General features: G+C 39.7%; 1 protein-coding gene and 1 non-coding gene across 2 annotated transcripts; one reads left to right on the plus strand and one right to left on the minus strand.

Annotated features, from left to right (window-relative positions):
• Positions 1 to 7,425: 7,425 nt before the first annotated feature.
• On the minus strand, positions 7,426 to 7,519 carry TRNAI-UAU (transfer RNA isoleucine (anticodon UAU)). Its single transcript has 2 exons — positions 7,482 to 7,519; positions 7,426 to 7,461 (listed from the first exon to the last, which is right to left on the minus strand). It is a non-coding gene; the product is annotated as a tRNA-Ile (tRNA).
• Positions 7,520 to 13,593: 6,074 nt separating this feature from the next.
• Positions 13,594 to 48,905, plus strand: HAAO (3-hydroxyanthranilate 3,4-dioxygenase). Its single transcript, XM_086460581.1, has 10 exons — positions 13,594 to 13,673; positions 18,431 to 18,509; positions 27,561 to 27,644; positions 29,320 to 29,426; positions 32,303 to 32,392; positions 33,103 to 33,146; positions 44,780 to 44,925; positions 46,079 to 46,147; positions 47,340 to 47,422; positions 48,827 to 48,905. Exons 1-10 carry the CDS (start codon positions 13,594 to 13,596, stop codon positions 48,903 to 48,905), a joined length of 861 nt encoding a protein of 286 aa, XP_086316707.1.
• Positions 48,906 to 72,089: the final 23,184 nt, after the last annotated feature.

The following is a 72,089-nucleotide window of genomic DNA, read 5'->3' on the forward strand; positions in this document are numbered from 1 at the left end:
CTTCTGATTTCAGGTGTCATCCAGGAGGATCATTTCCACAGTTTTAGGAGTGAATGTTCCAAATTGCTGCTGTTCTCCCCAGCAATTGTATTTTGTGGTTCTCGTTCCATTTCCTTTACCCTGTACCCATAAGCAGGAGGCCTCTCTTTGGCCTGAATTATTTACCCTATAATTTGTGCTTCTGTTTTCAACTAGTATTTACTGCTGAATCATGCCAAAAATCACACATACTGAATACTGCAGTGGGTCATACTTTAAAGCCCCATGAATTTCCTGGTTTCCTTGCAGCCAGACATAAGCTTCCCATTACTTTGGGCCAATCTTTATCCTGTTACGGAACATGAAGCAAATTCACTGACATAGTGAAAATGCACCCATTTGTACTATAAATTAATACTACATTTCAAAACCAGTCACCTCAATCTCAATTCCTCGACAGTTTGGCTTTTACTTTCAGAGATGTTTAGATGACAGAGGCTACTCCCGCAAGAGTATTTCAAATACATTATATTTGCAACAAGAGGTCTGTTTGCTAGGTATCCTTTACAACATCCAGATGCTTAGAAGCAGGCAGGCATCCCTAAACAGCTCTGAAAATCTGTAAAAGTGTTGCAAGAATCCTGTCAAAGGGCTACAGTCATTAGGAACCTAAAGACAATGGGGGAAGTATCCTAATTCTCTATTAACAAATTTGCCTTGAAACACAATGGCACACCATAGCATTCCTATTACCCCCAGTGAAACACAGGTCTCCAACACCAGAAAAAAAAATAGATTTTCAAAGATACTGTATGTTAAGAACTTAAAAAATAATGACACAGACACAGCAAACATTTCTTTTATCATAATAAATAGCAGTAAGTATTTTTTTGGCTAGGTTACACTGCAGGCGCAGAATAGCCAAATGAGAATGACAGACACAATCAGATACACCGATCAGTCACAGCAGTATTTTAAACAGATGTAGGCTACTATAGGCCTTGCAAACAGTTCAGTATTAGCACTCAAGTTTTCAAAGCTATTTGGGTCTTAAATATATACACAGGCACCTATAATTCTCAATAGAAACAAATGCAGGCATTTTTTACTGGCATTGATGTCAATGGGACACAGCCACAAAGCTTACTTGACTTTGCAAGCCACAAGAAGCAACAAGTGATAGAACAAGGGGAAACGGCCTTAAGCTGCACCAGGGGAGGTTCAGGCTGAACATTAGGAAGAATTTCTTGACTGAAAGGGTTGTCAGGCATTGGAACAGCCTGCCCAGGGAGGTGGTGGAGTCACCATCCCTGGGGGTGTTTAAGAGACGGGTAGATGTTGTACTGAGGGACATGGTTTAGTGGTGTTGGTAGAGCTAGGACAAAGGTTGGACTCTATGATCTTGAAGGTCTCTTCCAACCGAAACTGTTCTGTGATTCTAAGTACTCCTGAGGTGTTAGGGCTGGATCCAACAATGGACTCTGCCACTGAGTTGGCCCAAGCCACTACCACCCTACAGCCATCTGTGCCCACACAGCCGCTCCTGAGCCGCCCCGGAAAGCGCAGCACCTCCTGCCACTCCACAGGGATTTACAGGAATGTGTTCGCAGCTGCACTGAGACGAGGTGACTGGCACGGACCTCACATTGCAGTGTGAAACCCTTAGAGCACTTAACCAAAGTGGGAGAAAAGTTGCACCCCGCAGTAGGCAGTTAACACGGGTGGGGAGGGAAGCATGTGAATGGGTGCTTCCTGCCTTCCCTAAAACGGTGCCAGCTTCAAGGCAATCCTCTATCTTTTGAGACAGAGGCCCTCCATAAGAGAGAAGGTGAGGCAGAAGCAAGATAACTGGAGAGAGAGAGCAGCACAGAGCATGCAAAATCCCTGGATCTGGGCACTTCATGCAGACACCCTCCACTCACCTTGGCTGAAAGCATACTCCAATCCAGCATCAGTTTCCTACAAAACTCCTCTAAACCCCAAGTGAGACAGATATATTTTCACTTCTAAGACATTTTCAGCTTGCTACAACAATGTATGAGTTTTCACAAAAGTGACAGAGCCATTTTCTACAATGCATCTCACTGACAAATTACATAAACTTGTATTATTAACACCTTTTTAGTATTAAATGGCCTTCATACATGCTGGCACAAATCTGATGTGACTTCCCTTAAAGACAAATGTATCAGACGTATATCCTTCTTTGAACAGCATGGAAATAGCACTTAAAATTAAGATGTATAACCAGCTCTCCCCATTTCAATGGGTAGGATACATGGAAAATAAATGCAGAGTGAAGTCCACCGACTCCAAAATCTTGCAAATGATTGGGGATGTTCATGTTTATGATTAATTTGACAGCCTTTTTTCACAAAAGCAGAAAACCATCTAAGTCTCTAAGTTACACCATATGGCCACATGACCCGCAGCACAATTGCCTCCAAAGAATTTCACACAGTCTTTTCAGAAAAAAATGTTCCTTTATGCTCCTCCACAGTCTTCGTATGTATAACTTCCCAGTAAAATTTCTAGAAGCATTTCTTAGCACTACCAAAAATCTGCTACCCCATATATAAAGATCTCTCAACTAAAGCAGGCAGTACAGGCTCAATTGCCTCTTTCAAAGGAGCATCCCTCCTCCAAAACTTTTAATTACAGACTCTCTGACTATTCCCTGCCATTTCAGCCACTTCCCTAGCTTGTTCTTTCTCTGGGCCTGGTTTAGTTTGTTTTGCTGTATTTTGAGACTTTTCCAAGGTTTCAAATATTTAGGCTGCACCAAAAGTATTTCAAGAAACCAAGAATTTCTTTCCACCTTAAAAGCAGAGCCTAACACAGCAAACTCAGCATAAGCAAGAAAATTAAACGGGCGAAAAATCCAGTACTGATTGTCCATTTCCTTCCTTTTCCAAACCAGAAAGCTGAGCTCTCTAGCCCTCCCAACACCAGCTTCAGGCCCTAGAGAGACCAAGGGTTCTCTTACATTGCCACACAAAAGTAACCACTCAAAACACACAAAGAAAAAAACTGGCTCTGCTCAAGTAAAACATACAGGCCAATTTGCTTTCTACAGCAACTCCATCTTAGGTTGGCTAGACTGGCTAACACTCACTCATTTGTTTTTCACTGCTCTAGGCAGCACATTCATATAGCTATAGCCAGACAATCCAATTTCTTTTTTAAGCTTCCTTACCCATGTTCTTCTACCTGCTCCCTCTGTTCCTTCCTTTTCCTCTCTACCCTTTCTCTTTTGGTCTTGCTCCCTCCTCCCCCAGTTTCAGAGACCAATGCATGAATTCTTTCTCTTTGTGAGCTTGCTTGTCTACCAATCTTACAAAGTTCTCACTTCCCCTCCTTCTGTCAGCCTGTATCAGCTCCAACTATCCCCTTCATCTTTCAGCCCCTCTCTTAACCAAGGGTGTATATATAAAAGACACTGCCAACTAGCATTAAAGCATTAACCAACAACCCATGTGATCGTCTGACCTCTCCCCCCCCCCCCCCTTTACCTTTCCCCTCACAACAGCAGCATTTTTCTATTTGTCCCCACATTTGCAAGCACCTCCGTTTTGTTCCTCTCCTCCCAGGTGCTACCGATACCTCCATAGCATGGGCACCCTCGCTGGGAAGCAGCCACCTGGGCTTTAGGCAGCACTGCACAAACGTCTGTAACACCACCTATTCTTTAAAAGATTTGTTCCAAAGAATCTAAGCTGGGCCTGCCATGCTGGCCCTTTGACACAGTACTGAATTCATAGACTTAAAAAACACGATACACCACCACCACCACCTCTGTTACTCCAAACACAACTAATTAAGATTTTCATTTCAGAAAGGTTCTCGAGATGTTACACATAAAGGGGTAGGGAAGGGAGAGAACTCAAACGCATCTATAACTCCGGTGGACGTAGTTTTCTAAGTAACCCCTGGAATCTTGGCCTATTGTTCTCTGCTGTACACAAGAGAGCATTCGGCAAGTGATTTCTATTTTTAGCACGTCTGGGAATGCTTTGCTTTTGTTTTTCTTTTTCGCTTTGTGGGACCACAGTGCCATCTACTGGACAAGTTATGAAGAGCAGAGTCATTGACTACTATTTGTAAAGATAAAAATAAAAATATTTATTGCTTCAATTTCGAAACAATTAGGCGGGGCAAGTCTTTATAGTAGGCTTTTACAGGCATTTTTTAGGATATTCAAGCCCCAATATTATAGAAAGTTCCAGACTGGTACATTCAAAGAAACTTAAGATCCTCACAAACACACCAAAACCAAAAGTTACCACTTTTAGAAATAAACGTCAGGAATGGCTATCCTGCATGAGCCTGCCTTTCCTTTTCTTGCTTCTCCCATTCCAGTGGGACTCCCTGTTTGAGCAAGATCATACCGGGATAAACACAAAGCTTGCTCCCTAACCTGATTATTATTAATTCTCCAATATAAGGCAATAGCTTACTCTTTGAAAATTCTCCTTCCAGCGATAAGCAACACATGTATAAAGTTCCTCTGTGTCTGTGAGCGAGCCCTCTTTCTTTCCATGGTCAGTGGAAACACAGAGCATCCAGAATACACCTGTAGAGTACACATAGTCCATACTCAACATTAAACAAACAGCAACACAAATTTTAAGAAGAAGGACCTTTTTGAAATGGACCCTGGAAGAATTTCAAGGGAGTTAGGGAGATACAGGCCTGCAGGCATGCCATCCACATCAGGCAAATTAACAGAGAAAAGAAGAACACAGCATAGACTAGAAGAGGCAGGCACCTAAAAGAATTGGGCAACATGGAAGACTCACCATGGGGAAAGCTTTCCTCCCGAGGGCACTTCCAGAAGCCTTCCCTACCAGCTAGCAGCAGCCCCAATAAGGCCAGGGCTCCCCCTGCAAGGACAGCGATGGATGGCAGGCAGTGCCTGAGCGGGGAAGACAAAGTCTGGCAGAAGGTTTTCAAAATTAAAATGAGGCACAGGTGAATCACATTATTATTTGGGGAAGGAGGAGTTACCTCTCTCTAGATCACCTTAGTACAGCTGGAACTTTGCATTACTCTCACACAGGTGGCTTCTAAATATATCACCTGCATACACTACAGATTTAGAAAAGAAGATAGCACTCACACACAGACATTAGGAGCTCTCCCATCATGGTGTAAAGGTATCTTCACACATACATATCTTGACATCCATCCATCCATTCACATGTTTGTATATATAAAAGACACTGCCAACTAGCATTAAAGCATTAACCAACAACTCAGGATCAAAAAGCCCAATAAAAAACCACCTTACTGTAAACAAAACCATGTATTTTCTTTTCATATGGGGAAGGAAATAAACCAGGCTTCCTAACCTCAGCTCCAACATGGCACCCTTCCTCCTCGGGCTCTGCGAGGATGCCCCACAGCAGCGCCTCCACAGGGCCAGGGCAGGAGGAAGCCCCAGCACCAACCCTGCTCAGGTGCCCACAGCCAGGCCACAGCGAGCTGCACCGCTCCACAGGGGTTTATTTCACCTTATTTCACAGCCTTGCCTCCATCAGGAAGCCCTCATGCTTTAGCAAGGGTTCGCTTTATTTTGTAAATACCCATTAGATAAATAACATCCTTTTGTTGTACAGGGATTTCTAGTAAATCCCCATAAATTGTCCTGATTTAGCACAATTTTCAGGGTGAAATCCCTGTCTCAGAACATGCTTCCCTCAGGCGTCAAGCACAGGAGTCCAGCAGGAGGTAAGGCCTCTGCTGCAGGAATGCAAAGAAGTGTCACCTCACACGGTGAATTTGGTCTTTTTTTTTTCTTTTTCTGAGGTAAAACAAAACTCATCTTGAAGTGAGAGCAAAAGCCCAGGTAGGACCAAGAAAGTCTTGTGAAGAAGGCCACAGCACCACGCAGCTCCCACTGCTTGTCCCTGCTGCCCTCTGGCACCACAGAGACAAGTTGCAGAAAAGCTGGGAAGGCAACAAATAGTATCTGCTTCATGCACCTCACGGTTGGCAAAACCTGTACCATCAGCCCCTCCAGTGCACCAAAACAAGAACTCAAATGCAAACCTAGCGATTCCTCCTTGGCGAGGGAGTGCAGGAGCCAGCGCCTGTGCCTGGAGGCACAGGGGGGAAGGGGCAGAGGGAGGAGGGAGCAGCACCAGAGCCCCACTCAGTTTCTGAAAAAGGGACTGGAGTCCCTCTCCCTCTGCTAGGGTTTGTTGGTGGCTTTTTTTTTTTTTTTTTCCCCAGTTACACAAAAGCAGCGTTTTCATTTTTCAGTATTTCCAGCAGCTCTGCAAATATTCCTCTGGACTGTCTGTGCTGCTCAGCACTGGGCCACGGCACCCCTGCATGAAGGAGAAAACCCAAAACTCACTGCAAGCCAAGGATGAATTTTATTGACCCTTCAACGTATTACAGATCTCTGTTGGTGATTTAGAACGCTTATACTGATATGGTGAATGCTTCAGGCACGACCACACCGTCACTGAAATCAAGGAAGTTAATGCAAAGTTCAGAGGGGAGAAAGCAGTAACAAGTACAGGGAAGGAGCAGTCATTAAAAACCTTCAAGGGGCACTTCAGGGAGTTAAAGCCTGCAGCACAGGCACTAACAGGCTCATTTGGGCAATAAAGGTGCCTCACAGCTGCACCATCTTGAGGGTCTCACTGAACTTTTTGCTACAAACTGCACGGTGACAGTAGCAGACTCGATGTTCACACAGAAGTGGGTTCACAGGATCTGGGCCTAAACATTCAGGCAGTGTCACTCAACCTTCTCTTTCAGGCAGCTGCCCTTCTCCTGTGGCCCTGCTGTTTCTCAAGTTGCGAAATGAAATCTGAAATTATTTTAATTATTTTCCTTCCTGCTACAACCCACACTTTTGTACAGCATTACCAAAGTAATAAGCAATCAAAAACACTGTCACTGCCAAAGAAGGCAAAGTAAGGGGTGGGGTGGGGTGGTGTTTGTTACCCTTCGGTTTTAGTGAGTGCCCCAGTCGATGTTTACGTGCGCTCTGCGTTAACCACCACAGTATAAACCAGCCCGTACGCCCTGCGGGTTCGCACGAGCAGCTTTCGCCAGGAAAGCCCTCGTTACCCCACGCTGAGAGCTGCTCCGGCCACACCAGACCTCAGCCGACACGCGAGCGCACATCCCTAAACCCACGTGTCCCTTCACGGTCCCTTCCGACCCAGCCCATGCTGTGACCTGCAAACTTCTGACAGGGACAGACCCCACCCGTGCTGGCGTGACCCCACCGCCCCTTCCCGGCCGTGCCCACCTCTCCCGCCCGGCAGACCCCCCAGCAGCGCGGCCCGTGGGCACGGCCGCCTGCACGCGTGGGGCCCGCGCTGCCGCCACGGCTGCATAATTTTTCCGTCACGTTTTTTTTTTTTCTCTTCCTCCGCAGCGCAGCCAAGTCCCAAAAAAGCCCGTTTTCCCTCCCAAAAAGCTGTGTGCTCCAGGTGAGGCTCGAACTCACAACCTCGGCATTGCTCGGCTTTGTACTGCTGTATAAGTACCGCGCGCTAACCGATTGCGCCACTGGAGCCCTGACACCAACTCCTCCCGAACGGTTTATCAAGGGCTCCCCAGGCCCCGGCGGGGGAAGGGCAGGTCCACACCCGCCTGCGTCCTGCGCTGGGCAGCGGCACTGGGCCGCCCCGATTGTCTGCCCGGGCCGCGCTCTCGCTGCTATCAGCCCTTAACAGCGGCGCGGGGAGGGGAGAAGGGAGTTGGCGGACGCTGCGCCCCTCGGGGAGGGCGGCGCCCTCAAGCACGGGAGGAAGGAGAGCAGCGGCGGCGCCCGGGACGAAGCCCTCCCCCCCTGCCCTGCCTCGCCGCCGGGGCGGTGGCGGCACTCCGCGGCGGCGGGGAGAGCACGGCCCCCTCCGGCGGGAGGGCGGGGCCTAGCCGCGCGGGGCGGGGCGGGGCGGGGCGCGCGGCCCGCTGGGCGCTGCGCTGCCACCCCTGCGCGGTTTCCGGCCTCCTCCGCCACCGCGGGCGGGCAGCGGGGGGGGGTGACGGGCGGATGGCGGGAGCCACCTGCTTCCCCCCCCCCGGATATTGCTGCCGGCTGAAGCGGCCGCCGCCGCTCCGTGCGCCGGAGACGAGGCAGACAGGCCGCGGGTCGTGCGGGAGCAAACCTGCTGACGGCCTTTGGGAAAAGGGGTTAGCGGCGAGGTCAGCCAAGTTCGCCCGCACGCTAATTCACGTCGGCGGGGAAGTAATGCAGCCGTCTGTCGTGCCCAGGTCCGGGCCAGACAGGGCAGCACCGACTTACTGCCGGTAAATGAAATGATTATCCCTGGGGCATCACGGGCTGCGCGCCCCAGGGCTTGGCAGTCTGCTTGCTGCCCCACCGCCCACGTGTGCGACACGAGCGATGCCCTGGCACTTTCAAAACACGTAGTACAGGTTAAAAGGAATTGTATTAAAATGATTTTTGACTGACAGTTAATAGAAGTAACCAAAAATATTGGGGTCTGTCCCATATGCATGATTCACTGAGGGATTACTTTGCCTCTGGACTGACTTCACCTTCGTTTGCTGCAGTACAAGTACTTTACAAAGCACAGAGCATCCACAATACGAACACATCACATATACAGAGTCTAGACTGCTCTTTTCAATACCTGAAGGTTTTGTCTTGACCGTCCCCTAAAATTCAAGAACAGAATCAAGTGCTCTGATAGGAAGTTGCTGAATAGCTCTACAAGGCTAACAATACTTAGACACAGAAACAGCACAAAGCACGTAGGATGTATTACATGCTTAGAAACAGTTACTAGAAGAAAACACAAACCTTTATGTACGTTTACTGTTGAAGTGTACCACTAAGGGATTTGTTCTACAGTCAGACCTGTCTTATCTTTATGTGGCAGGAAGATGGTAGACATAATTGCCACGAGCAGATACTTAAACCCAGGCAATGCTCCAACACTGTTGCACAGTTCAGAGACATACTCATTCTCTCTTTCCACCCGTGGTTAGGCACTGTCACTGTACTTGTTCTCCTAGACAGCTCTGTTGGGCTGCTGACATAAGTGCTAGAAAGCATTTTCCTATCTACAGCTGCTTTACTGTGGGCAAAGCAACAAGCCTGGGCATTTCATTACAGGGCAGAGGGTTGTAGCGTGCGCTACACAGTGCTTGGAGTTCCATGGCCTCTAAAAACGAACTGTTGGTGGCCCAGCAGCCCGTGACAGGCACTCAGCCAGTTTTAAGTAAATAGCACTGATCTCCCAGCTACTTTTGTCAGATTGAGCGGCAGTTACGTGTGACTTCATTACCTCCTGGCCCCACCTCTGATCCATAGATGCTGAAACCTTTTGAGACTGTGTTGAATGGAGACGAGGTGCTTCTCACTTGTGAAGAAAGGTGTTCTGCTGTTGGTACAATTACTGTGGGCATTACTTAGAGTATGTTTAGGTGGTACACACCATTGACAGGTGAAGTAACATGCAGCTGCTGCATCTGACTGTTGATGAAGGTGGCTGGCATGGAGAAAAAGAGATAACAGACAGTCCATTTCTTCAAGAAATTTTCCATCATCACATAGGTTTAGTTGGCATGCCAGAAAATGGCAGCTGCCTTCATTACCTTAGCAGGGCATCATTATACTAGAAAATACAACATTCTATACCACGCAAAGATTGCTGTGAACATAATTTCATGCAAACAAGTGCTTTTTTTGGCAAACACAAGAACGTCGGGAAGAATCAAAGCTGAAGCAGTGAACATACAGATAAGCTCATTATTGCAGATTTAACCTTAGACTCAGGCAAGAGGGAGGACTCCGTGAATCTAATTTTGGTGTTTATATAGATGATAATCACTGCTTGTTGTAGTTTATTCAGCCTTCCCATAAAAGTTACAGTGATAACGGTGAAGATTCCAGCAGTTTTCATGGGATCTTTAGCTCTTCTATTGTGCTTTGTAATTCACTTGCTTATTATGTTTGTCCCCACAGAGACTGAGGCCCTCGATAGTACATTTATGAATGTAGCGGTGAAATTTGGCCACGTGAATTAGTTCGTGGGAACATAACTGTACTCAGGTTCAAGTAGTAGGTTTGTTACTGATTTGAAATCTTGTTTTCAGCAACTATATAGAGATTTTTTGATAGAAATTTTTTTTTTTTTTAGAAGAAGTTACTTCATTTGTATTTGCTCTCAAAGAACAGGCAGAAAAAGCAGAATTGACCAAAAATAGGAGATGTGTTCAAGCAGGTGAAATGCATTATTTAGTCATATCTATGTCTTCCTTTTTCCATTTCTTCACAATATTAAAAAAAAAAAAGGAACATAAAAAGCAGAAGTTAAAGTTGTCCTAATGCCACAGAGAGTTACTTCCTGCTGCTTGCAGAATCTCCAGATTATCGCTTCAGTGTAACTCAGTTATTTTAACACTAACATAGGTAACTCAGTCTCTGTATTGCACAGGGGCAGAAAGGCAAAGTTGAAATGATAATAAAAGGATTTTGTCCTCAAATTGCTGGTGAGTGCAAACCTCCCCTGGTGAACATTTTTCAAAATACTCCTCAGCACTGAGTATGAAAAAACCCAAGGCTTAAGAGCCAATTTTCACAATGCTGTTGGCTTTCAAGAGTAGGATGGGCAGAGCAGAGCAGGCAGCATCCATGTTTGCTGGCTTTGTGGCCTGTCTCCCTCGCCCCAGGGAAACCGGTAAACCATTCTCGATCTTTACCAACAGTTCTTTAGGTGAAAAAAAATTAATAAAGAGAGTAATGGAAAAATGACCAGATATCACTTAAATACAAACAAAAATTGCGGGCAACAAATCTGGATACCTCTTCTAACTAGAAACACAATATTTAGCTTATGTGCTTTTTGTTAACGTATCCTGCTTGCTGGACACCACCTAGTAAATGTAAGTCCCTGATAGGTCTGATGGTTGAGGAAAATAGGAAAATAGAGTAGGTGTTGTGCTAAACTCAGTTTTTTCCACTACCGCTTTTTCCCTGCACCCTCAATGCAAAAGATGGATTATTTTTGTGTAACAGTTTTGTGCTTCAGTAGCGACGCGCCCCTCTGGCAGCAAAAGCTGACAAATGGAGTCCTTACCTTTGCATAAAGGGAAGGATCTGAGCCAAAAGTGAGAGCAGAAACCCCAGCTGGTGGAACGGACCGTGATGGATGCGAAGAGCCGTTGTGAAGCGGGCTAGCAGGAGAAATCCACGCCCCAGGCAGGTCACCAGGCGTACGTATGTACTTGAATCTCACAGAGGCTGCAACGCTGGCTCTTTACTTTGCCTCTCCAGTACACGTCACAGAAATGGGGTTTCATGGCCCAGCACTTCCAGGTGATGCAGACCATTTCTTAGCCCTCAAAAAAAAACCCACCACACCAAAAACCCAACATTCCCTTGTAACTGTAATACGCATGGAGACGCCATTAACCACATTTTTCAAAACCTATTGATTTCAGAAGGTTGCAGAAAATGCTACCCTGTGATAATAACCTCATCTTTATACTCATGGTGAATTTTGTAAGTGAACATTTTTTTCCTCCCCAAGTAGGTCTAGCTATTGGGTTTTCATACCTCACTCTAGCCACAAAATTGATTTATCAGCCTGCAACAGAGAGTTTTCTCTGCGGGTAATAGTACCTTGTATTCTGCCTAGTGGAAAAAAGTGGAGACTAGGGATTAGAGTAGGGGTTGTAGTAGCCCTGTAGTTAAAACTGGCACATTAATATTTCGGTGAGCAAGGCTTGGCTCTATCAGTTCCAGGTTCTGCAGTTTCTCCTACTATGGCTTTGTTCAATCTCTTGGTGTTCATGCCCGACATGGAGTCCTGCTCTGCAACGCGTGTTACTAACGACGCGGTAGAGCTTTACAAAAGCGTGGTCATTAAATCTTCCGTTCTTCCTGGTCCTGCCGGGTTGGGTCACAATCCTCTAAGTGAAAGTGCATTTTAAATAGAAGATCTCTTTCCTTTGCAGCTAAGTGGTGCACCAGCAGCCTACAGAACAAAAAGCACCAAAGTGTTCCTCTCTGTCGGTCCAAAAACAGGCCTAATGACTTTGCTGTGCGCTGGTGGCTCACCACAGCCGTTCTGATGGTAGAAATTTCATGTGCTAAGTAAATAATGGTTTGGGTTTTTTTTTTTATAATGGAGAGAAATAATAATTATTTCGGGCTTTTTTTCAGAGGAAATTATTGCCAGTCCCATTGTGATTGTACCAATATAGCAGAACTGTAATCCACATGCGGATCTTTTTATCCCAAAATAAATAATAAATGGATTTTTTTTGATCAATTGTGTAATTCATTTAAACTAAACTGCAAAGAAATGATAGAGATGAAGGTAAAACAGTCGCCCTTACACATACTGGAGTAAGAGCACAGTGTTAGTTCAAACTCATTGGAAAATTATAATGGTATAAGGTAAAGAACTCCCAAGTTTGTACTGTTCCAGCATGCTGACTCTTGAGTCCAGCAGCTGTGCTGCTCATACGCACAAGCCGTGGAGGACGTACCACTCACTTTTAAACAGAGCGTATCACAACCTTATACCCTTACCCATTCATCCACTAAGCACATGTAGGTATAATCAGCAGACTAAGCTATGAAAAGCAACTGAAAAGTGCTAAAATTTTGTGACATCTTGGAGTTTTTGATTTACTGCCCATTCCTTGTATGTCAAGTCTGAAAATAAATGTTTATATATTTGCTTATTAAAAAATGGGGGTGGCGGGGAACAGAGTAAGCAATCCTGTAGGAAACATGGAGGTGTTGAACAGCAACTAGTGAGGGAATAAAGGCTCGTACAGATCTGGAATGCGTGGTAGTTCTCAGTTTCTTGTTTGCCTGATAATTTGATGACAATATGCTGCACTTCCCCAAAGGGCATCGCAGAACCAGGTTCAGCTCTCCAGCAAGCCCTGCTACAACGTTGGCAAAGAGTGGATCAAATTAAAATGAGCATTTGTGGACGACAGCTGCTTTTGGTCTTACAAATGCAAAAGAAATCTTTATTTTTGTTATTTGTCAGAAGATGATCCCAATATTTTCAAACACACCCCCCCAAACATTCAGCCTAAGAAGGTTCTGGGGAGCTGGTGAAGGAAAGGGGGCTCTCTTATCAGGCATGAAACAGCTATAGATAGTTATGCATGTATAAAAATACTTTTTATGTATTATATGTAACTGAACTTTGAGCAACTGCCCTCAACTTGTATTTGGTTTGGGAACCTGTTTCTATATTAGACTTGAAGGGTGTGAATGCCCAAATCTTGCCCTTTTTCCTAACTCAGTTTGTCTATGCAACAAGGCAATTTTTATGGCGAGGTAACATAGACGCTCCAGTTGATGCAGCAGAGTGAATTAAGAAACATCCTGAGGGTGGAATCAGTCTCCGATGAAAACATGTATTTTAAAAACAATAGTCAATTATTAGCTAAGCTGCTGGAGCATTAGTACTCTTTAGGAAGTTACCTTTGGCTGATGGACCTGTCCCCTTTGACGCTGAAGCCCGAAGACACCCTCTTCTACCAACCAATCCCCTGAGCTCTGGGGATGGGGTCACATGCAGTTTACTCATGGAAAGAACACTTTGCAAACTCTAATATCTCCGTCAAAAGTTTCATAACTGGTGGACCATGGAGCTTCTTGTAAATGTAAGAAAATGGATAGAAGAAAACAAAACTGCCTTTTTGCCACCTGTGTGCAATAAGCTTATGTAAGTAAATGAAGATTTTTTTTTAAATTTTTTTACCCAGTTCTTATATAAATATTCCCAGCTATAAGAGGAAGCTGCTAAAATGCATACATGGTGAAGATTAGTAAGGAACTGTAGTTCCTGTCAGACTGCAGTCAGTCAGTGTGCTGTTTCAAGAACAGCAAGTGACTGAAATGTTTTGCAGTAACTCAGCAGAAGCTGTAAAGATCAACTTGAATATAAGACATTTGCCTCAACTCAAAGTCTTTTGTAGGCAGTTAGGCTAAGTTAAGGGAATTTGTGTCAGGCCCTGTGGCAATAAACTCAGAGAAATCCGAGGAGATGGCATCACATCCACAAATGATAAGATTTAGCTAACAGATTAGTGCTACCAAATTACAACCTGAAACAGCTGCTAGAGCTGCTGAGAGTCATTCCAGCGTTGCAGAGGAGCCAAAGCTGCAGGAGTAATCAAAACTGGTGGGACATGTCACTGAAAGATAAGGAGAAAGGAAGGGCAGGGGCACTGGAGGATCAGGTTTCCAGAGCTCTCAAGGCAAGGCAGGGAGGCTGAACAGGCAGCTTAAAGCTATGAACTGTATTTGGAATGAGACAGCTAATACAAGAAAAAAGTGGAGGTATTCTGCAGTTGTACAGCGTGCATACTGTCAGTGTCAAAGTGCATGAACAAATTCCAGTGTAAACAGTCCAATGTGTGGCACCTCCTGGTCACAACACTAACGAGAATTTCTTTTGTTAGTGAAGCTGGGGACAATATATTTGGTCCAAAACTCTCTATACAGAAGGGTTTCATAAGAAAGGATGCTTATATAATAAAGAGTGATATAAACCCAGGTTTCAAAAGGAAAATAAAAAGCATTTTTCTTGCTTTTAATTTTTTAAAAAGAATCTTGCTTTACAATTTTAATCATTAAAAAAGCATCAAGAATATACCTCTTGCCCTACCCTGAGCTGCTACCTCTAATCAAAAGCTGAATGGGCAGTACTGTAGCAGCGATATTAATTACCTTCGGTTCACAGGTGCAAGGGTTACTTTTCAAAGTAATGGTTGCAAGACAAAGATAAGGTAAAGGGCGCATCCTTACTGAGATGTCTGTGTTGTATGTTTAATGAAACTAATGAATCACTACAACAGTTTCACAGTGAGAGAGAATGAAGAAAGTGTCTTCTCCTTATGAGTGTTCTCATTTTTTTCGTTTTCAAAATGGATTTAGGAAGCATTTTGTAAAGCGTATCCATTTCTAAAGCTTACCAATGATGGTGGTAAATTTGTAGTACTTTACATATATGGACTATTCATGGTTTTCTTTCCTCATCAGTAAGATGAGCCTCTTTGTTACGCCTGCACTGATCTGTATCACCTACCAGCAGTTCTGTGCAATCCTGAAGTAACTCTGGAACGTGACATCTGTCAGAGGACTTCCCCATAAACACTGCAAGAAGCCACAGTGAAACAAGCAACATTTTTTGTGATAAAAAAAATAGAACAGATTAAAAAAAAATAAATCCATTTTTCCAACATAGCTTCAGCCTACTGGATTTCCAACATTTTTTCAAACTATCCCTTATGTGCTGAGTAGAGATGTATACGGCAATCTTCCCACTGCCTTCTACATCACTGGAAGGCAACCACCTTGGAACATTTAAGTAACTTATGATCCTAGGTTTCAAGAGAGAATCAATAGTTAAAATCTAGGTCTTACAGCAAGTCAGTAGGACTTTTGGTGTCAAAATTTATTATGGCTTTCAAGTTTTTAGTTAGTTGTGTTCCATACTCGTGAGAGGATCAAAAGTTTTAAATACCTGTTTGGGATTTCAAAACAAAACCTCAGTTCCTGAATCACCACCTGTTTATAGAGTTTTACCAGAGTCAAGAAAAGGATAGAATGCAAAAGCTGTGATTTAATTAGATGTATTTTAATGACACTGTCTTGCAAGTTTAAATGCTTTTTAACCTCAACAATGAGCAATTAGTGCAAAATCAGAACCCTTGACATAACTGGTTTTTAGAGGGTGACACTTTTAAAGCTGTTCTTTGAGTTCAGAATATGATACTTACCATAAGGAGACCTAAATGTAGTCATGGACTATCTGATTCTTTATGGTCTTGAGATGTTTTTAAAAGGTTGCCTGCTGGTACCATTTTCTTTATGTGGTTAAGAAGAGAAATATAAGAGCATATAAAACTTAATAGGCCATTGACTAGCACCTCATTCTAAAAATAGTGCAATCAAGTAATTTTCACACCCCTGAAACCTTTATGATACTCTTAACTACATTTTGTTGGTCTTAGCTGAAACTGCTTTCCTTCCTTATGATTTTTCTTCTTAATGCAACTATGAGACAGATCACTTTATTTAGCAATATGGACAAACAAACCTATTAGAGTTCCTGCTTGTATTTCATATCTGGAATTTTTCGATGGTGTCATTATATAATTGTTAATGATAGGAACGATTATCCCTAGTTGTCTGTTTATTATGTAAAACCCAGCTAAATCCATAGGATAACAGAATTAATGGCAGATTTGCCAAATAAAACGTTAAGCAACAATGATTTTTAGAGCAATAATTTCACTTTTAGTTACTGAACTAATAACAAAACTGTACGAGTTTCTATTAAAAAAAAAATTAATTCATCCTAACAGTAGGCTACAAGACACTCATAGATTGCCTTTCTCTTATTTTATTCCCCAGTGTTGATTTTAATTAATTTCATTATTTATTAGCTGTGTTGTTACTCTTTTGGTCTTCCTGCCCTTCTTTAGCAGAAGTGTACATTAATGCAGAAGTATTACAGTGCGTCTTGAAAACGAATATTAAATCTGCATGGTACAAACAGTTCTGATTTCGGTTCCTTATTTTAGGGTAAGGGCATGCAGCCAAGTGCTATAATGTATACAGCTTCCTATGGTGAAAATAGTAAATTTAAGAATTGTAATCTAATTTATTTCTTTAGACTTTTATTTGACCAACTAATTTGTCACTGTTACTTGTTATTTCTGCTTTAGTCCCTACTGTGTTGTTCGTTATCATTTAAATACTCTTCAAAGTAAGCATGCTAATGGTACAGATCAAATATCTATGTTCAGCCATTCAGAATAGCTTTTCTCAATTAAGGCTTAGGAGGTGCTGACACAGAGGCACATCGTTCTTCCCTGGGGAGGGTTGCAGGGGAGGGTGGCTCTGCTGGTTCTGTGTTACTAGGATCTCCTGGCAGCCCAAGTGTCTTGGTTTGAAAGACAGGTGTCTGCTGAGGAAGGCAGGAGCCTCCCTTGAAATGGAAAATGCAACCCCCTTCCCTCCAAATTATTATAATTTTGAAATTAAGGGCATTCAGGCAAAGATATGGGGAATAGAAATAACAGTTCTTTACTCTCTCTATATATTTATATATATATATAAAAACACAAGGCAGGAAAAAAAAAACCCAAACAACCCAGTGGTTTACACTGACAGAGTCAGAAATACAACCTGACACCCTGTTAGGGTGGCAGTAGCAGTCCGATAAGATGCTGGCTGCAGTCCTCCTGAAGCGATGGATGTCGTTCTGTTGAAGCAGCGATCTTGTAAAAGGGTCTGGTCTTCCTCCGAAGGTCCAGTGGTAGGTAGGTAGGTAGCTCTTGTCCTCTGGAACTCCAGTGGGGGGAAAACTCCTCTGGGAATCCAGTGGAAGAAGGCTGCTAGGGTGTTCGAGATCTCAGTTTTTATTTAGCATGGACTGCTTGGCTCCTTCCCCCCGGGTGGAGCATCTCACAATGAGATGGGAAGTCGTGAGGCAGTTCCTTGATGGGCCATTAACAGGAGATCGTCCAGGAGCGAGTTATCAATGGATAGTCCAGAGGGGGGAGGCAGGGAGCACCGCCCCACCTGGTCTCAACAGCTCCTGAAGATGGTAATAGAATACTTTTCTTTTGGGCACATCTTACACTGTAACCTAGGACACCAAGTATTGCCCAGAATCTCCTCACTGAAAAGTGGAGGTCAACACACCTCAGTTTACACTCAGTCAAAAAGAGCTTAAGAACCAGATTTTGAATCACAGCTAACAGGCCTGATTTATAGGGTATTTTTAGCAAATGAAAACCTGCTACCTTACCTCTTTGTTAGTGTAAGTGGTCTGACAGATAATTGGGATAATATCTGTTCTTTGTGACAGCTGAGAAAAGTGCTCCTTGGGGCTCTAAAAAGGGGCAGAGTTAAGATCAAGGGCCTGAATCTCCTTTTCCAAATTAGCCACAACCACTGTGAAACCCTTGTAACATTGTTCCACCATAGCAAAACCAATATATAAATTAACTGATAATTCCCACCGTCAGTATCTCTGGTAATTCTGCCAAGGGGTTAAAAAAAAGTATGTTTTTACCTTTATTAACCTCTAAAAGTATTTTACCTTTACAGAATCCTGATCTAATCAGCTCAGGTTGAAAAGCATTGTTCCTGTCTCTTACCTAGCATTCTTTATCTTTACAGTTCAAAGCTCTTTGCACAGTTGGTAACTATCCTTGTCCCTGTTTCACAGCTGGAGGCACTGAGGCTACCAGGAGGGAAGTAGCTGGCCTCTGGTCACCTGGCAGGACAGTGGCAGAGCAAGGAGATGCCTTCAAGGTCTTTTGAGTTCTCATTCTGGATGTTGCTTGTCATTCAGCATTGTTTTGTTGACTCACTGTCCTCGAAGAATTAAAAAACCCCCAAACTTACATGAAATAAAGAACATCACGAGTGGAGGTAGCTTCAAAGTGTCATTTTCTTTTCTAGGCATCGCCATCAATTAAATGTGATGTTTGTTGGAGGACCAAATGAAAGGAAGGATTATCATATTGAAGAAGGAGAAGAGGTAACTTGTAGACTGTTTATATTTTGCTGTTTTAATTGATCTATAATTGATTAAAATACAGCTACTTTTGAAGCTACAGATTAGCAATGCCAGGCTTAGTGATGTTGTATTTATTAGATCTACCCAAAGACTTAAACAGAATCGTTCACCAGAACCATACGCCATCTGTGCATTTCCTTTGAAACAAGCGCATGAGATCAGATCTATTTTGCTGTAATTAATTTCCAACAGGAAACTAGAGAAAGCGTTCTGATACTTGAAAATGTCTCATTTCAACATTTTGGAACAAAACTTTGGAAAGGTAGAGATATTTTATAGCAGAAGATTGATCTGTGATTCAAATGTAACTTTGAAATTCCAAAATAAAAATTAAATATTTTGATTGGCTTGAAATTATTTTTTTCTGGACTTTGTGAAAAATATCAGCATTTTCAGCTTTCATTCATGTTTGGAAGGTTAAAGACCAAAGTCTCTAAATTTTTTTCCAATCAGTCCCCTTCACTGCATACCTTCTGTGTCAAAAGACAGCCGTCCCACTGCTTTGAGTTGTGGGTAGACATTGTGCCAAATGCAGAATACAGGAAGAAAGAGTAGAAACCTATCAAAATGGTAAAAATTTAGACCTACTTTGTTTACTGCCTTTTTCACGGAATTGTCTGCTTGGCCTGAGGACTCCTCTTGAGTCAGAGGTATTCACAACTGGCTTTGAAGGAACCCTAAGAGAAGGGGGACACTAGAAACCTGACAGTAAGGGTTTCAGGATGGGAGACAATTTGCCTTGCTTCCCAGAAGAGTAATTTAATTTCACATAATTCCCATAAAATTTGGCCACCTATTTTTAAGTACCTTTGGAAACCCAAGCCTAAGCATCTATATAGTTCAAGGCAGAAGTGAATCAAGTTAATAAATCCTTTTAAAAAGAAACAAAAATTTGTGTTTGCTTATCATTGAATCATTTCTCACAAAGCCAACGCAACCGTTTCACAACAGCCTTCATTACTTTTCTGTTATAATTGTGCTGTGCAGGTCTTTGTAGTCATTAGAACCGTACTGCTCTGAAAGAGTGGATGCTACCGTGTCACTGTCTGGCTCCTGCCTGCTTTGGGTTGCCACCACGGTCTCACAGCCCACCCGTGGCTTTGGGCACAGGCACGTCCATCATGTCCCAGGTTACCTGACACGCTCCATTATGTCCCTTCTCATCGGCTGTGCAGGGGGAGCTCTGCCAACACCCGGGACCATGCCATCAGGTTGCTCGGGCTGGGAAGGAGGCAAGCCAGGTGTCAGGGCAGTGTGTGTGAAGCAGTTGCTGCTAACCAGAATAATTTAGCATCCATCATATATTTACAAGGGAATTCCAGAGGTACTTAGCTGGGGAAAACAAAGTGTGGTTTCATCAATATGATTATGTCCCTGGGAGAGGAGCAATCACATCCATACGATGACTGCTCAGAAAGTGCTGAGAATAATATCTAATCTATATGCTGCTGTTATGGTATGTTGTTAAGTATTATATGTTAGATTAAAGAAGAGTAAGTGAATTTTGTTATCAAGGTCAGTGACATCAAGGTTTGACATAGAATGAAGGTACGTGAAGTTAATGATTCTAAGTAATTTTTTCTGTAACTTAACCTTTTTGGTTTATACACTTTATTTTCTTACTCTGAAGAATACATTAGAGCTATACACTAAGAGAGGAACACTGAAAAATGAGCTGAAGTTTAACTGGTACAATAGTTTGCACTACAACATTAAATACATTGTATTTTTTTCCCTTTTCTTTACAATCTTGTCTCTCCCTGCATCTGCCAGTTCACACTGGATTATCCTTGGTCCTCAACCCATTCCTGTGCTGTTCCCTTTTTTAAAAATTTATCTACCCCCTCCCCTTCCCTTAAAATGAAAAGATTAGTATAATATACCTCATTTTTTTTTTCTATTTTGCAAGATGTTCCTATGTTTGAAAAGGATTTGGCCTGCCTTTAATAAACCTAAACCCATTATATGACTTTCCAACAGTATAAAAAGTTAGCCATATCTGTAAAGGCATAATTTATATCGGCAAGCAACAGTATAGTAAGTTACTGCTAATTCAACTGGATACAAGATTTTTCAGGTATCAATGCATCCTCATTAACATAGCAAATGTCCCACCATTACTCAGCAACCAAAAATGGAAACATAAAATTCCTATCAGATCGGAAAAGTGGCAATATACACCTCAGAAAGGCTATCAGTTACATATCAATTTAACATATGGGCCAATTTTGTCCACTTTTATGGAGGTACAATATAGTCATATGTTGCATTTTACCATAGCTTTTTATCGGACACATTTGCACCTTCTTGTGATCTAATTTAGATCTATGTTTTTCATTGGAGAAGAATTGTGAGGTAGATTATCCTAGTAAAAGGGCATATTCCTAAATTAGACCTGGGATTAAAAGAACATTCAAAACCATGTTCAGCTCATTATTTTGCCAGGCAATAGGTCATTTATAGTTCTGAGTGATAATTTGAAAGACAAACTATATAGGCGTATCTTTAACAGGCCAAATCACGAATGCGAAAACCCACAGATCCTTTATGCAAATGGAGCTGATGCTATTCTACTAGTATTATTCTGATAGCAAAGAAGTGTTGGTTTAGAAAAGAAAGTTAAATTTAGGATTGTTTATATCTGTTGACTCGTTATTTTATGCCTGTCATCACACAGCTTGTAGTCTGTCCTGTGGCACAACTTGCGCTTGTCAACCTGCCATTCACAGCAGGAAGGGGTTCACATGCAGAGATAAGGGTTCAGGAGCATCCTCCTGCTCACGCACTGTTCTCTGCTGGCGCCGTTAACATGCAGGTGTATCAGGAAGATCAGTTCTGACTGGCTAATTATAAGAAAAAACGGAGGCTTGATTTGGACTCTCTTCAAAGCCTTTTAGGATTGCCTCCTGAACAGTCATTTAGGCTAAAACGACAGCTAGTCTCGCACAATTTTTTTCTTCTTCCTTTCAACAAGCAGGAGTTTCCTAAATATGTGACTTGACATTTTCTTCCTTCTTAGTTTTCTCTGTACAACTTCACTTCTTAATTTTCTGTGCACTAGTTATTTGCCATCTTTCTGCACAGAAGTACTGCCTCGTACCTGAAATATGGTTTTCCATTGGACAGGTTTTATAAGAAGCCAAATCAAGCTGCATCTAACAAGAGATAAACCATTCACATCCTTTGGCTTGACTTTACCACTATGTCATATTCATTCCTTTTCCTGTTTGTAAGTGTTAAGTTCCCCCTTGCTCCCTTCAACATCGGAACAGAGATACAGTCAACAAACATCTACTCGGACATTCTCTGCCTCTAAGTAAGACCCCTTCTCAAAATGAAACTGAATTCCTTTGGGAAATGCATCTTCTGTTGAAACATGGCAAAAAAAACTGCTGTGAGAATGCACTTATATAGCTATACAGGCAAAACTTTCTTAATACGCACTAAAAAGAAAGTGTTGGTGCTATATAGCTAGTTTTGTGATGTTTTCATATGAATCATTGTTCCAATGTACTTCACTTGTCAAGAGGGCTTTGGATTATGCACTACTGACTACAATTCTTGTGTAGTCCACTTGATGAGAGCACTGAAAGCTTCTGTGGCAGCCCTGACATGATGCTCAACCCCTCACGGCTATGGGGTAGGAGGTGCATCCCAGGTACCGGGGAACAGCTCTCGACATACCTTTGTGTCTTGAACTTTTCATCATACAGTAGCATTTGTGACAAGAGTTTCAGCGCTTACACAACTCACACACTTCATGGTGTATTTACAGCATTTTGCTTACTTGCAATGCCTGAGGGGGGATAAAACCTTGTAATCTTATCTTAGAAATTCATCATGTAACTGACAAGGAAATAAGGTGAGTGAAAACTGAAGAGGGGCTGTATATTTTGGAGGAAATTAATGACAGACATAAACCAGTCATAACAAAACTTAGCCATAGTAACAGAATTTCAGATTTTACTTATTGCATCACATGGGCACCTTTGGGGGAAAGTGAGATACGCTAACAGCTAAATCTAGGATCACAAAAGTAGTTAGAGTCCTGTCTCTTTACTCACTTCAGTCCACCACTTAAACACAATGAATCTCAACTAGCTGACTTTGATTTCTTAATTTATATTCTGATGTTAAGTCTACATAAAACAGTGCGGTTCCATGCAGAGAAATTCAAATCAGCCTTTCATCTACCACCTGCAACACTTTTGCATTGGCACAATATTCTGCTTGGTTTTAAAAAGCCGTGCTTCTCGTTGTGCTTTGTGTATCATTTTCTGCACTCAGCATCGAGGTTGTTTCCTATGGATAGAGCCACCTAAGTACTGATGCAGCCCCAGAGATCAGAGTCCTTACACTACAGTCCTAAAGAGGACTCTCAGAACAGAAATTCCCTCTCCTTTGATTGTCTTGGCCAGTCACTTCAGCTTCTTCTAGCACATTTACACGGTCTGTTTGAGCTTAGTAACATCTTGGTCTGAAACATGTTACAGATTTGAGGTCACATCTGCCACAGCTCATCTGAGTTTTCTGACCCAAGTTTTGATTTCTCTGTTTCTCCCCCTCACACACACACCACAAGACGTGGCTCCAGTTTCTGACAAATTACCTGCTTAAATGAAGCTTGACCTCTTCTTCTAGCGTATGCTGCTGTCTAGTCAGCATGCTTTTGAGAAACTTCCCTAGCAGCTCAGTTCTCCCTTTGCATTGCATGGGGATACTGGATGCCTAGGAGAGGAAAAAGGGGCTAGGTGAGCATTCCAGTAGGTAGTTTTGAAGTGCTTATCTCCCCAGTAAAACAGAACATGTGTCACAGCAAAGCAAGGGAAACTTTTTGCTTCTCTACATTTAAAACCCTCCCCATTTATCTGGTGAAAACTCTTTGAATATTTTAATAAGAAACCAAGCTCCTAACACAAAGTAATAAGAGTGATGAACTTCTTGCATCAGAAGGAGACTGTGCCTTCAGAAATAAGTTTGCTGCATAAAATTGTTGGGATGAGTTTAGCCTAGTATTCAGCTTTCATGGATGACATGTAAATAAGCAAAGGGGGGGGGGGGGGGGGGGGAAAAAAAAGGCAAACAAAAACAAAACCCCACAACTTTTTTCTCTACCTTCCTCATCTGTTTGACTTCCAGACTTCTGATGGGTGAAAAACCTTGTGATAAGAGAGGGAGAAAAATTGTTTTTCTGTGCTCAAATAGATCAGTCACCAGTCACCAGTGAAGTCTGGAGAACACCCAGGCACTACTCCCACATCAGAATTTTATTTGCTCTGCAAATTAATTTAGTACTTAGCAATCTGACAAGCAATACAAGCCAGGATATGCCAACTCAGAGCCTAATCCCAGAAGCAGTTGAGCAATCCAAAACTTGACTTTCAGAGGCAGTCAATACTCAAAGTACATTGCAAATTACAGGTATCTTTAGAGGTCCGTGCAAAAGCTCTCAGCTACAAAACCCCTCACGGAGCTCTGGCTCCTACATCTAGGCAGAGTTCGATAGCAAAAGTGGATCTAAGTTAAGTTACATACATTGCTGTACATAACATAAAGCAGACTTGTTTTTTTAATTGGCCTATACAAACCAATTAGAAATACCGTTGTTCTCCTACTACATGCTTCTTTCTTTACTCTGCTAGGGTACACATACCTGGATGAAGGAGCAATAGAGTTCTTACCATGTGAATATGGTGGTGCTCTTTTTAAGGTAGTATCCACACTTTCTACTACCTCGTTGAAATGAATTCCTACCAAGACAAGCAGCTTCAGAGATGCTTCCAGTGAAGGAAACAATGAACTCGCACCTCTTTGCATTTCCACATTTCTAGAAACACCTGCAAAATTTCTTTTATGAGTCTTCATAATTGAGTGAAATACCACTTTACAGACTTGACAATGATTCAGCATTGGTCATGCTGCCTTTCACATCAGCTTAACACAATACTATTAGGGTTGAAGCATGGTCAAGAAGGGTGAAGCAGACTAAGGAAGGAGGGTGTAATTCTCCTACAATAAAGTGAAAAGTAAATAATTCAAAAAAACAAACTCTCAGTCTTAAGCAGCTGTCAGTTTAGTTTTCATAGGTAAACTGCAGCTTTGGTGATCATATTGAGCAACATTATGAAAAAAAATGTTATGGAAAGAATGGCTTCCACGTGGCTCAACTTCTAGAGGTAAGGAGACAATTAATAAGAGGAGATGTTTTTAGTGTGATTCTAACAGGAAGATGCCACATAGTAAGCAGGGAAAAGGTAAAAGTTTGGAAAATGAAAGGAAGAAAAGAAGGAGATATAATATTAAACAACAAATAAGCACATTTAGGAACAAAACGGATAAAAAGACGGGTGAACAACCTTTGTTTCTTCCTTAAGCCACATTTTTCACCCAGAAAGACAAATCCATGTCCAATTTTGACCCGTTATGCAGTAGCAATGTACAAATCCAGGCTTTTCTGCAAGGAGATATGTATGTATATATTCTAAACGTAACAAGTGACCTTGTCACTAATAAGATGCCAATAGAATGAAAATGTTGCACATTTCCTCAGTTTTCAGTATGACTGTGAAGAATGGATACAAGATTATTCCAATAAAAACAGACCAATTAGGGAAGCTTATATTTTCAAGTGGCATGAACTCTGCTTAGTATCTATGTATTTGTGTATATACATACACATACATATACCTGTGTACACACACCCACCAGTACTTCCTTACTCAGGCCTTGATTTTTCCAGGAGATTCTTAACAAAAGATTAGATTTGCCAAGAAGGCAAAGCACAGTCAGCATTTAGTAAAAATAACATTACAGCAAAAAGACAGTACAATACTGTATTGCCAAACTGTCCTGTGAAGTGGGCATGGGCTGTAACTCACAGATATTAAACAGTTGACAGTTTTCTTGATAAAAGTTCAGGGTATAACATAAGCACAGCAGTAGATTCAGTAATTGCTGCCACTTGTATTAATCACAGTTATATCAGATGATTTATGGATGACTGAAGCACTCAGACATTTTTCAAAAAGAAGTTTTGAAGAATAGACCATAATTTACAGTGAAAGGTACTATTTAAATTCAGTCAGAAAACCACTTTTATTGACGTGTAGCCCACCTCATTCCTCCTCTCCCATTGCAAAACAAGTCTTTTAATTCAAAATTTAGTGTTCAGAATCTTTCCTTATGACTGGGATGCTCAACTACTGAACTGGATGGCCCCTTTCCCCTCTCCAGACTTTCATTAGTAGAAAGTTTGCTCAGCTGCATGATTCAGGGTCACAAGCAGAATAAAACCCTGCCTCTGTTGTCCTTCCCCTCATCTCCATGTCCTGTGCATGTGGTCAGTAATAGCTCCCTCACTAGTTATAGGGAAGACAACACTGAAGCTCAGCGTTTCAAAAAGGATCTTTCAATTTCAGCACTACATTGCCATATTACCGATGGCCTGTAAGATAATCCATCAGGATCTTACGGTCTTAGATGAGATTTTTGAAATTAAGGAGAGATCATTTCCCCACTCAAATCACTTTATGTTGTCCAATGAGCAGTTAGCCCCACCCAATGTGCTCTGTAATGAGGGCTACTATAGCGTTTTCTGTGGCCTTTCAGTAACAGCAAAGAAGATTACAAGAAAAGAACATGGGGAAGTGGAGTGCAGGGAAGATAAGTGGCTTGGCACTGTGGGCACCTAGACAAGAGTTATAATTTATCTGCGGTGATGTCCCTGGTACAAGGTGTAGTTTTCACTCATGTAAGAGCTCTCAGCATGAGCTTCTTCCAGTACATCTTCAGTTCTCTCTACTGTTTCATTACCTTGGCAGCATATTTATTCTTCCTTTTGTTCACAGAGGTGTTGCTTGGATTCTCAGGGGCATATATTAATATTTCAAAACTCTCTTGGAAATAATCCTGAATCAAAAATTGGTTAAGCTTTTCTAATGTTAGAAAAGGTTTAGTTTGGAGTTTTTATATACTTTGGTAGTTTCTTCTTTCCCTTATATTTTTTCCATGTTGCTAAAGTTGTAGTGAATTACTATAAATGAAATTATTTTCATTATAGTTCTAACTTTTAATCAGATTTCAATTTCAGCTGCACTAGCAATTATATGAATTAATCTGTTTGGTTTCTAGATATGGCAAACAGAACATGGAAAGCATATAGAAGCTTGGCAGAGAGTGGCAGAAAAGTAAAGTTGACTTTTTGAAGCATTATTGCTCAGTATTATATAAAATGAGGAAAAATGTGCCCATTGTTCCAGGTCAAAGAGAGACCTGCTTACGGATCATAGCACAGTTCTGCCATGAAACATGAGGCCAGGTCTGAGCACCAGAGCTGTGGAAAGGTCACAGAAGACAGAATTATGGTTTCAGTGGTTCTGTACTTATACAGAATGTATACTCTTTTTGAATGTACTCCTTTTACATACAGAGTAGGAAGAGGAGCAGCTGTTGCTGGGCTTCAAGGGTATCCACAGAAATAAAGCAGAACAGCTTCCAAATGGGCAATCATTCCCAAATGAGAAAGCTCCATTAAAAAATGAAAAAACACACCCAAAACACCTGTGCTTGCATATTTGGAGCTTATTTGGAAAAGTGACATTTAATTTGATTGAATGTAATAGTGAAGATTCTGCTACATCTGAAATGAAGCTTTATAGACAGTGTAATTAACGGATGTCTGAACCATAATGTCCCAGCCCTACAATGAGTAGTCCCCAGGAGTAAAGATAGTGCAGTACAATTCCACTGGATTCACAGAATAGCTTTATAAGCAGTTGCAGACCTCTTAGATTGTCAAATGTATGTAAGATAATGGAAATAATACATATTTACTAACATTTTCAAAAGCAGTAAGAGCTGGAATTCTGTTATTTATTGTTAGAAAAAACAACCCCGCAAATATTTGCGATTACAGATTGAATGTCTTCATATAATTGTATCCTTCGTATACAGAATATGAAGTACAAAATATTTTGGAGTAGTTGCCTTAATGTTATTTTCCTATTCCTCCAGCTTTTTTACCAGGTTAAAGGAGATATGTGTTTGAAGATAATTGAAAATGGGAAACAAAAAGATATCATCATCCGAGAAGGAGAGGTAAAACAGGGCTGTTTTTCTGTTATTGTTGCACATAGGTATGTTAAATGAATATTTTATGAAGTATTTTAAAATCAGTTTAACACTGCTGTGCAAGACGTGGCATCAGGGTAAAAAAAAAATAAAATAAAACTTGAATGCAGTATGGCAAATTCTATGTAATTAACAGCAAACTACAATACACTGCGTTCAACAGTTCATTATTTCAATAACAGATAAAAATATCTCTGAGCATTTCAGATACCCATTCAGATAGGCAGGAATATACTGAGAGGCGTTCGTATTCCCCTGCATGGCATGGAATCTGCCACATGAATGCAAGTGGATCAGTCTTTTATTTACACAGTCAGGTACATACTGCCCACCTACCCAAACACACCATTAAGTGAACAGCCTAGAACTTAGAAAGTTAAGAGATTCAGCTATTTTCAGCCTTCTTTAGTTGTCACAGCTCCTTCACAACCATCACAATGCGAGAACAGTTTTAAAAGAGCAATTTATGAATGAAATGTATCCAGCTGCACTCAGTTGTTTTTCCTTATACTACTGGACTGGCTAAAGCATAGATTGTAGTGCTCTTAATGACAGCATGACTAGATATTTTACTTGGTGTTACTCCACGTTATTAGATGTGCTACAACTGCCACTCATTACTATTGTCACAAGCTTGAGCTGCACTCAGACTTTGAAAGGATTATTAGATCTAGTGGGGCCAGCCTGTAAAATGGAAGACATACATTAGACCCAAAAGCTTGATGTCATTAAAAGTATTGTGACATTTTCAATGAAGAAACAGATGTGTGTTTTCAAACATAGATGACTTTCAAACAAAGACCAAAGACTCTGGTAATATACTTCAGGATAGAGAAGTACATCCAGCTGAGATCTTGGCATGTAACACAGAGGCCTTAATGAAAAGGAGCACACAATATCCTTAGTGGGAAGACTGACACTAGTCCTGGTGAGGCACTGTCATTAGCTCTGTTTTGCAGGCAGAGAAATTGTAATGACTTGCCCAAACTTGGCTAAGAAATCTGTAGCACTGAAGAACAGTACAGGCTTACCAGTTTCCTACATAGTCAGAGAGCTGCTAGAAAAAGTTTATTCTCACATTTCAGTAATAGACTTTTCCCAACCAAATGTTGCCTATTCACTTTGTGACTTGCTTGAGTAAGTAGCCCCTCATATTTGTTAATTATTTCTGGAGAGAATAACACTCCTCATCATGCAATCACAGGTGCTCACTGTGTTGGAGGGATACATGTGGTTGATTAGTTTAGACATTTTCTTCAGCTGACAAACTGGCTTTTTATTTCCATTTCTGCTACTCAGAAATTGCAATAAATTTATACGTTCCAGATGAGAAATGTTTAGATTTTCATTTCAATTGTGTCTAGCAATGATGATCAAACTAGGAGGAGAGCACCTGACTGCCACAAGGGCAGTGCTAATTGCAGAGTCAATGGCCATCATTCACTGAGAAAGTGAGAAACAATGTCTGCTGAGCTGTTGGTACCAAAGTGAGTGCAGCTGCAAAGAAGCAACACAGCATCAATAAAGAATAGGAGAAAAACGGGGCTAGGAGCAGAGGATTTTGCAGGTTGGGGGACAGGGGAAGGACAACACAAAGAACAAAAAGTTTCTGATACTGGTGCTTTTCCATTTCTTTGAACAGATGTTCCTCCTGCCTGCTAGGATACCTCATTCTCCTCAGAGATACACAAACACCGTGGGTCTTGTGATTGAGAGGGAAAGGTTAAAGACAGAAGTCGATGGGCTCAGGTGAAGTATAAACCGTTGGCTGATCTGTTAGGATTCATAATATAAACTAATTTCTCATGTCAATACAATACTGTATTTTACTTTCCTTATAATTTATCAGATTCACCCTGGCAATTTTGTACCAATTTTATTGACACACCTATTTATCTATATGCACGTAAACAGAGATCTCATTTAGAGTTTGATTTAGTTAAACAAGGAACATGTTGAAATGTCTTAATGCCCGTTGTGGTTATAGCCATGGTTATAGGTTACATATTGCATAATACTCTTGCCTTAAGATTTAAGATCTGAAAGCTCTATAACACCACAAATAAAAAATAAGATTTTTTTTTTTACAGTTCTGGCAAGGAGAACATTAATTCCCTTGTAAGCACTGAAAGCAAAAAGATGAAGAAGAGCTTTCTTGGCAAGTGTGTGGGAAGCTGGAAACAAGTCAGTTTTCTTAACACTAACCCCTCTGCATTGTACACACCTCTGGCTAGCTTTTAGTGACTTATGAAAAAAGCATCTTCAAAGAAATGAGGTCTACTTTATATTCTAGTGGGAGCAAGACTAAGCCTTGTCCTGTGGTCACCCAGAATTCATAAGTCTAAGGCAGAAAGTCACCGCAATAACATTAGCTAAGTTAGAAACCTGTTTTGGTATTAACCAGGTATGACTGACCAAAGAGAGTTTACAGCTATTCATGTAATTTATAAAGATGTAAAACTGCAGTAATATCTGTAATACACTGTTTCTGTCCTTTTGCCTACAGTTTGGATTGTTGCATGGGAGGTGTCACAGCAGGAAGACTGCGAATATGCAGAGCTAGAAAGATACACTTCTTCATTCAAACAAAAAAGGCTAAAGAAAGAAACTAGAACCTAAGAAAGGGATCATTCAAAAAAACACCTGATTGGATTCTAAGCTAAAAACAAATCCAGTTCATTTAAAACATTGTTCATCTATGCACTTGTCCCTTTTTTCCCTTTCACTGCAGGTCTGTGGATTGTGAACACTTATATTATTAAAAAGATATTTTGAGTTAGAAACAGTTGGCCAGTGATTCAGATAACAGTGTTTATGTGTAATAAAGGAACATAAGTAGCTTTAGGTAACTTTATGTAAAACCACTTACCTTGTACATGAAGTCTGAACGGTATGAGTTAGAGAGATGCTGAATGTCTTTTTTTGAAATGCCAGGTAGGTCTAGAGATTTGCACTCCAATATAGTCCTGCTCTTGTAGACAAATTGAACTAAAAGCTACCATATGGTTTGCAGGTGGAAAAAAAGCCAAACAATTGGATTAACAAAGTACACTCTTAATTGAAAATATTTAATCAGGTGCATGACAATAAATCACTTAGGGGTTTTTAGTGCCCTTGTTTTCACACTGTCATGATGAACAAAGACACTTGAAGTTTTGGAAGTGAACAATCACGTCATACTCGTGAACCTGCATTGTTTCTCTGTGTGCTCCTGGGAGAGATGGGGATTTACAACCAGAACCTCTAATCTTCTTGAGCTTTTTTCACTCCCAGCCAACTGCAGCAAAGACTATACAAGAGGAAGTCATAATAAACTTTGAAGTATGCTGACTCAAGGTCTAATATTACATTACTATTCCATTATTTATCATGCCTACAAGCCTAAGTCATAAATCAGAGCCCTCAGCATGCCAATTATCGTACAAGTGAAGAATAAGTAGCCTGCCCCAGTGTTTCAGAATAAGTAATGATTACATGCTTTGTACTGAAAGAAAAATGCACTAGCTAATCTTAATCCTGTAGCAAAGAAGTACAGAAACAACTGAGTTTGATGTTGGTTGCGTGGTTGGATTCTTTAACACCTAGTAAGGTGCAAGTCCTTCCCAGAAGCAAAGCCTTTTCCCATCCGAGGCATTTGTAACATCTGTCTTCTCTGTAGAGTCCCTATATTCAAAACTTGTCCTTGTAGCACAGCTTTTTCCATATTGGAAAACCTTGCTCTCTTCCAAGTACCCTGTTTTTTCAAAACTTGAGGAGCCAGGAAGCTCTTAGAAAGTGTCTGGACAATATGTATATAGATACATAAGACAGACATGGATATACAAATATGCATAGTATAATTATATAAGCCTTTTTTTCCCCTCTTAAAACACACATTCCAGTGACTTTAACCCAAAGGACACATAGGACCTATTTAAAATCAGTCGCAATATGAGTGACTGTACTGGAGCATCACTTCCTTGCCAGTCCATGCAGTCTGATTTAGATCTAAGTAAATTCTGTATTTGCCATTTCATAGATTACAGCAACCTTGACCTGTTGATCTCAGCACGATTTCTTTGTTAAGACATAAAACGATGCAAGCAAAGTACTAAGTTCCTTTGCAGAGGGGTGAGCTAAACAACACTTCCCAGATTTATGCAGCGGACAACCATCTATTTTTTGCCTACAAACCCATAAGCTACCTTGTTTTCTTATCTGTCCGTGCATGCGCAATAAGCAAGCTGACTCTCTTAAATAAGCTGCATGGAAGCAGTTACTGGAAAAGGTATTTGGGGCCAGTTATTTTTGCAGTAACTACATACAAAGTGAGAGTTATTGGACCATGGCATCAATCATTTCCAGGATTAAATCTGGAAAGTTTGCTAGAGGAATTTGGTGACTGATCTGTGGTTGATCAGCAGAACTACAAGGCCCTCCATAGAAGTTTGAGCACCCACCCACCAAGTCAGCTAACTAGGGAAACAAGAATGCTTCCCTAAATAACCATTCTTCAGGATAAAGTACACCAGGCTTGAGAATAACACTCTCTTACACAACATCAAGTAGCTATTTTCTTGAAAAAGAGTGAAACTGCCTGATCAGTTAGTTAATAAAAGGATTGACTAATGTTTTTACTTTGTCAGATACTATGTTGGAGAATCAACTGATGTCCTCTTTGAAAAATGGTTTCACTGTGAAGATCTTGGCACTCAACTTATACCAATAATTCAAGAGTAAGCTTTATTTCTGTGTAAATTTTAAAAGAATGGTTAAAATGATCTAGTAGATCTTCATCAGTCTATGAATTACATAGTTAATTTTCTATTTATGCTGCATTTTACATTGACTTGTTAAAAGTTAATTGCTGCTCTACAAATTTTTAATCACATCTAGGATACCCCAAACTCACTAAATCAGATTTTAAAAAGATATGAAAATCAAATGTTCCTCACACGTATCTGGAACATACTTTTTGAACAAGTAGAAGCACAGTGCTGCTAAGTGCAAAAAGAATTGAATGAAAAATTAACACTGAATTAATGCTAGGTTAACTAGGTAAAACACTAAATTGCCTTAGGGCTTCTTTCACTCTTGCTTTAATCAAAGTACTTTTAATCGATATTACTCATGAATAATCAGAACTGGCAAATTTGGTAGAGAGTTGCTTTCTAGGAAATTTGCAAATGTCGTCACTTAACTAATCAATTTGTTAATAGGTTGCTAAAGGTGAACCAGAAAATTGTTTAGTGACATGAATTTTGAAGGACTTTCAGACAAACTCAGTCAATGAAATAGGTATAGCCTCGTTGAATACATGCGACAGTAGCTGAGGATCTGGCACATCTGTTCTCAGCACAAAGCTTAATGGCCAGTCTTACTGCCTAGTCTTTGTTAACCTACAGAACATGACTTTTTACTGCTGTTTAAATTATTATTATTCCAGGTTTTTCAATTCAAGACAATATCAAACTGGAAAACCAAATCCAGGTAATGCAAATTAATTTCAGAATTAGAATTATTGTATCTGATTGAAAAGCAATGATTCTTTCCACATAAAATGACTAAGTTTCTGTTTTTCTTTTTGATTATGTAAATTAAAGTTACTTTGGGAAGTAATTCCTTTCATTACCCCAACCACAAATAAAATCCATATACATGATTACCAACAGCATCTTTGTTGTTCATGTGATGCCATCATAATGACCTGTCAGGTAACGGTGTGAAATTTCAGTATCTCTATGCTTGCATTGCAATGCCATTCAAGTCTTATACTATCAAAATTTCATTTCTGACTGCAAAGATTTTTGTGAGCTGAATCTACATACTCTATACCTACTTACCTATAACTACACACTGTGATCTACTCTTGGGAAGTAAGGACACCTAGAGAAAGACATGTACTTTTAGTTCATGCAGGGTCTGATCCATTTAACATTTTATTTCCATGCTGTCTCACCCTATTTTTTATTTTGCCTTTGTTTGTGGATAGCAATTGCAACTTCCACACTGGATCAGATACTCCAGGTCATAACTCCACTCTTGAGTCTGTTGGACAGAGACATAGGACATAGAGAGACTGACTGTTAAAGAAAACTAATTTATTAGTATCTTTAGGAATCAGATCTCTCAAACATGATGGTTGCTTTCTGTATAGCAACTGAAGTCTCTATTGCAAGGATATTTGCAACAGCACCTTCAGCAGGAAACTTGTTTTGCTGATACCTTACAATCCCGTTGGCCCACAGCTCTACACGAACATCCAGCATGTGCATGATCTGTTGGTACTGATTAACAAACTATGTGTAAAATACCGTCCGCCTGTCTTAACTGTGTACAAAAGACTACACTGTGTGACCATTTCTGCACCTGCAGGAACAGTTTCTATGGACTATTTGCAAGTGTTTTAGTTAGGAGCAACCCGGTCAGTTCTGCTGCAGGAACTACCTGGAGAGTTTCCATGACATCACCAGGTTCCTAATCGACATGTAGAAAAGTACAAATCAGCATAAGCACAGCAGGAACTGCCTGAGGCATCTCCAGGATAGCCCGAGATTCCCTGGAGACTTCCTGCATCAGTTAGCCAAATGCTGTTGTGAAGGCCACCAGTTCTGTCAATCCTACTAGGTTTGTTGTTTCAAATCAGTCTGTTGTCTCACCTATGCAGATGACTGACTCAGGGCCAGGCTGCACCAACCAGGAAATTGATGGCTCAGGTGCACTGCGTGTGCACGCAGGCACAGCCATAATACCCAGCTATGCTGCTCTTACAGCTTGAATGTCATCCTTCAGACACACCCATAACAAATTCCATTGCTCTTTCCACAAGTTAAAGACAAATTTTAGTTCCCCTCTCTAAGAAGTTTTTGGACCGAGATGTCCTTAATTCCTGAATGTCTTAAGATGGGTTTTATGAATTGCTTTATTAGAGACAAAAGTTCTAGTGAAACATTATTTCCACATCTATCCCATTTCTCAGCTTGATAGTCACCACAAAAACGTCACTGCCTGCCATCTCAGTCAATAATGGAACAAAGTTCTTTCTTACTCAAATCCTGAAATCAGGGAAAGATGGTTTTTGCATGAACATCACCTCTCAAAAACAGTTGACTAAATCATCATCACCAAAATGAAAAGTTCACAGAATGGTGCTATGTATGGGACAGCAACCTTACAAGCCTTGCAATTCAGAAGTGGTAAGCCAGTCAGAAACCTTGCCTGAAAGACTTTGCAGCTGAATCATTTTTTGATGTTGTCTTGACTGACTAGGAAGTGTACTCAGAAAAAGGCTCTGAGTTTCTTACAAACAAAATGTTGTTGTCTCCAAGATCTTGCTTTTCTTTATATGCACCATCAAAATGTGTTTATTTTAATTTGAGCATGTCACCTGCGTGACATGTTTGGGTGATGGGTTTTTTTGGTTGGGTTTCTTTTTTTGTTGTTGGGGGGGTGTGTGTGTGTGTTTGGTTTTTGGTGGGTTTTTTTTGTGCAGAGCAGGGAGTAAGTAAGGCAGGTACTGTCTCTCACTGTGTTTTCATACAGCGTCTAGCAGAGGAAATATAATTTCAGATAAAGCCTGTAGATGCTGCTGTAATAAAAAGAAGTCATCTCACACATACTATCCTTGTTCAATACAGCAATTTCCAACAAGCATCCCTCACCAGTCTGGGATAAGAGCTTATATGTCAGTAACAAATTAATTATATCAGTGCAGAAAAAAAAAGAAAAAACACATTAAAGATTTATATTGTTAATAGTTTTGCAGAAGATTAGAGCTTAAGAACAAATCTGACAATCAATCAGAAACTGTGATACATCTTGACACTTTTTTTAAACACAGAACTCTCAGAAATTGTTATGGCTAAATCCAGTACATGAGCTCTTTCCTTGTAATTTATTCAAAAGCTGTAAAAAGGCCAAAAGGCATGAGAGACTTCCATTAAAGCTGAAAAAAAAAGAAAAAAAGGTTTTTTTCAAGACAAAAAAACCCAAAAAACATAGCTATTTTGCTCAGAGTTCAATGCATGTTTTTCCCGTGAATGGATTCTCCTCTTGGATTAGCCACTAGGTCAAGACAACAAATATCTGAAATGCTCTTGGCTTAACTCTTGCTATAAGTGAAAAGCAGGTAACAAATTACGTGGCAGGCTTTCAGCCTGGGAAACAGCTCCATTTTTCCAATTTTCAGTTTTCATGGACAATAAGAAGCTCAAAGTCTCAGTGATGTCTTATATATGAGGAAAACACCCCAGAGTATTAGTTACAGAAGTTTTAGCTACCAGCTCCTGTAACTGTCAGTGAGACTTGTGTTAAAAAAAATAAAAAATTTAAAAAATTAAAAAAAAAAATCAAAGTTTGACTGAGATAGGAGTAAGCTGGTAATATGTTCCTTCTGGAGGCATACCCAATTGATAGAGAAATAATGCTTTGGATTTATTCTCTCAGTAACTTTTTTTTGTTGTTAAGAAGTAGAATTCAACAACCAGCATGACACTTGTAACATATAACAAGCTACCACCAGTTTCTCATGATGTTTCGCTCAAGACATATTTTAACAAGATTTGAGCTTCAGGCTCTTCTTTCAGTTTCTCTTCTGAAAATCCAGAATCCCCTTAGTTTAAAAGTGCCAGCTGAAGCACTGTCAGGTTCATCTCTACATAAGCCTGAACTAGTGCCTCACCTTTTTAGAAAGAAATGGAATAAAATTGAAGAAAAACATCTTGAAAGAAACACTTGATTGCAGCTCACTCATAAAGGAGAGCTATAAATGGAATCAATCAACCTCCAACTGCTTTAAAAAAACACCCAAAAAACACCACACCAAAAAAAAATTACTTAAGTCCAGACTTTTTCTTTACTTATTTGCAGTTTCTGGCTCAGCCAACAGTAGGACAAGTTCCTCTGAAAGCAGGGTACTCAGAATATATGAAGAGACAGCAGTAGCTATTAAAAAGGTACATTTTTAGAAGAGGGACTCAAGTACCATCAGGTGAAGTACAATCAGGAACATATAATGCATGCAATCCTTACTTGAGGCATCTTCCCTGGAACTGTTTTGTACTGAACTATGAGCCTCTTTTTTTTTTTTTTTTTTTTTACCGTGTGTAGAAATAAAGCCTGAGAAACCTCTCCCCTCCTTTTATCAATAACGGTAAATATATTTAGGCTATAATCTAAACATGGAACACTCAAGATAGCTTGATTTGGTTTACTTTACACAATTTTTGACATGAGGAATCACGGTTATCAAAACAACTCTTGCTACTTTCAGTTGAATCAGAATGGAAGCAAGATTCTCTCAGGGTTTCTATTTCATCCGAATTGTATAGTCAAGAGGACAAGAGACAGTTCAGACTGACAAACCCCAGTTCTAATAAACAGTGATGGTTGACTATTGTTCACAAAAGTATCCAGAAGTTCAAAAGTTTATCCTGCCATGCTCACTGAAATAATCCAGGCTTCTTTTATGTGAAATTTGATGGGAAAAAGTGTAAGAAAAGACTTTTCCCAAGTAGGCTTGTTTAAAAATGATCTTTAAGAACATTAATGGTGTAGGTAGAATGTCATATTTTTGTTTATCCAAATTAGTTAATCTGCTTCTAATTATCAATGAAATTTTGATTCCCATAAAAGCTTTATTGTCAGTGGACATACAGATATATAACACAAAACCCAGTCCTATAGTGACTTCACTAGCAAAACTTTCATCCATTCTAGGTGTATCTAGGGTAATTTACAGTCTGGACTTAAAATCTGGTTAGTATTTTTAGAATACAGCGCAGTTCTATGCCTGTGATTCAGAGCAGGCAAAACATAAGTATCTGAATAAGCATGAAAAATTGGGTGCTTTCTTCAGTCAGAGTAGAAATGCCATACAGCCTAGGGCATGGTCTAAACCCAAATGTTTTCTGGTTTCAGTAGTGCTTATTAAACAAGTTGTAAGGGTGAGCTCAGCACTATAAAAATCAGCTTCTGTACTGTCATCCTCTGTAGCAAACCCAGTGCAACCTCAGTAGACAGTATTCGCTGCTCAATCTTATTTCACTGGTGTATAAAACCAATCAGATTAAGACAAGAGTGTTAAGAACTGAAAATAAAAAACTAAAGAATAAAGATAACTGGCTAGTGGGCAATATTAATTCAGATAAAACTACCTCAGAAAAATAAAAACAAGTAGAGGAGGAAATTCTGTCTTCATTTACACTAGAGCAAATACAGGGCCATTCTTCTGAACTGAAAATAACCATAAATATTTGTGCCTTTCTGTTGTAGGTACATTAAAATAATTCTAAAGATACCATCACTGTGGGCTTTTTTTAAATAAGAATCATGACTTTGGAAATAAAATTTATTTGCCATGAGCCATTTAGAAAACTGATTGTCTTTTCTCTTATCCTTTAAGTACTTCCAACATATCTACATAGATTGATCCTTCTCTTGTATAATATGTTACTTCTTTCTGCTTTGAGTACTTTTATTAAAAGAAACCATATATGAGCATTTAGATATTAAGGAATGTTACTCTAGGAAATTTATTTTGCAAATAGCCACCAAGAGGTCTCCAGGACAGAACACTAGTCAAACTTATAGAAAGAGTCAATAATTGTAAACTGTCTAGACCCACCATAACTGTACAATTCTGAGCACTGTAACTTTTATCAACACCTTCAATCTACTTCTTTTTTCATATCATCCTCATTGTCTCTATTCCAGAAAAGATGCCCACAGAAACACACTGTTCATCTTAACTCATCATACCTAAATCCTTTAAGTAACATCCAAGTTATGTTCATATCTCTCCCGAAGCCCACCTGAACTGCAGAGTGTTCGTAGGTGGAAGGAAATAGAATCATCTAATATACACCTCCAATTCTCTATAACCATGTAACCTTTCACTGGCTTCATGTTTCCCTTCTCTTCATATTTAACAGCTTTCCACACTACACCAGTCCCAATGAGTATATAGCCAGTATTGGAGGTGAAGATCTCAGGCAAACCAACCTAAGTCAGCACCATTTAATACACAAATAAAGAAGAATTACAATGTCTGGAGTATGGCTGCTATAATTTGCCATATGAAGGCTTCTAAACTTTTTAAGCCCAAACTGCAACATATCATCCAAAACCCAGGACTGCAGGCTGCGCATTCTCTGAGCCAGGAACACTCCAAGAAGTTCATTAGACTCTCAGGGCCCAGAACTGATCATAACAGTCACCAAGCAGAAAACCAAAAAAGTCTCCAGGAAGAAGTCTGCTTCTCCCACAATATTCCCAGCTGAGGCTCCTCAAAGAGAGGGAGAACAAACTGTAATCTCCAGGAGCTCTCCTAATGCTTCACCATGGGAACCAAGCCACTACTGACTTATAATATGTAATATATATAATAAACCTATCAGGGAAATCAGAAGACATGCCCTATAAAGTTGTTTTCATCTCTGTTCAGACTTTAGTGAAAAAAAAATAAAAATCAGATGTTTTGAAGAGCTCTAAAGCTTAGAGCTGTTTCACAGCAGATATGTCTTCTCTAACAAGGTAGCTTTTTTCTTTCTTATGCACTTAAATGGTCCCCAGACAGCAACATCTGAAACAGAAGACTCACTAATGGAGTCAGTCTGACATTTTCACTAGTGTTTCTAGAGCTATTTAGTGGTAATAGCTCACACATGCTGTACAAATCTTTGTCTCACAAATGTAGCGAGGTCTCAACACTTGGTATAATGAAATGTCCTATTCCTCTTCTATGGAAGCAGAAGTTATGCACAGAGACAATTAATGAAATGCCCATAGTCATAAAAAAGGCAGATTCAGAAACAAAAATTAAGATTCCTGATTTTGGGATTGGAACAGTGATCAGTATTTCTCAATACAATTTATCATTCTTAATTACAATGACCTAGCTATGTCATGAAAAGCTTTAAACAGAATTATGGCCCAAATCTTGCAATTCTGTTCTAATTTACTCCCTCTCTTCTGGCTGGTGATATCTCCTTTTGAAGAGGCTATATTTCCTTATTACAAAAATATTTTTCAAAGCTTTCCTCAAACTTCTTTGTTTCAATTAGGGAAAAAAAAAAAAAAAAAAAAAACAACCAAAACCCACCGTTGTTTAGGTTCCAGCATAGATTTAATGACATAAAGAAAAATGTGCCTAGAAATAATTACAGGGACAAGTCATAAATTAGCAGACATGCCAATTCTCAGGGCATGCTACAAAAACTAATACAGTTACACAGCAAAATATATGATTACAGCAAGTGAGTCCTGTATTTCAGCTAAATGTTTCTGCATCTGTACTCAACAACAGCGAAATGAACCAACTACCCGCAAAGTAATCAGTCACCATCAGTGCTTTCACTCTGAATTGTTATATGGAATGAGCTAACTACTTGTTTTTTCAAACCCAGTTGCCTGAAATTAAGTCCCTCAGTCCACAGGTTTTGTTTGCAGAAGTATTAAACTCCTGCTAGTCTCACTGACTCACTGTTTCTGTTAACACTGAGAATAAAGCAGACTTTTCATAGGAATTAGGTAGGCATATATGGGCAAAACATCCCAGGCTATATACTATTGCTGGCATTGTCAATAAACATGAAATGCTGCAAAACTGTCACATCAGAACTATTCATTATGATCTAGTATTCTTTAAGAGATGAAAGGGATGATTAGAAAGTGGATAGAAAAAAAATGAATACATAATTCTAAAAAAAAAAAAGCGAGTTCCTAGTCTGAACTGTTTTACACTCAGTTAAAGGATAACAAAACAAAGAGGATCTAACTGCTCCACTTTGGATAAGGATGCTTTTACACAGGAAGACACCATTTGTAAGGGACTTTCTCATGTCCTTGCATGGAGACGGGGCCACAGCGTGCAGGGACAGACTGTTTCTGAGGTGGCACAGTGATAGGATGGAGGGGCTTTAATAATAAGTAAAAACATATAAGGTGATTTAAAGACTTGAAGATTGTTCCATCTAGAATGTGGTACCTAGAAGTAAAGGATGGCATGTCACCAAAAAAATAGTTTTTCAGAAAGCCAACATGTAATCAGTGTCATAGTTGACACTATTTCAATATATTGTATTTCGTGTGCTTTATTGCTCTTTTCCTTTGCAACAACTCTCCAAGAAACAAGGTTTGCAAGAGAGCTATGGGAAGAGCTTGGGGATAAGTAGGGCTCAAGAAACACTTTGGGAGAATGAGATGGTCTGATTTCTAGACAAGAAAGCTTAGGCACGTCCTTGTGGTAGGGAAGGGGGATCTTCCATGTAACATGCGAGTTTGAGGTAAGCAAATACACCCACATATACCTGGTTGGCCAGCGGCAGTCCTCTTTTACCTGTCCTCTTTACTGCTATCAGAAGTACAGTACTTCCAGCAAGTTGAAACTCTTCCTTAGATGGCCTCTGTTGAGGCTGTAACTACCTGTACATTCACTAGCTGTTTTCTCGCAAGCTATTCTCTCCATTTTTGCCCAGCTTCATATTCTCAGTCTCAGTACAGTCTGTATTGCTTAACTGAAATCAGCTTCCTCTAAAACCCATAATTTGCTTTTTAAAATATTTACAAACTCATTCCATAAACATGATGTATTTTTCAGCTTCGCATGATATCATCACGTTCTAATTTAAAACTGAAAAAAGCTATAAAACCCATAAAGAATGCATTGGTGTGACACGAATATGTAATAGTAATGATCTACAAAAATGGACTTTACAATTGAACTATTTAAATGGCTATCCTGAACATGTAAGAAAATATCAGCCTTGATGTTCCACTTAGTGATATATTACTTGGAGACACATACACAAGACTTTTAGCTGACTACCTTAGAATTGCCGTCTTCTTCCATTTTGCTGGCATATTTTTACCTTTACCATCATTAAACATGTTGTCTCCTTGTCTCACAGTATTACTAGAGCATAAGAACTCCAGAAACACATCAACTCACACTTCCTGAGATATTGTTGAAAGCTAATGTACAGGCTAAGCAGAAATATACGCAACGTTATCTAAATATAAGCCATTAGCCTGATAAGAAACACTCAGTTCCCTTGGAAGCACCAGGCTTCAACACTGATATGTGTGGGATTGCAAAAAATTGGATCCTTCTCATTGTAGCTCGTTAGCTCAAGTTCACAAGCACTAGGGTATCTGCAGCTTTCAGCATCATGTAAGGGATAAGTAGCAGGATTAAACGAGGACTCAGTCAAGTAGGCTAGTAATAATACACAGGCATATGTCACGTACTTCATCCCAGTGCTCTCTTATTTGTTCTGCAGTAACAGGTAATCAAATCGTCGTGCTGGGTCAGACTACAGGTTCATTTCATGCAGACTCAGTTTTCAAAGGCCATTATGCTATCACTGGGCAAGTGTCATTAACATCAAAATTAATAATAAGCTAAAACCCCCATCACAAACCAGGGCCTGCTGACAAGAGAAGTGTCAAAAGACAGCTCTTGTCCTGAAGAACTTGAAGTCCGAATGAAAAAAAAAGTCCACCTTTACTTGGAAGTAAATGAAACTGTTAGAATGTGCCTGTACATCACAAACAAGAAAGGACAGTGAAAGTGTAGGGTGTATTACACTTTACATTGGCCCTAAATATGCATAGGTCACTGTCTACTGTTGTCCTGTGCGTGTTGTCCCTGTTAATCAGGACAGCTGGAGTCAAACTTTTCCTAGAAAGAGAAAAACTAGCAAAAAGAGTGACAGAAGTTAAACTACAAACTTAAAAGTTTATAGTTACTTTTCATTGTTAGGTTTGTGTTGCTTTTTGATCAGAACACAAATGAGTACTTTGCATTTTTTGCACCCCAAATTCCTTGCAACTCATGCGGAGCATTCATAGTTGTGCTTGCCTAAAACATCACAGTGCCCACCCTAGAGACTCAGCTTTCTGCTATCCATTCTCCAGCATTTGAACACTGAACTTGTTAGCTTGATGCTGGATTTCTTAACCTGTGGAGAAGATGTATCCCCTTGAGCTGAGCAGGATACCCATAGCTTCTCGGTATGTCTCTCTTACCCCACAGGTGCCATATACTGGCTTTGGGGGTTTTTTAGTTTTAAAAAACCAAACAATCTCAACTAGGACACACATTTTAGTAGAAAGCCCTACCAATGGGTAGCTTTCTTATATTCCAAAAGGCTTTTCTAAATGCGAGAATGACCTGTTTTATTTTGATAACAGAAAAAAACCTTCTATCATCTTCATATTACCTTAGAAGGTACAGATTGCTACTATTAATGAAACAAAATACTTAAAAATCTGTTGGAATACTAATTGCACTGAATCCTTCTAATAAAGCATCCTTCTCCTCTGCTGTGTGTGACTATATATTATAATATTTTAGACATTTGTTTTGTATCTTGCCCTAGCCAAAAAACAACTTTCCAATACAGCTATAGTTGAGCCTATCCATATTTTAAGGACAAAGTGTATAAGTATTCCTAATTGCCTCCAAAACAAGTTTGATGTACCTGTGAAAATAAAGAAAAAAAAAAATCAGACATATTGCAGTTAGAAATCACTAATGACCTTAATACTATTGTTACCAAACAATAAAATATAGAATGTTTGACTAGATCTTGTCAATGTTTCCAGGTCCAAACTTGAATAAATGTCATGTAAAGATTTTCTGTTTCCTTCTGGTGCTTCTTAAGTTCTCTGGAGGAGTTTGCTTTCCAATAGAAGTGTGTTAAGTATTTTAGTTAAATAATGTAAAAGTAGGATGGTTTCTTTGGAAAAAAAAAAAACACCTTGAAGGCAAAAAAGCTTTCAAACAAGAAATTCCTTCTTTTGCTGCAGATTTCTTCAGATTGCTTTCAGTATTTCCTGAAAGAGGCATTGCTGAGACAAATCATTTGCAGAAACGTGTTGACTTCTTCCATTTAATTTAATATAATGAAGAAGAAATTTGAATGGCAAAACCTGTTTCTACAATAAAAGAGTTATCGTCCCATCCAGACAGTCTGGAGATAGCTACAGATACTCAGTGCTTATTATGATCCATTAAACAGCAGTAGCTTATTCAGTACACTGCTTTCCCTTGGATGCAGAGACCTTCTCACATATTGTTCAAAGACTTCATACAATATGGCCTTCCATGAAAAACTGAAATGATACATTCAAAACACTGCACGGCAGTAAAATACAGCTTTAGAAAAGAAGAGCATTGCATAATGAATACACTAATCCTTTAAAACAACCTGCTCTATTACTAGTACCAAGACTGAGATTTGACTGCGAGTTTATTACCTCTATGCATTTGGGAGACAGCCATCTAGCAGTTAGCATTATTAGTTGGAATTACTCTGTCAGCGTTCCCCCATGGCATCTCAGGAACAAACTGCTTAGGATCACCAAGACGATTGTGCTGTCTCTGCACTTCACTGTGTGCTGGTAAATAACTGAAGCTACTTTCATATACCAGCAACACACAGCATAAGTCTTTAATTTCACCAGCTTCACTGAAACTGCATTCGGTCCTCCAGCTATTTTAAATCAAAATCAGTTATGAAGGAGAATTGCTGGAAATTAAATCCAGTTACAACTTCAGGAAGACCATAAAAAAGGCATTTTTACTAAATTAATGTTGTGATAACCAGTTTGGTCCATTGTGGTTGGTGTATTTAAAAACACATAGGTGGAAAGAAACATAAAAGCCAGTACTAACTACATGAAAGATGTAGGGTAAGCTGGTTCTATGGGCCTAATTCCACTTTTATAAGGATATGTAAGGAATGACTCAGCAAAGGCTCAGAGATGATACATCAGATTTTACCAGTGCAAAGGCTGGTCTGAAAGAGAATGAAGAATATGCCAGCAAGACCTAGGTAGTTTATTGGTACTGTTTTAATGCATTTTTAACAAGTGTGGATGCACAACAGTTCAAACAACAGCTTCAAAGAAGTAACTCCATAAAGATACACAAATAATATACACGTCTTACAGCCTCCAGTAAGAAGTCCTGATAATGACCATAGCACTATTTGCTGTTACAACTGACTTTTGACTAGATAATATCTGTAAGTTTAACCCTTCAAGCTGTAACAACAGTAAAATGTTTGCAAAGATCAAGAGAAGCAAGCATCACAGATAGACTTGTGCTTTGCTTACAGATGAACTCCTGAAAGAAACACCTTTCCCACTAAATTCCACTTCTGTTATGGAGCCATTTTCCTTCCAAGGCTGGTTAAATGATCATCGTGGTGAAATAAAACAGAAGAAATCCTTGAGTATGTTTGGAGATAACTTTGAAACAGAGGTAGGGAGGTCTGATTTCTCTGAAAGAGAGGGATATTTTTAACGGTACAGATAATAGGTGCCTACTGCTCAGTCCAAGTGAATCTAGGCTTGGGAGCAATATGTAGTCAGCAGGGAAAGTTACACACCCCCACCGAACAACACAGTGTTAGCCCACTCTGCCCTTCAGAAGTGTCTCTCTTCATCCCTTGATTTGTTTACCTTAGGGCAGGGGCTTCCTAACTCAGATACTTCCGTTCATAGAATCAGCCGGAATCTTGTTTCCATTCATTTCCTTTGGGATTAAAACAGCTCACTCTCTCCACCTCCCTGCCCTCCGTATTTCCCAAGTCAGAAACACCAGCTTGATGCAAATACTACTCAGTGTTTTCAGCTTCCCTATAGGTTTGAACAGCATTCTTGGTGCCGAGTCTAATCTGGGTGTTTAAATACACGTTTTTTTCCTCCCCCTCAGTCTACATAAAGTGGAAACAAGGAAAACTGGACAGCACCAGCGAGCCTGGGCTGTGCTAAAGCATTGCACTTCTCAGTTTAGTCAAACAGAGTCTAGTTTGGGTGTAAATAAAGCTGTCACCATTTGATATCTGTGCTGTATGCAGGATAGTTTACAAAACATATTCTTTCCCTGGGTTACTTGCAGTCACACTCTGAAGAATTAGAACATTTGACAACAAAATGACAAAGAAGGTGGGACTGTCAGGAAGAACACCGAAAGGGATGATAATGAGAAAAATAAGGTCCGGAATGCAGCTTTTTTAACGTTAATAGAAAAATCTTTTTTACTTCAACAGGCTCTTGTCAGGGCCCAGAGTTCATGAGGAGGAAGTGCCTGTTCCAAGAACAGAAGCAGGAAGGATATAGATGCAAAGCTGAGAGTGGGAGGAGGCAGAAGGAATAGATAAGTGAGGATGCAGAGGAGCATAAGGAGTGGCAGGTGTGATCAGTTCCCTTTTTATCAGTAGGAATCAATATGAGAATACCAAACGTAATGTGAATTTTAATGTCTGTAAAAATAATGTCATCTTCGATGAACATTTTTCTGTAAAAATAGAATGTTTTAAATGCTATAGGAAGATGAATATATACACTTTGGTCACTGGGATGAATCTGTTACTTTTCTTCCCTGTTTCTTTTTTTTTTTTTTTTAAAAAAAGGTTGTAGCTTATGGACCAGGAACAACCGAGAAAAGTAAAAGGAATTCAGATATCTGGATATGGCAGCTGGTACGTGACAATTCACACTTGTTAACTGATGAGTTCATGTTTCAGTTCAGAGCAGACTGAACAGCAGTAAAGCCTTCTAGCACCAGCAGCAGAAATTAAAATTATTACCTTCCTTGTCATAGAAAAGATCATCAACAGGTACCACCTTTCAGCTTTCAACTATGATAAAAAATAACTGTAAACTACCGCCATCATAAAAATAGTCTGTCTTTTTCATCATCCCATATGTGGAGGGCAGAGATACTGGCATCCTTCATCAGGTCTTGGTGAGCATTTTAATACCCCCTACATAGGGTATATCCTGCAAATATATCAGAATGCCTTCAAGTGATAAAAAAGCATCACCTCTTACTTCTGCCTTGAAGCATTTGTTCTCATACTGAAGTCAAACTGGAATCAGGTCAAATAAGCTATAAAAAAAGTCTAACTGAGAACTTGTTTGTACTGAAGCACAGTGGTAGTGATCCAGATGCCCTTCATTCAAGTGCCTTCTAGGAAACATTTGCAGCCCAAGGGAGAAACAAGGAAAAGCTAGTTTTCACTTACACAAGTCAGGCCAGCTTGGGAGGCAGATATTTCTACCAGTTCCTGTTCTGTTGAAATTCACAGGGACTATCAAATACTAGTTAAAGACATAATAATCTCAAAAGACATTTGTTTACATTGCATCTTACAGCAGCCTATGCAATCAAGACCTTGTTGCTGGCAAGAACCTGGCTCCTCTGCTTGGCAAGATAATGATGAGTCTATTCCAGCATGAATGGACTTCTATTAACGATTTCTGTCAGCTCCCTGCTGACTTGTGAACTGCTTTTCAAGAATTAAAAAGATAGTAGGCATCAGAAAAGTAGAAGAGGAGCTTGAAGTACTCCAGGAGGTTATCTCCATAATTTCCAGAGCTGTACCAACTTGAAGGCTGCTAGGTTAGATGGGTAGCAGCGTAGCCCCAAGAGTCAGGCAATGGGTTGCTGCTTTATGATGGGGAACAACGAACCATGAAGCATGTTTTTATTGATGCTAATAGTGTCGGACAGGGAAGATCAGCTGAATATTTAGCCAGGCCTCATGAAACAGAGCAGGTTTGAACTGCTTTTTCAGTGTGAAAGATTTCCATACTTGTCTGCAGCATTTTCTTTCTGCTGGTGACAGGACATTGAAAATTAAAAGCTGGTTATCTGTTCTTTCACTTCAGGAGGGCACATCGACTGTTACAGTGGATGGTAAAACCCTGACTCTATCTGCTGGTGACAGCCTGCTCGTCCGTGCCCAGTCTACGTGAGTAGAGAGGAACCGTGGTTCAATGCATGATTTCCCAGCTTCGAAAAACATAAATTCTGTGTATTTGGTCCACCCCAGGCTGGACATCAGCTGATGCAGAAACACCGTGTCTGTGAATGCAGGATTTGCAATAGCCTCCGTTATTCCCCAGGGAAGACGTGGCTTCAGGAGGAAACAAATACAGATATTTATTCTAGTTCACCTCTTACAACTAAAGCTGGGGGAAATAAAGAGAGTTAAGCATTACCAAGAAAAAGCAGCATGCAAAAGACCATGCATGAATGTAGACGGCATAAATACAGCAATTGGCAATCACAGCAGATTCTCTAAGCTTCAGACCAGGCTTAATCAACATCAGTGAAGCAAGATTTGGGGTTTGGACTAAGAACACAACTTTCTTCCTGGAGTAGGATGCATATGGCTGTTTCATAATCATGACACATGTGATACACGTAAAGGAAAAAAACCAGTGAAAGTAGTTTCCAGAGAGAATGGAAAGGGCAAGTACTTGCCAACTCTTTTGAAGAGTGGCATAAGCTGATAAAGTGCTCACCGTGAAGAAGATGAAGGGTGATGTATACTCGCTGGTAATGCAATGCAGCAGATTATAGGCAGATGATAAAAATGGCCTTCTTTCCTACAGGAAAAATCCAATAAGTAGTAGTGCTGACACTTGCACCTTTCGTACAGCACTGAAAACATTTGCTGAAAGAGCTGAAACTATCCAGCTGTGCACAAAACTGTTCTCTGCACCTGCGATTCCAACACATAGCCACCTCCTTCCTTCTCCGTTACTTCCATCACTTCTGTGAAGTCACTTCTCTTAAATTAATTCCCAGTCCCACAGCCCAATCGATGAACATGTGTTTTCAAAATCACGGCATGATGCACATGCAGAGATCCGCCAGCACAGTTCACGTTAGATTAAAACATTTATCAGATCTGTTCAGCAGGCACCTTTTATTGTATGCATCACTGTTGCAGTGATTGATCTCTGACCATCTCGGCAACTGGCACAGAAACGGCTAATACAAAAGTGATGACCACAATAAAAGTACTATTGAATTTGTAGATACTTATTTTGTTAAAATAATATCTGTAATGAGGTGACTCTGTTCCAATCCTCAGATTAGAATAGACGCCTTCCCCCTTGGTATATCCGTAAGTAGACATACCTTCTTCCCCACCATGTCACAATGTTTGGTTTATATTAGTGATGGTGAAGAGTAATTCCCTGAAATATCACAAGATATACCAATATGGAAAGAGAACAAGTGTAAACACAACAGAACCTGTTTTCCCACACACACACTTTTTAGTAGCATCCATATTTTAGCTGTTGTTTAGAGTGTGTGGTTTCCCCCCATACACATTAGATCATCTCTTTTTCTATTTTTCCAGGTACTGCTGGAAGAGAACAGAAGAATGTGTTGCTCTCTGCATTGCTCAGGATCCAAAACGCAAGCAGCCTTACACCTAGCTCCTGTACTAGCTGACAACTAAGTTGTAACCTACTTGTCTTATCTTGATGATCTTTTAGTCAGAATGCCTGGAAATTTGAATGGTTGAACACAATCGTTACACTGAATTAAGTGGAGTCCAGTGCTATACCCAGTTAAATATTTTTTCCCCCAGAGCAGATAAAGTTTCAGCAAAATTGACAATCAGTCATTTTTGAAAAAAAAAAAAACAAACCCAGAACAATAGTTTTATCTGAAAGAAAGTGAAAACAGATCCAAATAGCAAGATTACTTATATAATAATATGTATGATACTACCTAGATTAAGTTAAACGCTTTTCAAATGAAAGTCTTTGCTGCAAGATGTAGAAAAGAAGATAGGAGAGATACCATTATGCCTACCTTAGGTAACTGTCTTAATTTCTTTGTCTCGCTTTCATCATTTGTAATAAATTTGGTATAACTTTAGTTACCCAGCCCTCAGTAGGGGAGCTTTAATTGTCAGAAGCTCACAGATCTTTTGAGAACTTTGGCTAAAAGGCCCTTTAAAAAACAAAACAAAACCTGCTGCACTCCTTGAGTATTTCAGAGCCTTTTGAAAGGGAGGAAGGGGCATTAAGGGGAAAACAGTACCTGCAATAACATCAAGCATTACTTAGATCACCACTGTACTGGCTTCAAGCAACTTATTATCACTCTACGAAATCCAGCAATGTAGTTTCAAGCACAGTTATCAGTTATGGATGCTGCCTATGCACTACCCTATCAAGAACTGTTAATAGGACTAACACATGAGCATCTGGATCACGAGTATTCCTGTGCAGCAGAAATCTCAAGTCAAAGTAGCCTAAGAAGTGTGTCAGGAGACAAGGGAACACAAAAATTATTATAATCAGTTTCTACTAAGTGCTGTGTCTCTTTGAACAATGAGCTTCCTTGCACAAATAACAAGTGTCAAATTACCTTCTCCTGCTTTTATTCCAGGAATTCTCCAGAGGCAGTTTTGTTTGTTTGTTTTTTCTTAACTGTTGGTTTTTTGTTTGATTGTTTCTCAAATTGTCCTTCACATTATTAACATCAGAAAAACAGGTTGCTTAAATGTCTGCAGGTATTACCAATTTTTGAGAAAGCAAAAAATTACTATTTCTTCATTTTTTTGTAATTCTAATAAAGTTCAGATAATAGTTCTTTAATATATCTATCACCCACAAAGCTCATTGAACTGAGATGTCATATGTGTTTTATTCGTGTCCATTCTTCTGATGAGAAAGACTCAGATGGCTTGGCTTTAATCTATAACTTATATTTAAGCTCATTAGCTTTTCAAGTAAAGCATACAGCAGAATTCTGCTACATCCTCCTAATAACAGGGGACCTAATTTGAGAAATTGAGCCTAGTCCTTAACACTATTATGGTTATGAGCTATCACATATGAAGAAGAGCTAGAACACTCCCTTTGGACAAGGGAGTAATTTATCTGATTACCATTGGTATTGGTGTGTCTGTGTGTCTACAGAATTGCCTACTCCTTGAGCGAACATCTATGGTTGAGGGCTCTAGGGTACCAAAGTGTTATACTTTTAGATCCCTAGTTAGAGCATAACCACAATAATATTTCTATATTTCACACCGAATGATTAGTGAATAAAATACAGCAACATATAGAACAATGCCCAGAATAGTCTACAGCTCTTCACCCAGCCAGAGGCACTAAGCACCATAGAAATTTCAGAATAAAAAATAAAGCAACTCTGGATTAGCTACTTCCCAGGATATAAAGTTAAGGTCCCACTCAAACTATATTTGCAATGAAGTGCTTTTATGACAACTTGTGTTTGAACACCTGAAATCTACCCAAGTCCTGTGCTAGCTGCCTCAAATCAGAGTAAGAACTAGATCAGAAACACTAAGCCAAAGCTCCATTACCTGCAGTTCTGCCACTGCTTGTACTCCAAAACCAGGACTGAGCAGGTAACCAATTAACTTCTTTTGAGGAGCTACTGTCATCTAAAAACTAGGTAAGAGGTGTTGAGTCCCATAAGTATGCCTAAGAATCAGGATCAAGCCAGCATTTATAAAAAGGCTTATGTACCAAGTACTGGGAAAAGAGAATTTTGTGTTCTAGTGTCTTGAAAATTACTTCAGTTTTGTTTCTCCTTGCCCCTACCACCACCTCTACCACACCCGCCCTGCAATTCAATAATTATTTGGTAGCCAAAGCACAAATGTGAGTACAGAGAGAACTCATTTACTCCTTCCAAGGTGCTTAACCACCACTGTGATTTAGAAACCTACAGCTTCTCTATTTCCAAGTCTTCAAATAGTTCCAGGTGGCTCCTGATCAGTCAGTGAATCTTTTTCAGGTACTTTATTCTTCCTCTATATTATATATATTGTAAACTGCCCCAACAATGGTACATTATTATTAGATTCACCTATGCTCCTCTGCTTATGAGGAGGTTGGCCAGATGCGAGTTTGCTTGCTGGAGTCCTTGTAGCTGTTAGGTGCTGTTTCTGTGTATGTGTGGTCAGCTCAGTAGATACTTTGGCACCAAAGTTTTTTGGATCACAGTCTGGGGACTCCAATGCTAATCTTGCCTCACAAAGAAGGATTTCAGACTTAGGTCATTGGCAAAGGCTTAGGTAGGCACGTTGTCTGCAAAGTGCCCTAATGCACTCCTGTGGACAATGTACGTCCATGACAACAAACTAGCACAAAACCATGTCCTTATGCATATATATGACTCTCTTTACAGATCTTTCTATACAAGATGCACTTGCACCCTGATTTGGGCACCCATTTTCTATCTGAATCGCACAGATACTGTGTCATCTCACGCTTACTAAACTTCTTACATTTTGGCAGGATTGTTCTAACCTTATTAGTACAGTATTGCATAGAAGTCCATCTGTTGCTTACTGTTTCTCCAAGACTCAAAAGCCAAGCCTTTATACAGCTATATATTCTAAGCAATATTACAATAAAGCCTACACAGACCAGAAGCCATACCTGCACCATGCTTCATAAATGAATTATTACCTTAAAACACATGCAGGATTGTCCAGTATCACAAGCTGGGTCTGCCTTGAAAGCTTAGAAACACACACAAAGGAGTTTGAGTCTACCTACAAGCATCTGGAGAGAGTTATTCCAAGCCTGAATCTTACCTCTCCTGGAAGTCAGCAGTTTTCCCTTTCACTTCAACCAGGAAAAAGTAATGCAGCCCAATCCTGCCAGTTGTTGGATAAAGTATCAAGAGAGGCTGTGGTTGTTCAGTGCCTTTAAAATGTTTAATTCCAATGAGAAAACTGGTAAATTTTGTAAACAGAAAGATAAAACACACTTTAAGCTATTGATATGTTTTGATGTCTATTATTATAGCATTTAAATAGTACAATGAGTGGTATAAGCATTATTATAGTACTTCAAGTTGAGGAAGTAGCTTACATCTCACAGTCAGCCTTTCAGTTCATGTACATTAACAATATAGAACAAAAATATTTAAAGTAGTGTCTCCTATTGCCTAGGCTAGACAGGTCTGACCCAGTAAGGTACTTATGTTCTTATTTTGAGCTATGCTGACTTACATGAATGATGGAAATAAATTGGTACTGTCTCACTATATTCCTCCTTATTAAGTGTTGGAATATGAGACAATGACAAAAATATGTTGATTAACAAGGTTGCATCATACATCAGCACCAGTGGAAAGCAACTAGTATTGCTTGAAGTAATTGTAATACTTAAAAAAAAAGAAATAATACTGGTACAGTAAATAAAGCTTAAGTATTCACCAGCTGTTTCTGCACTGAAATAAGATGTACAGAAAGCAACTTTATGCAAAATACGTATGTTTGTGTTTCTGAGAACTGCAAGAGAAAACAATGACCCTCACAGATCATGTAGTAAACATACCAGATCAACAGCAGAGCTCAAGATTGTCCAATTAAAAAAATAAAAACAAACACAACAAACCAAACCAAAACAACACAGAACAGTTAAGGCAAGATAATGATTGAATGCTAGCTATATTTCATCTTGCAATGCCTAAATTGACAGCTTGTAAAAGTCAAGAGAGGAACTCTTCTTCCTCCATGTTTGCTTTATTTTTAGATCTTGCTTATTCCTTTGAAGTAACAAACCCTACCAGAGGCAGAAAACCAGACTAGGTGGATCAGTAAACTGGTAAAAATCAGTGTGTTGTAGTAAACGCTTTACTGAAACCCACACAGCATTTACACATACCTGTAAACCAGTCTTATCTTGTTGCATGAAGATAATAAATGCTTTCATTCTGTTGTTAAAAACATTCATTGTACTCTGATTTCAGCTCTTCAGCCACACTTGTTTTATAGAACAGATGCACCGAATGCAACCCTCCCACCATCATTGCATGTAAGTAAGGGAAGAAAGATTACTTAAGCTATTTAACAAATTCCTACAAAAACAGCTTGTGTTCATAATGCAGACATTTCAGGGCTTTGGGGTTTCTTTTTACTTATTTTTAGTTAATAATCCAGAGTACATTTGAATGAGCACTTCAGGCTAATGAAGGTCATCACCTCCTGGTCTGTTTCAGATTGGCTACACAAGTACTTGTAGAGCTCCTCTTCAACATCAGCAGAGTAACAGCTGGTTGAACCCAAAGTAAAACTGTTGATTTTAAAGCAATAAAGAAGATGACAAAGTTAATATCCACCCTGCAGCTCAGGGTAAATATCTGACCTACAGGTCCTAGCACTATATGGTACACAAAGACCTTGCACTGGATACAGTCAGCGATATTTTCAGCAGTTGTTCAGAAAGTGTGAAAGTGCATAAAAACTCTCCCTTTTAATGTTACTGGAGTTTTGATTGAAGCCTGAAAGCTAGGGCAATACATACACACACACATGAAGTCAGACTCAGTTTGTACTCAGCACCTTTCCAGAAACAATCCCTGAAATGGTGAAGTCATTAGGCAAATCAATCCCAATGCACACATGAGATTCCCTTCTGCAGGCAGCTCTCCTGATTGGGGTCTACAAATCATAGAGCAATTATTTCTAAGTTTCTGTTGCTCCGGGTTAAATACATCTCCAAGATCCTTGGCCCAGTAGTTCATTATAAGTTGCACCAGAACTACACGCTGGAAGATCTGAACACTACTTCGTATTTTTAGAGTTGCTGAATAGGTGCATGTCCACGGTCATTACACAGCTAAATAAAATATTATGTCTCTGGTTTGGGAGATAAATTACATTGAAGTTGGAGCAAAATAATATGGATTCCAAAACCACTACATTATATAACCTTATAAGCCATTGAGAAAGATGTCATAGCTATGACAAAGTAAACTAAGCATAAGCATATTTGGAGCTTCAGTGAGGAATTTGGGTATATCTTTATTATGTCAGAGAAAAATAGGACTTCTTCAATGCTGTACAACTGTTGTAAAAATATTAAAGATGTTTTAATGTTTTTCCTCTTGAAGGAAACCAACTTGCTTAGAAAGCAATACTAAAGCCTGTAGGTGATGAAGCTTGTACTTCACTCATAGCAGACAAACTCTTCTGTATGAGAAGTTGCCCATAAGTTCAAACCATATGCTCTATGGTTTGAAAATAAATTTGACAATCCAATTGAGTAAAGCAACTAAACATGTGCCAATACATAGACCTGAAGCTTGAAAGCTTCAGCATACAATTTCCAAACACTACTGAGGTTTGATCCTGATATACAGCCATTGCACCTTACCTAGCTTTTTGGCATCTTTCTCTTCTCCCAAAAACCCCAGGGCAGCATCTGGACTTCGTGCAGAGGGCAGATTTGGACATCTCCAAATAGGCTCCACAATAATCACTGTGCTGAGCAGAGAACTGCACACACAACGCACAGCTGTCCACAGCTGAACCACAAGGAAATGCCTGGAAGATCATTTAAGTGCCACCCTGCCATGCTGTGCTCTCAGGTTGCTGCAGAGAGCCACCTCCACGGCGGAGCCACAGGGCACTCTACTTTTCCCAACAGGCAAGAAAAGCTCAATCTCTTCTTGCAAATCACAGCCAGAGATAATTTTACCCAATAGTGCCAGGAAAGGAGCAGTCTCACAAGAATCAGAAGCCCCAGGAACAGCTCCCGGCTCTGCACAGGAGAAGGAAATCAAACTCAAATCTTTGCTGTCCTGCAGGAACACCCCAGTCACAGGGTCTCCTGTTGGAGGCATTTCCACCCCCGCAGTATTGCAGCAAGATCAACTGAGCCATGCAGGAAGCACCACAGTGTTGCTAGTGAGCTTGAGGATAATTCCTACTCCTCAAATGCAGTTACAGAAAACGTTACTCTATAAAACAGACGCAAGTACTGACAGAAAGCACATATCACGACAAAGCCATTGTTCCAGTGGCAGTTATTTGCCTGAATACATTTGTGATCTGAGCTGTCTTGGCATACATTACAAAAAAGAAGGTGATTACTACATTTTGACTCTGGAAAAAAAAAAAGTCATCAGCAGATTGTCAAACCACAAATAGATCAGCTTTGTTTATGACAACCTGAGAAAAATGTTAACAGCTACTGATTGCTTCTTGATATTGGTGACTAGCAACCCACATGGTTCAAACCCTATACGCTTTGTTACCGAATGGCAAATAAACATTCAATGTGCAGGTCCTCTCAGACTGTATCTTGTTATTCTCTTCAGGAGGAGAATGGTAAACACTGAATTAATCTAAGCAAAAGCTTCACAGAATGATAAGAATTCCTTTCATTTTTTTTTTATTTTTTATTATTCACCAAGACCAACTAGATTAGCTTTACTTTTAAACCAAGATAGGAAACTGTATGCCAGCACTGGAATCAGGAATCAGATTGCCTTATCCCCTCAGACTGAGAGTTTAAAATGAAAATTAACCAACTCCAGCTTCTATTTCCAACATGGATGACAACATTCAGTTGTCTAAAGCTATTTCTTCCATCTTTTGGATATAAGCTTGCAATTTACACCCAATTCTTCACTGAAAGCAATTTGCCACTACTTACATCTGCCATTTTAGATGCAGCTGCCCTAATTTATGCCAGTATGTTAACAGAATCAGGCTGCTACACCACAATAATGCAAATGTTGCTTTGCTGTGTTCTGCATCCCCCAAAATACCATTGCATAGTTGCATAGAGTTTATTTATACTGTATATACACACACATACACACAAACACACCTATATATGCCTTCTGAGTATTTTTATGCAGTAATTAGTTATATCTTGCCCACACTGGTAAAACTTGTGCCAAGCATACCATGTGTGCTTGGCATTTTGTAACACGACTAGCCCATTATTGGCAGTCAGAGAGAGAGAGATTGATACTAAAGGTCATTTTTATTTATGTCAGACACAGGATGTTTCAGAAGCTTTTATGGAGCAGCTACATCTGTGCTCTCTGTGGGTTGGATCCACTCCATATATACTGCTGGAGGACAGAAAAAGCAGACAGTACAAGAGGGAAGCACTATCCTGGGCTTCACTGGGAGCCGACTACACTACATGCTCCACCAAACCCATCCTTTTCACAGCATCCCAGGCAGTGGGGCTGTGCAACTCACAGACTTGCCTCATGGAGGGCCAAACGTTGTTTTTTATTGTCAGTTTTAATCTAATAAAAAGGTTTCGTGGCATTTATTTCCTCTATAGCAAAATTAACTCTACTTGCAAAGCTTCCTCCCCCTCAGAGGAAAATAAGATGTAGGCTCAGAAGCCCAAATCCGCAATGATATTTAAGTGCCTGAGGAACTGTGCCAGAGTGTCTGGCAGGGGAAGCTAAACAGACTCAATTTTAAAAGGGAACACAGTGAATGAAGAGACAGACTGAAAGCTCAGGAGAATGAAGTACTCCTTTTATCTACTATGGGGGGAGCTGTTAAGCGGCAAAGCAAACTTCTTTTCTGTTCTTGCTCATCTGTGTGCTTTAACCCACCATGAGTGCCATCTCCACCCGTATTTGAGACTGGCCTTTGCTGCAGCTGGCACTGAGTTAGTCACAGATGCTATTTCCAGGATATCAACATCAGTGCAGTGGGAGCTGGACAGAGATAAATACAGTTTGTATGATCACATGAACTGTCATCAAGTTCCTTGCCCTCCAGGACTAATAAAAATATTCTTTGTAAAAGGCACTAATATTCATCTTGCTTGAAAACAAGACACATAGAAAGAGTAGAAAATATTTTGAAAACCTGTGTTACTGATCTTTTTATACAGCCTATGCGTTTAGTCATTAAGTTGCTATTTCCCATATTTATTTCTTAACATTTTGCATTGAACCCATTTTATCAATTTCCTCATGCGTCTATACTGGGACAAACGCTATTCTTAGCTGTATTTGTGTAAATATGTAGCTAATGGAATTATCCTGATCTTTCAGCACTGCAACGGAGAACAATTTGGATCTCTATCAATATGGGCATTATAGCTGAAGCCTGACACAATAATGGGACTGCATCAGCACATGAAGGTTGCTTAACAAGAGGCACGCTCCAATATGACACTTCTAATCTGCAGGTTACAACTTCACACTAATAGTGTACCTTATTCAAGATAATAGAACAAAACTTTTGGTGCTTTAACACCCTTATTACAGCTGAGTTAGTCTTTACAGAAATGCTAGAAATTATTAGCTGCGTTCTGTTGAAAAGGAGCAGCTTCCAGATGTCGGCATCTAGATACATGGAGAAGACAGTGCTGGAGAGCAATGAGAACATCTCAAAAAAAAAAAAAAAAGAGCAGTTAACTAACTTCTTTCTCGTTACTTTGAAACTCAGCTAAAATTAAGTATAGTCCAAAGCAATTTCCAAAATCAGCTTGTTAATCATTTTAAAAAAAGAAGTTATAAATTGGAAACTGAAAGACCACTTATATTTTCTATTTTTAAGAGCTGACCCTGCCCTAGCAAAGATTACACCTGCTCAGAGCAGACTGCAGCAGAGCAATGGAAAGCATTCAAATGCCAGTAAAGTCTCCCATATTTGTAATCCTAAAAACTCAGCATACAGAAGTCTTAAAAAAAAAAAAAAAAAAAAAAAAAGATGTTCATCTGAAAATATTTTAGGGGACTAGGAGCTAAAAGAGATTTATTTAATTCATTATATTGCTTTCTCAAATAAATGCACACTATTAGAACCTGACATTCATTTATCTGATTTGAAGAAGTAAGGTTAGGAAATGTATGCTAGAATAGGCAAGCAGTAGTTCTTGTGCGTGTGTTTTAAAGGCATACAAAACCCTGTTCACTCTAGTGCCTGGTGTATTTAGGGAAATAATAGACATAAGTTATCTGCCATAAGGTCTTCAGTGAAGAGGTTCATGCTGTGAGGATTTCCATGGCAACTACTTAAAGTGACATAAGCGCTCATTTTTTTAAATTGAGAGCCCAGGGACATGATTAGCTACAGTAAATGATACGACGTAAACCACCTAAGCAGATCTTTTTTTCAGGGCCAAGTAAACTAACTTTCCTCTTCCTCTGTGGGAACTAACTTCAGAATGATTCACTAAGTTAAAAAAAAAAAGTTTTCTATCAATTTTTTTACAAGAAACAATAACACCTTTACATATACACACACAGCTGAAATAATGAGTTCCTTCAATTACCTAGTATACAGTATATCAGATAGCCTATAGAAAGTCTAAATAAAGATGATTATGCCAGGATCAACCCCAAGAGGCACAAAACCAGATTTTTTAGAACATTTCCAAGTCTATTGAAATTCACCTGCAAAGAGATTCCAAAGAGATGACAATTGCTCAACAACCATTAAAATATTTAAGAAATAAGTACTCACCAGCGTATCAAAGCTGCCACAACAAATCGAAGTTCTGGCATCATATAGCAGTAAAAAGGGGAACCTAAATTCATAAGCACTGCTCCAGAGTGGTAAAGAAGAAGAAAAAAACAACCCAATACCTGTCTTACTAAACACAAAACTGGAGCAGTCAGATCCTTTATACTTGCTTCCTTTCCCTCCAGGTGTGATCTTGATTTTACCAGGCATGAGTTACGGGCAGGAATTAAGCACATACTGCCAATCCCAACCTGCAGACTCTTTAGAGATCACAATCAGCCAGCATAGATGCAACCCAAGGTTAATTTATAATGGGATGGGGCTGATAGGGAACAAGTCCTAAAAACACTTGGCCCCAAGTAACTCTTCTCAGCCCTGGTCTTCAGCTCGATCCAGCTGAATGTATTTATCCCACAGAGCCGATGGCTGATACCTTTACTGATTAGCTAAAGTTGAAAGCTCTCCTGTAATATAGTGCAGTTGATACAGATCATTAAAGCCAGCTTGAAAAACACAGTTTGCTTTTATGCAATCATCTGAAACAGAGAATTTTATATCAAGTCAAGTAAAGCTCCACAGAATACCTAGCTTTTATACTTTCTTTAATTCTCACATCTATTTCAGATCTCCATTAAAACTGCATAACATTAATTTATTCAGGAAAGCTTAATCGTCTCCTGTTGAAAAATTTCTCCATTAAGTTGATATTACTGTCGCTTCATGGAAGGCCTGAACTGATGTCCTTTTTTCCTATAAGGGTTATTATTCAGACCTATGCTCAGGCAGTTTCTTACAGTAAAAGTGCCTGGAAATAAATGTTCTCTGTGATACACCATCTCATCTTCTTATCCTCTGCCTGGTCAAACAATGACAAAGCCATATTGTTCATTTTAGAGGACATTTAAGGACTCATTCATGAAAGACATAATAGTGGTAGAAAAACATATCAAGGAAGAGCAATGAGTCAAACTGTTGGCAGCAACGTCAGCTGGAGGAAGCCACGTACATCCAGGCTGCACGTGAACTCCCTGAACAATTCTATTCTGCCTATTTTTAGCACTGAAAAATACTTTGACTCTCTTGGGAAAAAGGAAGATGGCAAGGTTTAACGGGACTTGTCCTGGGATTGCAGTGATAGGCAGCAGCGCCTTTGCTATGGGTGCCTTTCAAACGGGACAAAGGAAAGGATGAGCTGAGCTAGAGAAGAACAAAGGCAGAGTTAATTCACAAATTCCTATACCTGCTCATCAGCCAGTGTCCTGAAAGCAGGGACTGGGCACAGAAACAACTCCATTGCCAGAGCTGAGTGGGGAGGGGATATTTATTCTCACTGCTCCCCGCAGCTGAGGTCACTGCCTCTCAACCTGGGCACTGGAGAATGTTATGTTCTCCTTCTCTTTGTTCCCACTGAGTTCATTAAGTGCTTTTCTTCACCGGGGATGAAAATATTGAGTTCCCGAACATGCTATGTGTAGGTTTTTTACTGCATTCACTACCACATACAGCTACAAAGCATGTGGATAAGACATAGTGTGGTCCCATGTGGCTTGAACAGACATTGCTCTTGCTGCATGCTCAGAAGAGGTTTTTCTTTAGGATTCCCTGTGCTCTGGGAGAAAGCTACCCTCTCTCTGCTTAGGCTTGTGCTGTTGCTGAAGACCAGGAAGGAAAAGAAAAGCCACACAGAAGGCAAATCCCACTATATTTGAGTGATCAGTAAAGCAAATACTCTACGATGTAAGGCTCCCGTGCTCAGCAAGGCACTGTAAAAACTTAGATTGCGACAATCTGTTTCCCTGAGGCTTGTAGGCTAAATAGCAAGCTAGAGAAAGGGAGCTACACAACAAGCAGAGAAAGGCATCTGACAAAAGCCTCATTAGCCCTCCCATTTCCTTCACCCACAGCATACGTTTGTTTCTTCTCAGAGCCAGCGTTTCCAAAGGTCTGTATGCTCAGTACTTACCCTAAGTATCCAGCAGTGCAAAACAAAGACTGCATAGTCCTCTGAGTTAAAGAATTATTGTGTTAAAACTTTGCTTCTCTAATCACTCTAAGTTGTGAAAATTCAGGTGCCCAGCTGAGAAAAAGAGATCTAGAGTAGAACAGAGATGACTAAGAAAAAGATTGCTGCCACTTTAATTGCTGTACCAAGATATTATGTGTAAACATCAAATTAGCAATATTCTCAGGGTGAGCAGTAATATAGCAATCAAATAATTCCTTCCAGCTCTATAGCAACAACTATGTGCTCTCCTGTCCTACTGTCTCTTCCTCAGTATTTGGCACACTGCGTATTGATTATACGTAAAAATATCCCTATGCTGTAGACACTATTAAATTCCCATTATCCTATCTCTTTGTACTAACTTCATAACTTTGAAGCTTATCAGCACTTGCAGTTCCATTTCATAGAGAGAACTGTATGCCATGGCTGGTGACAGTAGCATGGGAGTCAGCAAGTCAAAATTTTAACTTCAAGACCTGTGTTTATATTCTGATGGCTCTTTCACACATTCCACTGGAATCTGCTACAGGGAATTTGAAACCCAGCGTTATCCAAACCAGTTTCAAAATAACCCTAATATTTCTTAGCATAAACAAAAACTTTTATGTAATTTTCTTTTTTTACCCCTATTTCTACTTTAATCAGATCACTTTCTGCAATATTACTGTCCTGTCACTACATCTCACCTTAATGTCCTTCATAATCAGAGTATGTACTTTATCAGCAGTTTAGACATTGTCTAGGGGATCTTAATCCCCCTTGCAAAAATGAAGCTACTCACATTTTGGAACTGTGACCATGGCACAAGTTCATTCAGTAAACTGCCTTGGTTTACCCTGTGATTCAGGATGCAACTCGGCTGCTAAAAAGCAAGTGCTGGAGTGCTGGAAACAAGACTGAGAGCTGTTCCCAGTCTCATCCTGCAGGTCTGTTCGGTGTGTTCCAGCTAGTGCCCTTCAAAATTAGGGAGTAGTTTGAGGGAAGAGCACTCCTAAGGACCTTCCCTGTAGGACGAATTAGATTACAGGTTTGTCTCCCTCCAGCCTTTGCAACCCTCTGGCATTACCCCACCATGGTTTGTATTCTCCTTCTCTCCTGGTATGCCCTCATACCACATCCCAGACCACAAAACATGTGGCACAAGCTCCCCAAGTGCACCATGTCCTCTCAGTAAACCCACTATCTTTTAGGAATCTCTCACTTAGACCATCTTGTTTTCAAGTCAAAACAAGCTTGCATGAGTATTATCCACAGCTCATTTCCTACTTTCCCCAGAACCATAGATCTATATGTTTATCCTCTTTCTATGATGTATAAATTTACCTAACTATCCTAATACGCATAGCCATGTTTGAACGAATATTTAGAATGAAAATGTTGTTTCAGTGAACGCTAGGAATGTGTTCCATGTTCTCTGAGTTCAATCAGCAAAAACTCAATGGATGTCAACAGAGTCAGGATTTTCATCTGTATAAATAGGAGCAGGATCTGACAGCCATACAAATTACATCTGTTCCATTGCAGCCATCTGTAATTCAATATCCAAAATATTAATCAAGTTTATCTGACATGATTTTTCCTCCATCATCAGCTCAGGCTGCTTATTGCTTCTTGGTCTGCTACCCTGATACACTAGATTTTTATTCCCCTTAATATTATTCCTTTACTTTAAGAGAGGTTGAGTTAGATTTATTGGACAACCTTTTTAGTGATCAATGCTACATTACCTTCTCTTTAATCATTATATACATATCATCTGTTTGCTGTACATCTCTCTGTGATTTGGTCTTTCTTTGCACTGCTAACCTAACATGATACGCTTAGGTTTAGCAGTACATTTCAGTATTAAAACTCCCTATACACTCAAAGACTAGTAGGTCAAGCACCATCTTGATTTTTATGCCAATTTCTTAGAGTTTCATTATACTGAGTTCTGAGGCCTTACTCTGAAGTAAGGTTACTTTTAATTTTTCTCAACTTTCTCTTGTTTCTGCACCTGCACCCCGCCCCCCCCCCCCCCCCCATTTTAATAAAAGCTTTGATTTTTTTAAGCAGTTCATTTCTGCTGGAGTTCAGAAAAACACTACCTGTTTTGAGATCTGACAGAAATGGTTGTACTATAGAGTCTTTGAAAACCTCTTGATACTTAAGCTTTTCAATGGTAAAGTACTGCAGTTCCAACAACACATCATTTTACCTTACTGTCTTCTCCAGGGATGACTGGCTGTCCCACTTTTTTTCCTGTGCATTTGTTCAGCTGTACTTTATATTATTTTTTCCTAGAATTAGTAAACCATACAGAAATAAGAATCAGAACATATGCGTCTAGAGCTCTCCCCTTCTCACATCACACTATAATCAAAACACTTCTATAGTCCAGTCTTGGCTACTGAATCCACTTAAATAAATATGGGATTGTTTCACCACAATTTGAATTTGCAACTTCCAGATATTACGTGACTTTGAAAAACCTCCATTGAGCTTCATGAAAGTATCTTCTTTCAAATTCTTGTTAGATCTCATTAACCATTCTAAAGAATAGTTCAATAGAAGCAAAGAAAATGATCCAGTTGTTTTATAGTTTTAAAAATTATCTTTGCCTTCCCTCTAGTTTGACCAGGAAAAGTCCACCTTGTTTGATCTTTGGGTCTTACTGATGCTGTGTATGTTATATGGAAATCTCTGGTTTTCTTAAAGAATCTTTTTGTATCTTATTAGTCTTCTCATTAGCCAGCATAGAACAGTGTACCAAACCAGTAATTTTTGTACAAAAATATGTACATTGTATAGGTCTACAATTGCTTGAATGGGTTAACAACAATTAACATTGGGTTGAGCCAATCTAATTTCCTTCTAGAAACAAGGCAAATAAAGGAGAAATAGTAACTGTCATATTTTGACCCCACTAAGGTCCTAGACACCGGTTCATACAGGAGAAGAGTAAATCAATAAAGTATTGTCTAGGTGAAAATACTCCCAGTTGAACTTCAAGCAATACTTAAAACTAGCTGAATAAAATACTGCAGAGAATTGGTAGCCATTGACTGGCAAAATGGTCTTGCATTTAATGCCGTACACGTCACAGTAATCTGGATGATGCGATAGACAGCATATGAATTTAAAACACATACAATCCAAAATCAGGTAGAATTCCAGTATCCTACACGTCAGGCTTAGAATTGAAAACTTTCTTGATACATTTGTAGCAAGTTCCTAAACACAGTAGAGTGAAATTCAGTGGGGACAACTCAACAATAATGAATGCACATAAGGACAAAAAAAATCAACTGCATAAAAACATAGGTAACAACTTGCTATGTGAATGTTCTACTGGAAAGTATTTGGAGGTTATTGTGGATCACAAGATGAAAACGGATCAGCAGCAGGGCACTAGAAGGAAAGAACAAACTGTACTGAGGTGCATGAACGCAATTCTGAAGGAATTCCTTCCAGTCTGTGAGGGACTCACAAGGCTGCAGGTAAAGTCTTGCTTCCAGTTGCAAGTACCACATCTCAGGAGGGAGGTAGGCAATACAGTTACAGCCGCTCCCCCCCGCCCAAACAACCACCCTGCAAAAAAGTCAGTCTAGGTGTTTTGATTAATATGCAACATCTGAATACATTCTCTGCTAAGATGGAAGACATACTTGTTCATGAGCCTTCATATAAAGTTCATGGGTTAGACTTCTCAAAGCAAAGCACCTTCCAAAGTTTCCCATATCTCATGCCCTTTTCAAACCCCAAAATTTTATTTTTAGATTTTAAAAACTTGTCTGTATCAGTTTGGGGGGAAAAAATATTAAATAAACATAGGCTAATTTCCTCATGAATGTTGATTTTAAGTATGGCTGATAAAATCTGAAAGGCTGAGATTAATAAAGCAGCGTCTCTGTATCAGGTGCTTATTCTTTTTGTCATTCTTCGAATGGAGACGTCAAATTAGAAAGACTTGACCTATTCATCCCCTGATACAGATACCAAGGAAATCATAACAGACAAGAAGAGTGCCGTTTTTACCCAGCATTACCAAGCGAATGTCAAGAATCTTCAATGAAAATGACCTCAAAGCAGCCAAAGGACAGCCAGTGTAAATGCCGAATTATAATAAAATCTCAGTAAAAGTTTTTTACTTCTGGCACTGCAGCTCAAGAGGACATAAATTACTGCTTCATTCCCCAGAGGGTAATTTAGCCTTCTTTTTAAAGGAAGTCTAAAACCTTGCAAACTCCAGACAAGACTCTTCACATTTGGCTACTGCTCTGCAAATATTAAGGGTGCCTAGATTTTTAAATATTTTTAGGCATGTTGATTTGACATACAGCAAGATGTAATTATCTAATTTTGGCCTCACTATTTGGACCAAGTTTATTAAAGAAAATCTAATATCACAAAGTTTTATGAAAATACGTGTCCTAAACAAAGGACACATTTACAAAGATTTTGTTGTATCTAGTACAACGTCTGTTATCTCAGACGGAACCAGTTGCTTTCCACAAAAATTTAAGAGTTTACCCCTTAACAGTCAATATTGCTACTTCCAGATACTAAAGATCCTAATCACAAAACTGATTTAAAAATCACATTTTGTAAAAATAAAAAATTATTTAAGATTTCCATTTTTATCCATCTACTTTAAGGTTTAATCCATCTCATTTACAAACTTTACATTTATCCTTCTCTCCCTTCCTCACTGTCTCACTGCCAAGTATTATATGACAAAAGAAGAGCTGGCAATCCTGGTTAACAGAATTAAAATGACAAACTGGGTGTCTAGGGTTCAAGGCCGTAATCCAGCCAAGCTGTTGCTCCTTCCCTTTCCTCGTATTTAAAACAGCATCTGTTCCCTCAGTCTTCATAGTGAGTAGCAAAGTTGAAGAAATGAGGCAATTTTCCGTTTTTTTTTTTAAATTTTATTTATTATTATTCATCTGCATGGTCTCTTGCCTAACTACCTGCCTGCCACTCACAGCATATGAAATCCATTTTGACAAGACATGAGCCCCTACTTTGTTATTTTTGATAGAAAAAAGAGAAGGAATTTTCAAATTGCAGTGAGGGGGGATGATTACAGAAGGCACTCTTTGTAACAGGTGCCAGCTTTGCAGAACTTGGCTTAGCAAAAGAAAGACAAGTGCATGAAACGTGTTTCATCACTGAGCTCTCCTGCCTTGTCCTTATCAGTAATTAGCACGAGTAACAGAATGTGCACACTTCCTCAATGGAAGTAATTATTGTGTAGAGGGCCAGAAGTTTTCAAATCAAAGCTTAAAAGACACCAAAAAGACATAGACCTTCTGCAGGATTCCTAAACGGACAATTTTTTCCTCTCTCATTCAAAAAAATTTGTAACTGTGTAATATTTTTGTTACCACAGTCTCTATTGATAAAAGACAGCAGAAAAGTGACGAGGCATCCTTCAAGGCTGGACCAAAATTCCTGTACTGTTATGATGAACTACCACAGAAATAACAGATATCTAGCACTGCTGTCCAGATAAGCTTTTTGCTGTCACTGATGAGTTAGGCTTTCCAACTTTACTCATGTCTTTCACAAATTAGCTTTTCTTTTCAGGCAGAAAGAGACTTCAGTCTCTGAAAGGAAGAAAATAGGAAATTTGTAACCAGGCAAGAAATTGAAAACAACCCTAAGTTTAGGTTAAATGCAAAATCCTTCCTTTACCCCAATGAAATACAGTAACTCTGACTGCTCTCAACAGACCTGCTTCTTCAAGTCACACAAACGCTCTTCAGATCACTAGGCCAGTGTGAGACAGGTCTCGCCTTTCATGGGACTACTGAAGACACTGAAGTACATCCAACAGTCCTATATTCATGCTTTGTGAAACCAGAAACATTTTCAGTGGGAATAGTTCTTGATACCCAAGGTTGAACAGAAGAAAAAAACCAAAGCACAGACTGAAGATAATGTGTGAAGAAGGGAATAAAAAAAGGTAACAGTGAGGAAGAAGGAGGGACAAAAAAAAAAAAAAAAACCACTGAAAATAATTGCATCCCCATAACACTGGCTCTCAGAAGAGGCTTTTCTACTGGTTCCTACAGGGCTGAAAGAGAGCAATTATTACTGGTAAATATGGAAGAATATCATACTGCCATAACTATGAATAGATGTTCCCTTTCAAGTAACTTGAAAAGTGCAGCTAAATGTTTAAGAGACATGTAAGTTTCCAAGCCCTAGACACTAGCGTGGGATGCCCTAGTGGCATCCCAGCAGGTAAGTGACAGTGCTATTTTGGAAGCCACGTTCAGCATGTACCCAAATTAACAGCATCATAGAGAACACATTTCCGCTACAGTGTTCTAGGGAAGTTTCAGAAACTGAGATGATAACGTGCTACCAAAATGTAGCCAAATATATCTGCTATTTTAAAATAGTCTAAGGCTAAAGAGTCTCCTTAAAGCCATAGAAACAGTTGTTCAACACCAAGTGCCAGAGAAACATGCTAATAAATCCAGTATTTCACCTGTGGCCCAGGATAACAGATTTAAGTGCTGAAGGACTTCAGTTTTGATAATGTGTTCTGTGTTCAGCAAGGAATGGTAAAGCAAGAGAACTTGTGGTTCAGCCCAGAGGAGACTAGGATGGGTGTGCTTTGCCCCCAGAGCATGTGTGCCACATGCTGAAAGAGAGCTTCAGATACAAGGTCTATCAATATTGTCATTGGACATGACTCGCTGATTTCATCTTGGTGGTGGTCTCTATCATCATAACAAAACAAAACAGTTTTTGAAAAGGGCCAGAAAAAGCTAGGTACTTTCCCATGGAGGTCTTTGGGGAAAGTGTCTCAGTAACATGAACAAAGATGAAAACAAAACAGATCAAGAGTTTTCCTGTATTTTCTAAGTGGCACCGCTTTTTAGAGTTCAACGGTCATGGAAGATAATCAGGTTTGTGGGGAAGAGTCTCTGGCTTCAGAATATAATTAATTTATAAATATCATTTGAGACATGGACGATTTGTGAAGTTACTCATCTGCCTCCTCATGGATGACCAGGCAAGTCATTTTGTATTACGTTGTGTAATTAATAACTGGAAGCTGAGTGATTCATACTTTGTAGAGAAAATTTTATCATATAGTTTATCACTAATTTTTTTCCCTCCCATTCCTGTACAAAGAATTTGACAAAGCTGGACTTAGTGGATCCTTTGGCCTTTAGTTCTGTTCATGAAAAGGTGCATGGATCAGATCTGTTCAGTCACCCAGCACTTTCTGTTGATATTTCCCAGGTAACATCAACAGCTACGTGAATTCTTAGCCTTTTGGCACCTCTGTCTAATGCTAAACTGGGCACATTCCACAAACTCTGGAAAGGTCTCCTTAACTCTGGTTTCTGGAAGGAGCTTGTTCCATTAATCACACAGACAGATGGGCTCACATTTTCTACTATTGTCCTACCTGACACTGCTTTCTTTGGCTTTCACAGCAAGACATTCATTATTACTAAAGTCCAGGGAATAGCAAGTATGCCAGGACTTCTGTAGTGTCCAAGTGTCCTTGAAAAATAGCATGCTCTACGAGTTCCTTTCCTCAGACCCTTCCAGCCTTTTTCTTCCTGCTGATGTCTGAAAACAAATTAATGTACTGGATATCGGGCCACATAATTTCTGAAAATGCTTCTTCCTGAAAGAACTGTATGTTTGCAGCGCTCATTAGAGTGTGACTGCACAAATGTGCGTGTATGTATAGTCCTTACCTTGTATCTTAGCCAATATGGCTCAAATTTTGCCACCTCAGAAGGTGACAGTTAACTCCTGTTGGAGAATCTGAGGACTACAAGTGCCTAATAATGCAGGTACAATTCAGGACAGGTCAGACAGCAGCTTCATTAACTATGAACACTGGGACAGCATCTCTCCCTCTGCTCCCTGGTTCTCTGCCAACTGTTTGCAGAGACCCAACCTATATACTGTTTCAGAAAAAAATGAAAGAGGTGAGGAAAAACAATCATTTCAATGTCAACAAAGCCAGGTATCCACCCCTGGGAGGGATGAACTCCTTAAGTCTGCCATGTTTCTAAGGAATCAAACAGCAAATAACATCACAATATGGAGAGATGTGTCTTGGTGAAGCCTATAGGAGTCGTACAGCCAGTATTACCTCAGCTCAGAAACAGGGAGTTGGAAACAATCACAGACTGTTAGGTTTGAGTTGAAAGGAATGTTCTTTAAGTCAAAGTTGCTCCTTAGCCAGATATCTCAATCTTAAATAGTAATAATTTTAACACCACACTCCTGCCCCCCCTCCCCCCCAGCATCATAGACAATAATTTGTCTCAGCATGTGGGGCGTATTTTGTAGGTGTTTGAAGTTACTGTTCTGCATTCCAAGCACACAGCAGCTGTTCCTTCAGCAACAATTACTACCAATGGACTTCAACTTGCCATACAACAGGCTGGAGTGGATTTCCTATACTGTCCTCTAAAGACACTCTGTACTTCCTGAGTGGGCAGAGAGTTGCCTCCTAAGTGAGAAAAACCAGCTGAGAGGAGATAAGAGTACACCATAGATAAGACTGCCAAACTTGTAAAAGACTGACTGTTTCAACAGCCAGATTTCAGAAAAGCCCAGGGACCTTGAGAACAGGACTTTAAAAATAAATCTTCAAACTTACCTACAACACATGACAGTTTTACAGTATCCCATAAATGATGCCCTTCCTTTCAATGAGAAGTGAAGTTTATAGGAAGAGAGCATATCTTCTATTAGAGCAACAGATAAACTCTGCTCGCTCTTCAAAGTCTCACACCTAAGGTAGTGATTTCCTGTCCTTCGACTAAATGCAGGGTCCTTCTCTCAGTTCCTTCTGTCCACATTCCTCCCCCTCTATATCTGAGTAGTCATTCATAAAGTACCAAGTGTGCCAGGCACACCTCTTGCCTGGGGCCATGTAGTGTGCCTGTGACCCTAGAACATAGAGGCCATGCTGGCACACCATTGCTTCTAATGGCACAACAGAGGCAGAGCACACCATAACGTAACCCCATGCAAGATGAGAGACAGACAAACTTTCATGTCAGCAGGAATCCCAGCTAGCTGATCACAGGAGGACAGCAGCCCATGACATCCTTCACAACACTGCTAGTACGCAAATATGAGAGGAGTATCCTCAGCAACATCCATTTTGATCTACTGTTCCACTCCTGCGTGCTGAATTACAAATGTAGACAGAGCCCAAGGGAACTAATTAGTTCCCTCCAGAAGAAAGCTGGGGAGTGAACTAACATATCCATAAGTGGGTATAAACAGGGAACCAGGAACCAGGTCAGGAAGCTCTGTTGTATGATATAGATATAGCCTTTGTCATCTCTTTTTGCAATGATATCTCCTGGTTCTGTAAGGAAATAGCAACTTAAAACTGTTTGTAACACCAAGGTAACACCATTTACTTAAAAGAACAGACAATGGACTGCGTTATGTCTTCTTCTTTCTCACCTACCCCTCCTACACCAATGAAAGAGACATAAAAATTCAGTGAGATCTCCGATTGCTACGGATGGGATACAAAGGCACAAGTGATAGTGCAGCAAAGCAGGAGCGAGGCATTACAGATGTGGGATTTCTTGGGAAAAAAAAAAAAAAAAAAGTTAAAAGTAGACAAAAAACTTCTTTGACTTAGCTCCTTCCATGAGAAGAACATTTAAAATCTGTCATTGAATGTTACTAATATTGGGAGCAAAATCCCAGAAAAAATTGTGGCTGGACCCAAGCATGGTGGAAACTGAAGAATGGGGAACCATCAAGCAAGTTACATGAGCCCCCATTGTGTTGCAACTGGAAGTCTGGTGAGCAAGGCTGTGAAGAAGAAATCATTAATCTTATATGAAAGTCACAGTTTTATTTAATCTGTCAATATGCCAGTGTATAACCAGAACAGTCTGGGTCCTTATGTATTTTTGTTGCCTGTCCACCTGGTCTACAGGTCCAAGAAGAGATATCACCTTCCCTAAAAGCTTTGTATCTCCTAGATCTTCAGACAATCCTAAATAGGATTGCATCATCAATGCAACTCTCTCTCTCTCTTACAACTACTGTTATAAGCAACAAAAAGATGTTGTGTATTAATATTTTTATTACATGAGAACACTGTATTGACCCAGATTAACCACTTATACATTTTCCTTACTGTTTAAAGTGTTTGAAAACTTTATACTCATGTGGTAGCTGTTTTCTCCATGGTACCAAAGTTTCATTTACTATACACAGAGAAAGGTAGTTTCTGAAGAGCTAACACCACTAATTTGTTCCTTGCTGCCACTCATTTGTTCCTTATATTTCTGCTGTCTAGAGCCCATAGGAGCACACCTAATCTAGGAAAACACTATACCTCTTCTCCCTAAGTCTCATTTTATTTGGTTTACTGTCTAATAAACATGATTATTACATTATTCTTCAAGTTGAGACATTTACCACACATTTACATTTTAAAAATACTTAGCTTTTTAGAAAGAGAAACATTTAATCCAGAAGCTGTAAAAGCTTTACGTATACTGAATATAAAGAGTCTTGGGAGATAAATTACAATAATGAATACCCCTCAATATAAACACATAAAAACCCATAATAAGAACTGTAAATGGTACTGAAGTATGAACTAAGGTAGTCATATATAATTATCATATATATGACAGGCAGAGACAGTCATGTCATGCATTCTTAGAAAAGAGTGCTGATTTTCACTTGTTCTCAGGCCAAAGAGGAAATTGACTTCTGAATGTGAGGCTTTTCCAAGGCTAAGTGATTTTTTTTCCCCCCTATCAGGCACTGAAAGTCTTTTTTAGAGTTAGCCTTACTTCTAGATGTAATCAAATCACACAAACACAAAGGCACAGAAATAAGCTTACTGTGATAAGTTATATTAATGTATTTGATCATCTTGGAGTGTTTCATAAAACCTCAAAGAGGTGAAGGACTCAGTTTGTCTCCACAAAATGGCAGGCATTCTTGTGAAATATTTACACCAAATTTTCAGCAAAACTAGTGGGAGTTAAAGACTCCCACCAGCTCCCAGAAAAGCTCAGCATCTTGCAGTAAACCATAAATGAGCAAGAGGATAAAATATCTCCCATACACTGTATTTCAGTGCTTCTAGATCAAAGTTAAATATAGGAATACTGGCTAGATAGAATAAGAAATGCATGTTACCTCTGCCAGTGGTATGAAGACTGTCGGTTTGGCAGCTTCCAAGAGTATAATTTTGTACACGGACTTTTATCAAGAAAGTTTCCTATTCTAGATCAACAGTAGAAACAGTACACAGAAATACGTGTGGTCACCAGCATCTCTGTGCTTTCTTATCTGTGTGACTCATCTCTCAAAATAGAAGATATTTTATGCCTGTGAGATCCTTGGACTTTCTGCTCTGAA

This window comes from Leptosomus discolor, chromosome 2 (genome assembly GCF_034619465.1).
Source record: "Leptosomus discolor isolate bLepDis1 chromosome 2, bLepDis1.hap2, whole genome shotgun sequence".
In the NCBI taxonomy this organism is placed as follows: domain Eukaryota; kingdom Metazoa; phylum Chordata; class Aves; order Leptosomiformes; family Leptosomidae; genus Leptosomus; species Leptosomus discolor.

Coding starts and splice junctions, on each gene's coding strand:
- HAAO (XM_086460581.1), top strand. CDS start 13,594: ATGGAGCTTCTTGTAAATGTAAGAAAATGGATAGAAGAAAACAAAACT. Junction 29,427..32,302: donor ACAGAAGTCGATGGGCTCAG/GTGAAGTATAAA, acceptor TTACTTTGTCAG/ATACTATGTTGGAGAATCAA. Junction 44,926..46,078: donor GAGATAACTTTGAAACAGAG/GTAGGGAGGTCT, acceptor TTTTAAAAAAAG/GTTGTAGCTTATGGACCAGG.